Raw genomic sequence first — 72089 nt, 5'->3', positions numbered from 1 at the left:
AGGTCGTAAGTGAACACTAGAATTGTGTTCCCCTAGCTTCTCAACTCTGTCGGTTTATTGTGCTACGTACCAACCTGTTACCTTGCCTGCTGAATCGGTAAGTTATGTACCATCTACAGTCTTTTGGACGAGCAGACAGATTTCACCCTTTACCTTTTGAGTCTCAGGATGTCACCTTACTAACCCTTATCTTGATCCTAGTTAACTTTTACCTTTTGTGTCTCTAGTTATTAGATGAGATCTAACCATCTTACTTAGATAATACCTAGTAGTGTGGATCGACAATTAAACTCCAAATTACTATTGCCGTTATCTTTTCCTAGTCACTACTCCTTTTATGGAGTAAGTAGCAATAATCTAGGTGGGATCCTAATGCTTCCAACCGCTAGAATAACTATTGAAGCAAAGATAATGCAACACATACATGGGTATTGGTTCAGAACAATAATAGCACTTCCCCTACTTCATTAATCCATCAAGGTTTCCACAACCCTAGCTAAGGGTTTCTAGCCTCGCATGCATGTGAAGTAATCAACAACATTCATAATTGAAAGCTTAAGATGAAATAACAATAAAAAAAAAGTAAAAACTCAAAAATGTAACTGAATTAATTAACCAAACTCAATACAAGTGAATTCCAAGACTAAGATCGAATCTTGGAATCAAAATATGTTTGTAAGTATCAAGAGTGTGTAACTTTTACTAAGAACACATAATGGGTATTTATAGTATATAAGGAAACCCTAAAACCAAAGACCGAACGAAATAGGAGAAAAAGGGGTCAGTGGCCACTTATGGTCCTACTTGCTCCTTGTCCTTGGGCATAGGTAACACTTGCAGCCTACAGGGAGGGCGCAAGTGGCAACCGTAAGTGCAAGAATAAACATTTCCTGCAAGTCAGCTCTCGGGATTTTAGACTTTTGACACTTGCTTTGCCCACATGTGGTCCACAAGTACTACATGTGGTACGCATGTTGACTTAGCAATTGTTGAGAGTCATTTTTTCAGCACATCTTCAATTCCCGAACATGAATCAGCCACGAACAATCTGGAAAGTGTCTATAACATCCATAATTGCTCTCAAGAGTAGTCAAAAACACCCTTTTTCCTCTTTTCATGAACTTAGTATCCAAAACATGATTTTCTACAAAACATACCAAAAATGCATCATATCTAACAAAAAATCCTCAGAAACTCAAATATTTTCATAGTTTTATGCATCGAAAGTGCTATATTTCTATAGCACATCATATGCAATACTTGGCTTGAGGGAAGGTATCGCATATGATATCCTTTCATTGCATTCGCGGGGCTCGTGATCGCGATAAAGATGTCACATATGCGACACTTGGTGTTGATCAACTGAGTTGCACATGCGACTGGCCAATCGCGATTGCGGGTGTAAAAGCACCAGGTAGAGACTTAGAATTCTCCAAGTCTCCACAGATCCCTCGAGATTCATCTGCAATCCCATGAATGCAAACAAACTGTGCCACTCTATCAAATTTAATGCTCCAGACTAAATGGCGATATCATATTTTTTAAAAAAATCATTTTCACAAAGTTGACTCCCAAAACCCAATTTCACAACTTTTTAAATCGATTGTCGAAATGAGATATAAACTTCATAAACCACACCGACCATGTTACCAACCTAAAATCAATGTTTCAGATCTATTGGCGTAGTCCATTTCGCCATCCAATGCACAGATCAATAAATGTAGACCTAAGTCAATTGAAAGGCTTTTCAAGCCACCAAAAAATACAATATCACTTAAATCTCATCAAAATGCACTAGAAATCGTGCCAATCATCCCCACACCCCAGAAAAACAACAATGCAGCCATAGGGAGGGGTATAGTGGTTAAATCATAAAGAAATGAATATTTCATATAAATTATCAAAATTCAGGTCATTACTTCATCCACCACTAAGAATTTAGTTTGTCCTCAAACTAAAGGCAAGGGATAATGCCTGAATCAGCAAAAAGCTGGGGATAAGAAATATGCATAATAGACTCGACCTCCTAAGTAGCCTCATCTACAAATCGATGCTTCCACTGGACCTTAACTATTGGAATAACTCTAGAACGTAATTGTCTAACATCCTTAGCCAATGAATGACATGAGACTCGTCTAAAATGTAATGTCGAATCCTGGAAACATAAAAATTAGATGAATATCTGATAAAGCTGGGGGCAAAGCAAACTCATAAGCCACATCACCCACAGTCCGAAGAACCTCAAATGGCCCAACATACCTGAGGCTATGCTTTTCCCTCTTCCTAACCCTTATCACACCCTTTATGAGCAAAACTTAAAGGAAAACACAATCACCAATACCAAATCTCAAGGCACAAAGTCTATTATCTGCATAGCACTTTTGCCTGCTCTGAGTCATTCAAAGTCTATCCTAAATGATCCAAACTCTATCTAAAGACTCAGGAAGAAAATCTATACCTCGACGTCTAACCTTAGAAACCTCAAACCAACCAACTGGAGAGCGACAATGCCTACCATACAAGGCCATAAAAGGAGCCACATAAATATGGAAATTATAGCTATTATTATACGCAACTCTACTAAAGCTAGATACTGCTCCCACTGGCCAACAAAGTCCATCACACAAGTGTGGAGCATATCCTCTAATACCTGAAAGGGGTGAAATATTATGCTAAGATCAACCTGAGTACCTAACTCATCCTGAAAGGTCTTCCAAAAGTGACATGTAAACACTAAACCTCGATCTGATATGATAAACACTAGCACACAATGAAGACACACAATCTCAAAAATATAGATACGAGTCAACCTCTCAACACTAAAAGATAGCTAAATCAAAATAAAATAGGGAGATTAGCCAATCGATCCATGATGACCCAAACACTATTAGAACCATTCCAAGTACGAGGTAACCCAGTCACATAGTCCATAGTAATCTGTTCCTACTTCTACTCGAGAATGCGTAACCTATGAAGTAATTGACTAGGACTCAAATGCTTAGCCTTCACCTATTGGAAACACAGGCAGCAAGCTATAAAATCTGCTATACCTCTCTTTATACCACCCTACCAGTAATGGTACGTAAAATTATGATACATCTTAGTCACTCCCAGATGGATGTAATACTTGGAATAATGGCCCTCCTACAAAATCAATCTCATTCAGTCACCCACTCTCGGTATACAAACACGACCTCCAATCCTCAATATACCATCTGAATCAAGTGAGGCTTCCTTAGACCTACCACTCAACACCTTGTCTTGAATCAATCTTAATCCAACATCATCAAACTGATAAGCTCTAATCTGCACCATCAAAGAAGACCTAGCCTCCACTAATGCCAAAACACACCCAGGTGTCGAAATATCAAGACTAACCATCTGGTTAGATAAAAACCAAACCTTGAAGGACAAAGGCATCTCCTAGGCCAAACGATGTGCCAAGCTACCCATGCTAGTCGACTTCCAGCTCAAGGCATCCGCAACCACATTAGCCTTGCTAAGATGATATAGAATAGTCAAGTCATACTCCTTAAGCATCACCAACCAACGATGCTTCCATATATTAAGATCTTACTGGGTGAAGAAATACTAAAGGCCATGATCATTTGAGAAAATCTCACAACAAACCAAAAAAGTAGTGCCTCCATAACTTCAAAGTAGAAATAACCGTATACAACACTAAATCATGGGTAAGGTAATTCTTCTCATGGGGCTTCAACTGACGAGAAGCATAAGCAATCACCTTACCCACCTGTAGCAACACATCACCTAACCCCACACTTGAAGCATCATAAAATATAGTAAAGCCCACACCCTTCTTGGGCAAAGTCAAGATAGAAATTGATGTTAATAAATCCTCGAGATTTTGGAAGCTCGCCTCATAAGCATCAGACTATTGAAAAGAAACTTTCTTCTAAGTCAACTTGGTTAACGAAGCTGCAATAGATGAAAACCCTCATCAAAATGCTAAAGTAACCTACTAATCCTACAAAACTCCAAATCTCAGTGAGTAAAGTAGGCCTAGCCCAATCTTAAACCATTGCAATATTGGTTGGATCAACCATTGTACTTTCCTTAGTCACCACATGACCCAAGAAAAAATAGACTCCAACCCAAACTCATACTTAGAGAACTTAGCATACAGCTTCTCATCCCTCAAACTCTAAAGCACAATCTATAAATACTCTTCATGATCAATATCACACTTGGAATAAACCAAGATATCATCTATAAATACAACAACAAAGGAGCTGAGATATGATTAAAATACTTGGTTCATTAATTCCATCAACGCAACTGAGGCATTGGTCAACTCAAAGGACATTACCAAGAACTAATAATGATCATACCAACTCTGAAAACCTGACTTCGGAATATCCGAAGCGCTAATCCTCAATTGGTGATACATGGACCTCAAATTAATATTTGAAAACACCAAAGCACCCTGAAGCTGATCAAATAAATCATCAATACAAGGGAGAGGATACTTATTCTAGACTATTACCTTGTTTGATTGTCAATAATTAATACACACATGCATAGACCTATTCTTTTTCTTTACAAACAAGATAGGCACACCCCAAGGTGACATACTGAGTTGGATAAATACCTTATCTAATAATTTCTGCAACTGATCCTTTAATTTTATCATCTCATCTTGGGCCATTCTATAAGAAAGAATAGAAATAGGATTGGTTTCCAGCTTAAGATTAATAGAAAAGTCAACATCATAATCTGAAGGTTTGCCAGGAAAATTTGTGAATACGACATCCTCGAACTTGTAAACCGTATGAACAGAATCCAAATAAGGAGGTGAAGCAACACTAGTATCACAAATTTAAGCCAAATAAGATAATCATCCCATCTAAACCAAGCAACAAGCCTGAGCATATGATATAATCCTTTTAGGACTAGAATGAAGCACACCCTTCCAAGCTATCCTTGGCATACTCGGTGAAGCTAAAGCTTGGTCTTACCATAAAAATCTAGGACAACATGGTAAGAAGCTAACCTGTCCATACGTAAGATGACATTAAAATCTATCATATACAATATAATAAGATCTACCCAGGTCTCACGCTGCAAGAGTCACAACATAAATTCTATCCACCACTAAAGAGTCTCCTACGAGGGTAGATACATGAATTGGCATATCAAGAGGCTTACAAACTAAATCAAAACCCAAATGTAGACTCATAAGAAAAATCCAATCCCGATGATGACAATAGCTGAGGCCTTTTCCTTTGATCTGATGGGTATAGTACAGGACTGTCCATGACCATCATCTACCTGAATAGCCCTGCGACCACCACCACAGGCGCCATTATACCTTTCTCGTGTACCTCTAGTAGAACAACTACCTCTCATAAATAAAATAGAAGTAGCTCTGAACACACAACAAATACATTCCTTGGCCAAGTGATACAAGAGAAGACTAGGAATTCACAAAATAGACACACAAGATGCAAAAATCAGCAAGCATAAACAACAAAAAAGAAAGGGGATGAAGAAGAAGATTGCATAAACGTAAAGATAGATAGAAAGACCCTTACTTTTACCAAGTGATTAATAAAAGATGGTGTATCAAACCATCAATCACACCTCACTAATAGAACTCAAACCTTCTTCTTAGGTGGACCAAGGGAATTCACACTTCTCAAAACCCACCTTTCTTGCCAATTTGTCAACACAAGTGAAATTCATCAATTGTGCTAACCCTAATTCGATTTCTCTCTCTTAAGAAGAAGGAGAATACTACAAGATAACACTAATATTACAATTTGAAAATTCACGCAATTTATTATGTCAAATTCAAGAAAATAAGAGCTAAGGAGCCTATTTATACTATTACAAAACAAAGACTAAAACACCCTTAATAAAGGGTGCTCCTTTGGAGTGTAAAAAGAAAGCCTTAAAGAACCATAATAGCCCTAACAATGGGCACCTCTTGAGTGTCCAATTATAGTGTGCAAGGTCCATCTTGTCTTTCAAGTAAGGAGCCTCTTGAGTGTAATGGTTCCCTTCTCCTCCTTCAACTTGCCAAGGCTTTAAAAGGCTCCAAACACTTGCCAATTCCGAAGCTTGAACCTTTGACAATACCTTGTGCTATTTATGCTCTTCATGCTTGTATCATCCTACCCATCTTGAAAGGAATTTGTCCTCAAATTTACACCTTGTAAAACAAAAAAGAGGGAAAAACATGCACACAATCCTCGTGATAGGAGAGTTAGCATTAGTACCACAAATTAAGTGAACATACCAAGGGGGTACACTTTTGGAATATAACCAAATATCCCTCGTTATGATCATGAAACACCTATCATAAGCATAAAAAGGACACAGCTAAGGCAAATATCAAGAGGTACAACAACTACAAAGGTCCACAAAAGCCATATAGCATTGTAAGTCCAAGTGGACCAACAAACAAATATCCTACCCCTACATAAAGCAAATCCAAGACTAGCATGGATATCATCATAAGAAAATAGGTAGTATAGGAAGGCATTAAGTGTAAAGGCATCATTCAAGGTGTTATAATATATAATAATACCATTTGGTTCAATAGTTTTAGCACATAAGGTTGGAATCAAGTCATTTAAACACATATGGCTTCCTTTTTTCAAGTAAAACATCAACTTGGCATCCACAAGTTTGGATTCATTCAATTCAAGCACAAGTGTGTCAGGCAAGGATGCACATTTAGAAGCATTATCCCAATATGATAATGACACATTTTCCCTTGGGTTTTCAAGAATAATATCTTGCTTGTCATGTAGACTAAGCAACAAGTTGGGTATGCCAACATCGTCATATCTATATTTGGCACCGAGGTCAAATGGAAAGAGTGGCCTTAGACATGGATCTAGACAACACTCTTTTTCCCCATAGGCTTTGCCCCATCTAAAAGACATAATCTCTATAATAGCGTTTATATCATCAAAACCAAATAAAGAGTAGAGAAAGGTGTCACACAAATCAACTTCAACTATAGTGCCCTTATGTAAGTACTCACTAGTTCCAAGTTCATCACCACTAGGATGCTCAACATAGAAAACACACAAAGAAGAAATAGATGGAATCTCTAAGCATGCACCACTTCCTATTTCAAGAGAGTAATTATAATACCCCGCATGTTTCTAAGCTAGGAAGTGAATAAGTATTCCTACGTATGAAATCTCATATCCTGTGATTCATGCTTGAGTACATGACTTACAATGAATATACTACTAATGGGATAGCTTATTATGCATTAATCATGTTCATATAAGTCACTTAAGGTAATACAAGCTAAGAGTTTTTGAATCCATCAAGTTTTAGTATTTGATTTTGCAAAGGTCATATTTGAATGAGTATAAATCGATGTTAATGTGGTATTTTGACTGATTTAGATCCATCAATAGATAGATAATTGAATTATCTTTCCAACGATATCAATTTCACCTTAATCCAATACTCGAGCAAAAAGTTATGCCTATTTTTGTGAGAGACGGTAAGCATAAGCGATTGGTTAGGCGCCGCCCAACCTAAGCATAGGCGATTGGTTAGGTGCCGCCAAACCCAAGTATAGGCGATCACTTAGACGCGACCTAAGTTAGTTCCAGGTGCTAAAAACACTCTATTTTGAGTTATTTTAAGGGTAATTAAGTCTTTTAACACTCCTTACACGTCCCTAAACTTAACCTTACAAAATATATAGCTTCTAAACATATTACAATCCTATTATCATCTTAAATCTCATCATCCAAGAGAACTAAAAGAGAAAAACAACTAGGGTTGCATAACTAAGCTTGAAGATCCAATTTCAAGGAAATTCTCCATCAATCATCAAGAATCTTCCTTCTAAGGTATGTGTGAGTTGATTTATAGATCCCTTTCATCCATAAAGCTCAAAAACCATCTTTTTCATTATAAAGTATGATTTCTATATTGTTGGGTATTGATGATTATGTTGTTGATGTTGAGTGATTCTCAAGATGGAATCTTTATATTTTTTTTTTGAATTTCATGATATCATATGAGTTGGAAACATGTAAATTTGGTTGTTCATGATGTATAATTTGATGATTTCACTTATTATTAAGATGTGCATGTAAGGTGTTTGATAAAATGCCTAAGAAACTAGAAATCATGCAATATAGCTAAATTGTGACTAAGTGAAGGATTCATGATATGCCCTTACGTTCTAATGACTTCTATGTTAATAATGTGCCTTGTAAATGTTGTTGGAATACTCATGTACTATTCTTATGAGATTATGCTATGTTTACTTATGAATCCTACTTATGAACAAGATGTATGATAACCATGAAATCCATATGAACTTCCATGCTATTGGTATGTGTTGCTAATATGATTATGCAATGAACATGATATTAAGATTGTGCAATTACTTCTATGTGATATGAAATCCTTTCCATGCAATACATTGTTGATAACCATGCTTAGTATGAGATCCCTACTTATGATATTATAAATTATGGACTCTACTCTTATGATCAAGTCAGTCATGTGTGTCAGTTTCCTTCCATCAAGTCCTGGGGGTACTTGTACCCGAAAACTATAGCTGTGTGCCAAGAGCCATGTCATGTTTCATGATATCCGAACTCAAGCTATGATTCCATAGACTTCAGTCAGTCATGTGACTCAGGAAAACCTCCTGATCTTAGTCAGTTTTCAGATATCAGTAATATTCCGCCAGTCAACGGAATTCAGTAAGATTAAGTCATGCACAGTTAGTTATTCATGTCCAATCCTTCCAGATGGGAGTAGAGGTTAGCACCAAGTGAACCCAAGGATGGGAACTCACCCGCCAGTTCAGGGTGTGATTCTTAGTAGTCATCCTTGTGTTCCAGAACTATGTAGTCAGCGTAGGTTGAGATATCTTAACCTGTAAGATTAAGGTTGATGAGGTGGCTTAACCCGTCAGTTTAGGGTTCCCACCGTTCTCATTAAGTACCCTCCAGATAAGGGTCACTCACAGGCTGTCCTTACCCATGGCACGGTATTGACACCCCTCTAGTTGGGGCAGAGATTGGACCCCAGCTTAGCCATAACGGCATACATGGGGCATATCGTTTAAACACTACTTCCCACAGTTTCAGTATCAATCTCAGTAAAAGAACTCAGGGTGTTCTTCAGTTTTCAGTATATACAGGACTGTCAGATACAGTCGTCTATGTTATCTGTTTTAGTATCAGTGATGACAGTTATCGGTAAACCATGTATTAGCTTACAGGTCATGCTATCACGTATTCACGGTCTCAATTTCTATATATGTGTGTTTGTACTCCCACGTTCATATTATTCAGTCAGTGTTGTTCATGCATGAAACCCTTTATGTTTATCCTACCTTCCTTGTATACTCAGTACTCTAGTTGTACAGACGCATTTGCGCTATGGTACTTTCTTTTCATGTTACAACATAGGTTCCGAGACACGACCTCCAGCCCAGCAGTAGCAGAAGTATTCCATTCGCAGAGACACAGTGAGTCCTCATTGATTCGAGGACAATATGATTTGATTCATTTATTATTTCTTCAGTTCAATTTTACGGAGTTAGTTAGAGACATATTCCTTCAACTCCTTACCGATAGTTTAGAGGCTTTCAGATTTATGTTCAGATTTATGTTCAGATTGAGTTGTTTTGAGTATTTTCATCCACATGATTGTATTCAGTTGAACTTTATGGCCTTACAGTTCTATGTATTCCGTATTATTATATCATGATTTGCAGTATACAGGTACAAATATCAGTCATGGGTTAGCTTGTGGTCCCTCAGGGTCATGAGTACCGTGTAGCATTCCGGTTCAGCGAATCGGGGTGTTACAGTAATTTCGCCATAGATATAAGTCACCATGAGCAGGAAAGGTATTACACACAAAAACATGTTCACAAGAAAATCACAATTTGGGTTTCCTACATATTCAAGCAATTCAAGGTCACCTTCATCCGATTGTGCCTTTTCTTGGTTTCTTTGAGCAAATCTATCAATATGGCTTTCATAATACAACATGCTCAAAGAATCATCTCCAATCCCATGATCAACTCTATCAACATCATTACTAACTTAAGACTTATTAAACACACCACACATATGCTCAAGTAGTGGACTATATTCGGGAGTAGGTTGATCATCATTCACATTCTCACTAGTTGTTGGCAACTCACATACCAACATAGACTCACCTTGGCTTTCACAAGGGTCAACTATTGTGTGAATACTTTTTTCACTTGGTAAGGGAACCTCATTCAAGTCATAAGTGCTAGCACTAGATGGACACAAATCATTCTTACGAAAAGAATTGATTTTGTCATCTAAAGGATCAACTAGTGCTTGCGTACTCACAACAAGAGTTTGGTCCTTATTCAACCTAACAACACTAAGAGTATCACAAAATGAAGATTCACACACTTCTTCATTAAACAAATCCGAAACTACACCACTTTGGCTACTACTAGCCACATAACAACAATTCAAGTTTCTAGGAGTGTAGAAGATAGCTTTGTTACCTTGTAGATCATGTTAAGTATGTTCTTCACTTGGTTTTAAATTAGGGAAGCCTTCATGCTCTGCATTACAAGGGAATATGTCAAGGTTTCCCTTTGGACTCACTTTTTCAAAATTTGGATTTAGTGCACTAAGCATTTGGCGCATATCTTCAATGAAGCTATCCCAATCGTCTTTGATGCGATCAAACGTGGTATCGAAACTATAGGCAGCCATAGTAACTAAAAGAAAGAAACAAACCTACAAAATGAACAAACAAGTTAGTTCAAAAAGAGCCTCACCTCCCTCACTCTTGTTTCTTACCTCACGCTTGGTTTCACAAGTGTTGAAAGCTTGGCAATACTTGGCAAGTGAATTGAGTGGTGAATATGCTTTGGTCCAGAATCGATTTTTGTTTGATATAACTCAAATCAAATGATGCACGGACTTGAACCAACAAATTACTACTAATTAAAAATGAGAAAAAAACACAAAAATTAAAGACATGAAATAATCGAACTCTAATCTAATTACCAAACTGTAGGTACTTACTAGCTTACTAATTAGTGATAGAACCAACAAAATTGAAACTAGAAACAACAATTAGAAACTAAGAAATCTAAATTTGAACTCAATTTGATTGGTCACCAAAGTGATGACATGGCAGCTTGTAATTGGACATCACTTTTCAAAATTTTCAAATCTCAATTCACTTATTTCGGCCAAACACACTTAGGAGAAGAAGAAATTTCATTTGGGAGGGGAAAATTGAAGGTTTGGAGCCCTTTTGGAGCTTCAAATGAATTAAAAATAGATTGGTCCCCCCTTGAACTTTCAATTGTACTTTGATATTCCCTTTGTCCCCTCTTCTTTTGGAAGATTGTGAATATGCTAGGGAATATTCTTTGTACAAACAACTTTCATCTTCTCTTTCTTTATTTTTGTGGATCAAACTAGGACTTTGAATATTCTTCTTCAACAAGTTTTGAAGATGATGAAGAACAATATGAATATTCAAGAGTTGACCAAGGTTTGACCACTAGGCAAATGAACCCTAAATTCAATTTTTCTTTTAGATCTAGATTCCCTTTGCCAATACAAGCTCAAATATCAATAAATCAGCCACAAATCGTCCACAATACCACAACTGACACATTACCCTCTTCACAAAAGCTTCAAAACGCCACAACAAGGGTGGACCTTAGCTCAAACACAACCAAATCTTGTTTCAAACATAGATCTAGACACTTTAAGTTCTAGAGAACAAGAATCTAACACTTGAAACAAACAAAACACAAAAAACAAAGTATATCTAAGATCTAAAAATCTGTCAAAACATAAAAATAGGTTAACAAATTTTTTTGTGAGATTTTCGATTTTCTACACTCTTTTTTGTTGATTTTCTTCGAGATAATCAATAATCCAAGACTTAGGGATGTAGGAACAACCCTAAAACGTGGCTTTGATACCAAATGATACAAGAGAAGACTAGGAATTCATGAAATAGACACACAAGATGCAAAAATCAGCAAGCAAAAACAACACAAAAGAAAAAGGATGAAGAAGAAGATTGCATAAACGTAAAGATAGATAGAAAGACCCTTACTTCTACCAAGTGATTAACAAAAGATGGTGTATCAAACCATCAATCACACCTCACCAATAGAACTCAAACATTCCTCTTAGGTGGACCAAGGGAATTCACACTCCTCAAAACCCACCTTTCTTGCCAATTTGTCAACACAAGTGAAATCCATCAATTGTGCTAACCCTAATTCGGTTTCTCTCTTAAGGAGAAGGAGAATACTACAAGCTAACACTAATATTACAATCTGAAAATTCACTCAAATCATTATGTCAAAATTCATGAAAATAAAAGCTAAGGTGCCTATTTATACTATTACAAAATAAAGACTAAAACACCCTTAATAAAAGGTGCTCCCTTGGAGTGTAAAAAGAAAGTCTTAAAGGACCATAATAGCCCTAACAATGGATACCTCTTAAATATCCAATTATAGTGTCCAAGGTCCATCTTGTCTTTCAAATAAGGCGTCTCTTGAGTGTAATGGTTTCCTTCTCCTCCTTCAATTTGCCAAGGATTTAAAAGGCTCCAAACACTTGTCAATTCCGAAGCTTGAATATTTGACAATATCTTGTACTCTTTTATGATCTTCAAGCTTATATCATTAAGTGTTCGGTCACATCATACACATAGCAATCTCTATAACCCAGCTCAGTAGAAGGAGGTACGACTGTACTAGAGTGATCACCCAAAACTACTGAACCAGAAGGCCCACTACCTGAATTCTACAAATTTTCCTACACAGGTCTACTTTGATAACCACGAAAACCTTTACAATACCTACCTTAAAAATATTGACCTCTAAACTCGCCCAGGCGGTACACCCTTTTGGTGCCTCTCTACGATGCTTGAAGAATACCCTTAATCATCTTGTCATGATCCATTATAATCTAAAATGATGCTCCAAACACTACCATTTGTAATGTAGCTAGCTGAAGTGAGATATCCAACCCCTTCACGAATATTCAAATCTTATTAGTTTCTATGGTAATGCTGGCATGGGAATATCTAGACTAGGCATGAAAGGATGCCTCATACTCTGCAATGATCATGGAGCCCTACTCCAGTTATCAAAACTCATCCCTTATCTAATCCCTTAGACTGTGAGGCACGAACTTTCCAAATAGGCCTCAGTAAAATAATCCTAATTTATCTTAGGAGAATCAAGAGGTTTATAACAAACAAGTGAACTCCAACAATCTCTAGTGGTATCCCTCAACTAATAAGTAGTATACGCAACACCATGCAACTCAAGCGAGCGCAGGTTATGAAACTTCTCATTACAGTCAATCAAGAACTCATAGGCATCCTCTTCCTTAGCACAACTGAACCTAAGAGGACCCAAATGAGTGAATCTCTCAAACCTCTTCTAATCCTCCAAAAACATAATCGTACTTGCAATAAGAGGAGGCATGGTAAATCTGGCAGGCTAAGATAACACCTGAGGAGGTAACATAGATGAAGGTTGAGCTCCTGATCTCAGAATACCATACTCATATACAGGCGCTGAAGAAGGAATAACACTCGGAGTTTGTAGAGTATAAAAAGATACTACAAAAAAATGTATCTATAGCTATGAAACTTAAGCTGTGAATTCAAAAACCATAGCTATAAATGAATAATAGCCACAAGAATTAAATTTTCATAGCTATTTATAAGTTTGTATAGTTTCTTAGCTGCGAATATTAAATTGACAAAGAAATTTTTTTATTTTTGCTACAATTACTAACATTCGTGACAATAATTAGCTAAATAGCTACAATTTTATTGCTACAGTAACATTTTATAGTTGTTCATAAGTTTTTGCCACCCAATAAAAATTATTGTAGAAATAATAATTTTTTAGCCATGATAAATTATTTGAAGCAAAATATTGTAGCTAAATATTTTTTTTTTGCTTCAAGTTGTAAAAAATTGTGGCAATAGTAATCTTTTAGTCACAATAAACTATTTAAATAAAATATTGTAGCTAAATAATTTTTTTTGCTTCAAGTGACAAAAAAATAGTGGCAATAGTTAAATTATATAGCCACATATTTTTTGCTATAGTAAAATTTTATAACTAATTATTATTTTTTGCCACAGGTTAAAACTTATTGTAGCAATAGTAACCTTTCATCTATAATAAGTATTTAAATAAAATATTATTACTTCAAGTTATAAAAAATTATTATTAGAATCAAACTATATAGACATAGAATTTTCGCTCAGTAAAATCTTAATGCTAATTATTAATTTTTGTCGCGTACTGAAATTTATTGTAGAAATTAGTGACATTTTAACCGTTATAAAAGATTACTTAAACAAAATATTGTAACAATAGTTGTCATGAACAAATAATTTAGTCACAAATATATTTTTATGATTAAATTTTATAGATAGTAATTATTTTTATCACGAACTGATGCTTTAGCAATACTAATCTAGAGTGATTATAGATATATTAACTGTTCAATTCGATGTAATAATACATATATCTACTTGTGAATTTAAAATATAATTTCATTAATAGGTTATTATATTCAATTAATTTTAATTAGTTAATTATATTGATCTTAAATATGACTTTACTGAGCTCACAACCTAATCAAGTGCTTCCAGAATTATTATTTGGCTCAAACTAATTTCATTAAAAGAATATATTTATCAATCCAATGTGATTGGAGGCACTAAACTATTCGATTTAATTCAATTTTATAATTTTTGAGTTCTAAATATAACTTAAGTAAATATCTAATTATATCTATTTCAATTGACAAATCATGTCAAACTTTATAGCAATACTTTTATTCAACTTCATCCTGATTAAGTGTTTTCAAAAATATTACTTGACACAAATATTTTTTATTAAGACAGTGTCTTTATTAATTCACTATAAATTGAAGGTGTTCATCATTTGACTTGATTTAATTTTATATATAATTTTATTTAAAAATTTTGCATGTAATTTTAAATTAACATGTTATATATAGAGTCAATTTAATTTCTAATAAAAAAATAAATACAAAAGATAAAAAAAGTGATCCTCAACCATAAATAATTTATATATATCTATACTTTTAATCTCTAACTTTGTCAAGTAAGCTCTTAATCTTATCAAGTCCATATGTCTTATTATAACATATTACTTTTTGGACGTTTTTTTTTTCTAAAATAGGTATTATTGATTCTTTCTTAAGAGTTGCAAAAATAATATTAAATATGAATTTCTATCTATGTTTAAATTCAAATTCAAATAATCATTTGTCAGGGAAGTACGATTTTACTATAATTGGATACTTTAATCTGGATTCATGTTATTGATATAAAAAGGGATAAATTGACATTCTTTTGAAAGTTCTATCGTAAAATAATGTCCAAACTTCAAATTTATGATGCTGACACTTGTCATTATAATATTATTTTACTTCTCCTATTCTAAATATACATATTAAATAGAATTTCTAACATTGACAATTTTATTCCATTTTAGTTTTTCTATTTTAAACTCGATATATAATTCATATAATTATTACATTCATATAATTTTATATCTTAAATAGAAAAAATATAATTCTAGTTTTAATCTTTTTCTTTAAAAAAGTCAAATTGAAATAATCGAATGTTGTGAAATATGGTTCCACCATAATAGGACACCTTAAAATTAAAGTTGAATTCAGACTTTTGATAATAAAAATAGAAATAAAATTGATATTATTTTGAAAGTTCTATAGTAAATTATTACCCAACTAACTTTTATGGTGATGACGCTTGCTATTATAATGTTATTTCACTTCTTCTATTCTATTTGGACAAATTAGATAGCATTTCTAACATTGATAATTTATTTTATTTATTTTAGATATCTATTTTAAACTTAAAATTTTAATTGATATATTTATATTAAATTTATATAATTTTTATATTTTCAATTAAAACAAAAAAATTAAAATTAAAAATTCATATCTTTTATTTTCAAATTCAAATTGAAATAATCGAATACTGTGAAAGTATGATTCCAACATAATAGGACACCATAATGTGAATTTGAATTGACGTTATTGATACTTAAAAGAAAAATTAAATTGATATTTTTTTCTAAAATAAATCTAATTTAAATGATTTTCAAACTTAAATTTTATGATAATTAACATTTGTCATCACAATATTATTTTGCTTCTCCAATTCTATATGGGTAGACTAGATATATATATTTTGATATTGAATATTTTATTTTAAAGCCTTTTAAACGTGAAATTCTAGTCCATATAAATTATTTTAAATTCATATAATTTTTATATTTTTAATTTCAATTTAAATAACAATAATTCAACATTAAAAATAATCATAATATTTAGAATAATATTTATTTCCAATAAATAGATAAAAATTTTCATTAACTTAAGTAGAACATATATGTATCATTAACAAAATTAATAATATCATAGAGGATCGAAATAGTTGAAAAGGAATATACATTTTAGAATATTATTTATTTCATAAATATTTGACATTTCCATTATCTTAAAATAGACTATGTACTTATTTTTACGATTAATATTATTTTCAGTAAATATTTTTGCTTGTCACATTTGTTAATTACATAGTAAGCATTTGTATATAAATAAAGTTTTTTAAAACAATATATATTAGAGTACTACATAGTAAGCATTTGTATATAAAGAAAGTTTTCTAAAGCAATATATAGTAGAGTAATACGTGGGAACACAAAGGCTAATTAGCCAAAATATTCTCCCAAAAAAATCTCCCTCCAAAACTAAAACTTTCAACTTACCAAAACTTCCTCCAAAATTTTTGTAGTCAAATAAATAACCTATTTTCCTTCCTTCTTAGGAAAATCCTCAAATCTCTTTCTCCTTCGTCCTTTCTTCTTCCTTTCCAATCCGCAACCGCCCCCTCCCCCCACCCCCTCCCCCATCACCTCCTCCCTCATCTCCCCACCCCCTCGCCCCCCCTTTATTCCCCTCCGCCCCATGTTCTTGAAACTTTTATGTATGATGTTTTGCTAATTGACTTCTTTTTTTTTTTGTAGGTTTTGCAATGAAATTTTTTTTTTTTATGTTTTGCAATGGAATTCTTCAACTAGATAATATAAGTTTTTACAATCTACGCATTGCATTGAATCGTATATATATATATATATATATATATATATATATATATATATATATATATATATATATATATGTGAATTTTAGAATTCTTATTGTGATTTTTCTTTTTGATCAAAAAAGTAAAAATCAAGAATCATCTTTATGCAATACTATCAAGTGCTTACTAATGTTACTATTATATTTAAGAGGCAAATTGGATAATACTAAAGCAGAATGTAATGACAACTCTCAGTAATATAAAAGAATATTACAAATTTATACTGTTTTACTTTGTAAAAATTGTAATTACTTAAATATTTGAAAGGCGCGCTGAGGAAAACTTGCTTTATTTGTGTTAACGTCTTTTATAGTTGAACGAATAAATATTATAATTTAAGATCTATATTTGTAGATTTATTTACTTCCTTAGTTGATTTGCACTTTTTCTTATTTTTATCAATTGAAAATTTTGGTCAATTACATATTTTTCTCCTCGAAATTTTATATGTACATACTTTTGGATATATAATCAGTTCGTATTATTGACAGATATATTGGTGGAAACAAAGCATGAAGGAAAACAAGATGTTTGTAGTTGAAGATCATGGAAAGAAACATAGGAAAAGACTATGTTGTTTTGAACTAATTACAATTCTTGAAATTGTAAATGCAATTATATTTAACTTAGTAGTTGTTTTGGATTCTAGGAAATATATTTCTGGCTATATTATGTAATTTTTGTGACTGAAAAAAAGAGTAACTTTGTGACTTATGAAGGTTGTGGAGAATTCTTTAATTTGTTGTAATAGAATTATTGAAATACTTTTTGGATTTTTTAAATTTACATTATAGAATTTTTGTGATTAATAATGTTTATGAAATATTTTTTAATTTGTAGCAAGAATTTTTATATGTTGAAAAAAAAAAAAGCAATGAACTTTTTTATTTGTGGCCAAACCTATAGGTAATTATAAAAAATATGGCTATACATTTTCATTTTTCATAGCAAATTATTAGCTATAATTTATGTATTTTCTAACAAGAAAAATAAATTCTTAGTCATGTATAAAAATGTTTGTGGCAAATACTTCTTATAGCTATAGACTTTCTAACTCGTAGCTAAATAGAAATATTGTTACAATTAAATTAAAATATAAAATAACCAAAAAATTTAAATTTATTTAGAGTCTTTTGGCATAATAGAATACGTTGTGGCTACATTACAAAAATTACTGTGAATTTTATTTATCGTGGCAAAAGAGTAAACTATTAGCTACAAGTATATGTTCCGTAGCAAGATTTTTGTCTTACCATCACAGCTACAATAATTTTTTTTGTAGCTATAAGTAGTAATCCTTAACAACAAATCATGTAAAGTCTATAGCTAATTTTTAGTTACGCCACTTCTTGCTACGAAAGCTACCAAAAAATGTGGCTAAAGTGTTTAGCCATGGAAATTTTCATATATAGCTATGAGGTATTTTGTAGCTATACATGCCTTATGTTGAAAGTAGGTACTACTAGAAGATCCACACTTGGGGATGGAGGAACACCACAGCAGACTCTAGCAAAGATGGAGGTACAATACTCAAAGTTGGGGGAACACCAGGCATATGCAAAGGAGCTCCCTCCAGATGGGTCAACAAGGGAACCAACAACCCCATCAAAACTAGGGTAGAAGAACTCGATGGGACTGAAGTAGGACCTATATCCCCAATATGTTCAACCCGGGACTCAAGGGAGAGGCCCCTAGCACTACTCCTAGATTAGGCAGATCCATGTACCCATCTAATACCTCGAGCCCATCCACGACTCGCAACTCACTCTTCTGACTAGGCTTTCTCACCCTCTAGACTAGGGTTTCTCCTTGGATAAAGGCTCTATATCTCTAACCTCACGAGATTTAGTCATCACCATCAGGACAGAAGAGATTGAAATATGACTTAGAACACTAGTTATGAAGGAAAGCCCCACGATAAGGAGCAAAATAAGGAAAATTACCTAAAGACATTTTATATCCTCTTGAAGATAGATATGAAAGTTTATGTATCTATCTGTCATACTCTATTAGACACCTTATTCTTGCACTATTGAGACCACTAAACCTGGCTGCTCTGATACCAAATTGTCAGAACCCAAAAATAAAGGGTCAATATGGAACTTGTTGCAGCAAACCTTAACAAGTAACCCTATCACAAAAACTAATACAAAAAGGAAAAATAATAGCTAAAATCAAAAGTAAAGCTTCTAGAACAAAGACAAACCACATAATATAATAAAAGCAAAAGAACATAACCAAAGATATCATATCATAATGTCAAAACCTGGTGTCACAGTGTAAGTACTAACTCATACAACTCGAGATCAAAATACATAAGATATCCAAAATAGGAATAACTCTGTCTCTAAATGAAAAATAAAGACATAGTCTAAATAATAGAAGATAGTAGTAGACTCTGGAAGCAAGAATCCAACTACTACCTTGAATATCTCCAATGTATATGATATGAGGATGTAATGCTCACAATCAACCAAAATGAAAATTTCCATATCTAACAAAAATACCAACCAAGTGAGCCAATAATCCGCTAAATATTTCCAACCATTGATGAAATCCATGAACCATATGCCAAAAGAGTAAACACATGAAAATATACCATTGATACCATAGTAGGCTTGTTAATTAGACAAGATATAACTAATTTCTCATACACAAGGCCAATAATATCATATAAGACCCCACATGGTAACACATAGCAATTAATATTCCAAAACTGCCAAATAACATCAATATAAAGGCCCCTACACGAGCACAACACAATAATATATCCATTTTCATGATTAGTTCCCACACCCTTCACATGATTTTGTACCAATATTAACTACCCAACCAAGTCTAAAGAAAGTTAAGCCATAACCTACCTTGAATACTGAAAACTTATCTGGAAGTCTTCAATCAAAAGCCTTACTCCTCAGGAACGAAATCAGAATCAACTAAAACATAGAGATATAGAACCCAGGTATCAAAAGAAAGACAATGACATTCATGTTGCATATTTTGGAGTCAGGGTCAAAACGGACCCCTAAAATGGATTTTCAAAAAAGAAAGGTAAAATTATAATTTTATTTTGAAACATGTTCCCCATAGTTTTTGGAGTCCGCAACTGAAAATCCAAGAAAAATGAGTTAAAATGAGGTCCCAAATAAAGAAATACCATGTTTTAGCTTTACCAGCTAAACTCCTCAAAATTCATTTTAAACTCGGAAATTGAAGTTGTTTTGAAGATGAAATCAAAAGAAAAGTGATAATTATAAGTGTAGAAACTCACCTAAGTGAAAATAGATTGAAATCGAGATTTAAACAGGAGAATTATAATTTTTAGGCCTTATGGGCCAGAATCCCCAATTTCTACCTTTTTAATTCGTGTTTAAACGAGAATTACATGATATAAATTGGAGAAAATAGTTGAATAGGTATTATGGAGCTTACCTAAGCTTAAAAGTGGAAGAAATTGTTCAAAACCACGAAACCCTAAGATCCAAGTCTCAAAAATGATGAAAATATCAAAACATCAGTATATAAAAGACCCAGGCAATGCATAAGAAATCACTGGGTCACGTATGTGGTACCTGACCTCAGGGAAAGTATTGTATATGTGATCTTGTCATCGCACTTATGTGCTTGCAATTGCAACCAAGATGTCACATATATGACACTTGGTGCTGATTAGCCGTGTCGTGTATGCGAATAGCCAATCGCAATTACGGGTGCACTTCCACCTGCTGGAGATTTGGAATTCTCCAAGTCTCCGTGGACCTCTTAGGATTCATTTAGAATCTTATGAATGCAAATGAACTATGATAAACTATCAAAATTGATGCTCCAAACTCAATGGCATTATGAGACTTTTGAAAAAATATCATTTTCACAAAGTTCATCTCCAAAACTCAATTTCATAATTTTCTAAACAGATGGTCGAAATGAGATATAAATGCCATAAAACCACACCAACCATGTTACCAACTTAAAATTGACGTTTCAGATTTGTTGGTGTAGTCTCTTTTGTCGTCCGATGCAAAGATCAATGAATGTTGACCAAAGTTAACTATACGGCTTGTAAAGCCACCAAAAACAACAATATCACATAAATCTCACCAAAATGAATTGGCAAGCATGCTAATTATCCCTACCCCCCCCCCTAAAATACCACAAAGAAACCACGGGGAGGGGTAAAATAGTCAAATCACATAGAAATAAATATTTCACATAAATCATCAAAAATCAGGTCTTACAAACTCTTCCAAAGGTAGATGTTGCTCCTACTGACCTTTAAAGTCCATAACACAAGCATGGAGGATATCCTCCAAAACTTGAATAGACTGATCTAATTAACCGTCAGTATGGGGAGAAAATTTATACTAAGATCAACCTGAGTACCCAACTCCTCTTGAAAAGTCTTCGAAAAGTGAGATATGAACATCGAACCTCTATCTGAGATGATAGACACCGCACACCATGAAGATGAACAATCTCCTGAATATAGATACAGGCCAACCTCTGAGCATCGAAAAAACCTAATCTAGAATAAAATAAGAAGATTTTTCCAATCGATCCATGATGACCCAAACACTATTAGAACCACAAGAAGTACAAGGTAATCTAGTAACAAAATCCATAGTGATCTATTCCCATTTCCACTCGGTAGTGGGTATCCCCTGAAGCAAACCATCAGGCTTTAAATAATCGGCCTGCACCTGCTGGCAGCCTAAGCAAGGAGTTGCAAAATCCAATACATCCTTTTGCATACCAACTCCAGTAGTGCTATCTCAAATTATGATATATCTTAGTCACTCTAGGATGGATGGAATACCTAGAACAGTGAGCCTCCTCCAAAATTAATCTAATCCAATCACCCACTCTCAGCAAACTCAACCTCCAATCCTAAAAACACCATCTAGATTAAGCAATTCTTCTTTAACCTCTCTACTCAACACATTATCCTAAATCATTCTCAACCCAACATCATTAAATTGATGAGCCCAAATCTATCCATCAAGGAAGATATAGCCTCCACAAATTCCAAAACATATTCTAGTGTTATTTAAATATAAATCCTAACCATCTAGTTAGCCAAAGACTGAACCACTAAGTCCAGAGGCCTCTCCTAGGTCAAAAGATGCATAACACTACCCATGCTAGTCGACTTCTAGCTTAATGCATCTGCAATTACATTATCCTTGCCTATAAGATAGTGAATAGTAAGGTCATAATCCTTAAGCAACTCAAGCCAATAGTACTGCCTCATATTAAGATCTCGTTGGGTGAAGAAATACTAAAGGCTATGATGATCCAAGAAGATCTTACAATGTACTCTAATAAAATAGTGCCTCTACCACTTCAAAGCAAAAACAACTATGCATAACTCCAAATCATGGGTAAGGTAATTACTATCATAGGGCTTCAACTAACAAGAATCATTCGATATTACCTTACCCTTCTTCATCCACAAAGAACCTAACTCAACAGTTAAAGCATCATAAAAGATGATGAAACTCATGCCCTCCTTGAGCAAGGTCAAGATAGGAGATGATGTCAACAAATCCTTGAGCTTTTGGAAGCTCACCTCACAAGCATCGAACCACTAAAAGGAGATCTTCTGTGGAGTCAACTAAGTTACTGGGGTTGTAATAAATGAAAAACACTCAAAAAAACACCAATAGTAACCTGCTAAACCAACTTAACTTCAAATCTTAGTAGGAGAAGTTTGCCTAGCCGAATCACAAACCATTGCAATCTTGGCCAGATAAACTATAAAACTGTCCTTTGTCACCACATGACATAAGAAAGAAACACACTCCAACGAAAACTCATACTTGGAGAAATTAGCATAAAACCTCTCATCCCTCAATCTCTAAAGTATAATCCACAAATTTTTCTTACTATCAGCCTCACTCATGGAATAAACCAAGTTATCATCTATACATACAATAACAAAAGATTCGAGATACGATCAAAATACCTAACTTATTAACTCTATAAATGTAGTTAGGTCATTGGTTAACCCAAAGGACATGACAAAGAACTCATAATGATAGTATCAAGCAGTCTTCAAATTATCCAAAGGTCTAATCCTCAACTGGTGATACTCGAACCTCAAGTCAATCTTTGATAATACCAAAGCACCCTGAAGCTAATTAATAAATTATCAATATAAGGAAGAGGATACTTGTTCTTAAGCATCACCTTATTCAACTACAATAATCAATACATATATCTATAGACTTACCCTTTTTCTTCATAAACAAGATAGGCACACCCCAATGTGATACACTAGAGCGGATAAATCCCTTATCCAACAACTCCTAAAATTCATCCTTCAATTCTTTCAACTCTATTGGGTCCATCGTATAAGAAGGAATAAAAATAGGCTTGGAGCCTGGTTCAACATCAATAGCAAAGTTGATATCATAATTCAGAGGCATACCAGGCAAGCTTGTCGAAAAACATCCAGGAACTCATGAACAATACGAACAAAATTCAAGGAAGAAGGTAAAGAAATACTAGTATCACGAACATAATCCAAATAACATAAACATCCTAAATCAATAAAGCAACGATCGTAAAGGAAAGATATAATTCTCTTGGGACCCGAATAAAGCACACCCATCTAAGTTATCCTTCCCACACCCAGCGAAGGTATGTTTATGGTCATAGCATAATAGTCTAGGATAGCATGATAGGGAGTTAACCAATCCATACCCAAGATGACATCAAAATCTACCATATATAGGATAATTATATCTACCCAATTATCACACCCAACAAAGATCACAACACAAGATTGATACACTCGATCATCTACTAAAAAGTCTCCTACGAGGGTAGATACACATATAGGAATGACAAGAGTCTTACTAACAAAATCTAAACCCAAAGCAAAATATGAGACACATAGGAAAAAGTCAACCCCAGATCAAATAACATAGACGTATATCTAAAACACATAGGAAGTCTCTACCTCTGGTCTAGTAGGTATGTAATAGAATTGTCCACACCCATAACCTAACCAACCAGTCTTATGACCACTACCATAAGCACCACTACTTTTTCCTTGGGCACCTCTAGTTGAACCTCTACCTCTTACTATTGATATAGAAGTAGGCTTAAAAATGCAGTGGTGAAAGTCTTTGGCTAACTGGCCAACCTCATCACACACAAAGCACACTTTGTGGCCTAACTCAATGGTGGAGGCACAACTAAGCTAGAATAACCACTCAAAGAAATTGAACCAAAAGACCCACTACTTGAACCCTGTAATTCTATCTGTAAGGGTCTACCATGATACCTACAGAAACCTCTAAAATCTCTACCATGAGGAGTGTGATCTCTAAGCTTTCCCTGATGATGCATCCTCTTGGCACCTCCCTGAGACGCTTGAAGAAAGACTCATTCATAATATAAAGTACCACTATACTCTGAAATAACACCCATCACACTACGATTTGGGCAGTAGAAAGTAGAAGTAAAACATCCAACCCCTTCATAAACTTTTAAATCTTCTCAATCTTGGTGGCAATATTGGCATAAGAATATCTAGATAATGCATAGAAATATGCATCATACTTTGCAACAGTCATTGACCCCAACTCCAAGTAATAAAACTTATCTCTCATCAGACCAATCAAATTGTAAGGCATAAATCTATCCAAATAAAAACTAATCCTAAGTCATCTCTGGCGAACTAAAAGGTCTGTAACTAATGAGTGAACTTTACCAATCCCTAGTTGTATCTCTCAGCTGGTAAGTAATGTAAGAAACCCCATACAACTCAAGCAATCCAAGGTTATGCAACTTATCATGACAATCAATCAAGAACTCATAGGCTTTCTTGCCTACAGCACCACTGAATCTAGTCTACTCGCAATTATAGAAGGTATAGTGAATTTAGCTAGCTGATATTTAACCTAAAGGTGTAACATAGATGAAGGTTGAACTTTTGATCTTGTAATACCATACTCAAAAACCTGCACAGAATAAGGAACAACACTTAGAGTATATGGAGTACCGTAAGTAGATGTTCGTTCCACTAGAGGATCCATACTTGAAACTGAAGGAACGCCATAGGCAGACTTTGGCATTGATAGAAGTACAATATTTAGAGCAGAAAAAACACTAGGTCATGTAAAGAAACACCCACCAAATGGGTCAACAAGAAAATCAATAATCCCTCGAATACCAGGGTAGAAAAACTCTGTGGGTATTGTACCCAAGCACACACGCAAGTGTACATTGTACACCAAGTAATAAAATGGCCTGTAAAAGACAAGTATAGATCCCACAAAGACTTGTGTTAAACAAATATCCAATTATAGTTCAACTATTAAGATTAATCAAGTGCTACGTAACTAAAGATTATTTGAAAGTTATAACTAAAGAAAAATTGACAATACAGTAAATTAAAGGTTTAAATAATGAATGAAAACAATCCAAGGGTTAAATAACTGTGAACAATCATACTACACTATGGAACATTATTGGTTAGGTTACTTATCTTGGTTATTGGTTCATGGGTTCTATACTATGACTACGGACTTCCAATCCTTTAGTCAATTATCTAACTTAGCCCTGCAATTACATCGTTTAGAGAGAATGTCAGAACTAAGTTAATTCATTCATATTTCATCCCTTAATTGAAAAAATAGGACACTTATGTATATTTCTATCCTAGATGCAAATTATGACTTCATTCAATTAGAAGATTACAATCCTATTCTATCTATCCCACATTCTATCCTCTTGTTCCTCTTTTTAGATTCACAAGATGATTATGTATGTATTCTAAGGGTCATGAAGCCTTAAAATAGTGATAATAAGGAAAAATAAAAAAACCAATAATTATAAATACCATAACCAAATCAACTCAAAACAAATAGTACTTATGTTCTTGTCCTTAACGCCGAAAAAGGGTGTTTAGTCAAGCATGGATGTAATCATAAAAATAAGGCAACTCGGTGCACTAAAGCTACCGCTATGCACGATTTTTGGGGAAGGGACCCACCACAGGGATGTATCGTATGCAACCTTAACTTACATTTCTGCCAGAGGCTGTTTCCAAGGCTTGAACTTGTGACCTCCTGGTCACATGGCAGTAACTTTACCAGTTACTCCAAGGCTCCCCTTCAATCATGCTTGTAACTGTAATCACAATAAATGAATACTTGATAAAATCCATAAAAAACCAAATTAATGGAACAAAAATACCTAATAAAAGTGTTCTCCAGCCTCCCTTAAAGTACCAAGGTCTTTCAATGTGTCAAACATAACAACTAAGTGTCCTATTTATAATAGGACCAAAGCTGCCAATTGACTTAAGGTCGTGCCAAGCCCTTATTTCGAGGACTAGGGTCCATGGAATGCCTTAATAGTGATAAGATACCATAATTAGTCTTTTAGGATGCTCCCAAGGCCATGTAATATCCCTAAAGAGGTTCCTAAGGTCCGTAGAATGCCAATGACTCCAAAACATCCATTTTTGGTCAAGTCTTTTTCCAAGTGTTTCTCCATCCATTACAAGTTGTGAGGTGATGTTTCTAATTGATTTATAGATTTTGTATCATCCATATATCATCATGACAAACACACCAAGAATCCTATTTTATCAAACACCATGAATTAGGGCTCAAAACAGTATATAATCTAAGATGAAGAACTAGTAACTTAAGCTAAAGTACTAGTTTTGTCCTTTTGATCTTTAACTTAGTGTTTTGTCTCTTAGCTTGTTTAAATTAAACCTTAAACACTATAAACAAGTAATAACACACATAATTACACACTTATATCCTTATTAACTCATTACTCACACTAGAATCCATCGAAATGAACTAGAACAACACATAGCTCAAGCTAGTAACACAAGTTTTCTCGTCTAAACTTTAAGTGATCAAATTGATTCTAAACTTGTTTGAAACACACCTTAAACATTATAATAAAGTAGTTTAATTCTTAGATTCTCAATTTTCTTAAGATTTACTCATTAAGAAAATAATAAGTCCTCAAAACGAGTCCAATTAAGGTCAGATAACAAGTCTTAGGTGCACAAATTCACCTAAAATAATCACCCCACACTTAAAGACTTGTTAGTCCTCAAACAACTCTTTACTATAATCATCATAATTAGAGAATAGAATATTCCACACTTCTATTACAAGAAATACATTTAATCATTACTACAATGACTACACAGAAGGCAAGTTTTTACACTAAGCATTTTATACACGCAATTGAAACCTCATGAAAACTACTTCAAAATGTCCTAACCTCAAAAATTTACTCACCAAGTTGGAAAACTCATGCCTATTACTTGGCCAAAGAGATCATGCAAATCACCCAACAATATCAAACACGTGGCCTCACAATAAGATAGTTACCTATAATCTCTCACACAAATATAATTTGTCACAAAATGGGTATAAGAACCAAACTATGCTCAATATAAAAAAGAATTCACAAGTTACACATAATGAACTACCGGCTTTCCCTCAGTGTAGTACTCTACTAATATCAAAATGTAGGACTTAGGATCAAATATGTCTTTAAGGTTTGTAACATAGGCTAAGGGATAGGTAGGAACTATTTGGACAAAAGTAATGACAAACTTCCCTAAGTGATTTAATATATAACACATGTCCTTCAATTTACCTCTAACAACCAACAATCCAACTCATTTACCTTTGTACACATCTTTTGTTTTGCCTCATCTCATTAAGTTGGTTCACATATCCTAAGGAATGTATTATTCTATTCAACATATTATTCAATTTTGAATAATCATTATTCTTTACATTAAATAAATCCCAACCTCAATACACATCAAATCTCAACACCAATAGTTATGTTTTGGGGGCTTCACTTTCATCTTTTCCCTACTTCTATTTCAACTTCTTAACTTAATTAGACTAAAGTGCTTAGGAGATTTTGGATCAAATTAAGGTCAAATAAATAAAAAGAATAGGATACGTATGAGGATACCAATAAATTAGGCTAAAGACGCAATGAGGCTCACAAGGATTATGCACAAGGGTAGTCACAAGAGGGTATGAAACATGGCTACCAAAGAAATGCCTATATCATATCCTTAACCTACACTCTTTATTTTGCTTTGCAAATACACCAGGCAAATTCTAGACACCACTTGAGAAAAAGAATACATAAAACCTTACACCACGTATGGAAGTTGCTCAAATCAAGTAGGATTATTATAGATTCTCATCCAAACAATAGAATGAATTCAACATTAAGACAACAATGTTAAGGAGTCATAAAATAGAGGCCAGGAGTCTCAAAAGTAGTAATTCACACAATTAACATGCTTTAACAACCAAAACAACTTGCAGTATACAATCACCCATAGCACCAATAAGAACATCTTACTCATTACTAGTCACAAAAATTTAAAATTTACTCCTAAAAAGAAAATGAATACTGGGTTCAAGGGGCATCCCCGTGGAAAAGAATTAAAAAAACAACCACGGGGTGGGTGAAGTATGCACCTAGACTAACCCAACTGAAAAAAAACTAAAAAAAAAATCTTTTTGAAAATTTTTAATTCTTCAATTCTAGACAAAAACTAGAAAAACAACTAGAAATTAAGATCCTACATTATCACTTCACCCAAAACATGGGAATTTCTCCACCCCACATTTAAAAATCTACTTTGTCCCTAAAGTAAACTAAAAATTAGAGAATGAAATACTCTCCGAGGCCTCTAGGCCTAGCTAGTAGCATCTTTAAACATCACGAGGGTCTGGGGACCCCATAATTAGTCTTTATAATGCTCTTTAGCTCAAGTTTTTGGTACTCAGAATTTCCTTCAACCTATGACTCAACGAAAAAAAACTACATGAAGTAAAAACTAAAACACTAAAATAAAATACCTACCTTACTTTGGATTGCCTCCCAAGCAGTGCCTGATTTAGTGTCGCGGCACGACCCGACATCACTTTTCAACTGAATTCCTTTATCCTCTTCCTCCAACTTGGAGGCCATATTCTTACTAGCTTTTGACCTATTGGGAGTGAACTCTTTATATTATTATCTTTTTCAAGTTTATCCATTTTAGGCTTATTAGTCATCATCAACTCAGGCTAGAGTGATGGCTCGGGCAACTCAATGAGACTATCTGAAGAGGTCTTTGGTGGTGCACTTTCTACCACCCCACAATTATACACTTTCATCACTATATTCATACACAAATATTTCTAGTGGAATGATGGATTAAGTGGCTTATACACTTTGAAAACTATTTCTTTATTATCCAATCTCATTGTAAGAGTGCCCTCTCTCACATCTATGAACGGTTCTCCCGTGGCTAAGAATGGGCATCCCAGAATAATCAACAACATGAAATATGCATCAAAATCCATAATAATATAATAAATAGGAATTACAAACTTACCAACTTTTATAAGGATGTCCTCAATTATTCCTTTGGCTTAACTATGGTCTTTTTCGCCAATTGGATCATCAAAGGGCTTGGTATCAGCTTACTCAACCCAAAATTTTTGAACATATATAGAAGCATCAAATTTATACTCGCTCCCAAATCACTCAAGGAATGTATCACTTCACTATCACTAATTTGAATGTGGAAGGCAAAACTTTTGGGGTCCTTAAGTTTTTTGACCATCTTTTGTATTACCACAGAGCTATGTGCCACCATCTCAATGTCATGCAACTTTACTTTATTAGTCACCACGTCCTTCAAGTATTTACCGTACTTGGGCATTCCCTACAAAACATCTTAAAAAAAAGAACGTTAATGTAAAGTTCTCTAAACATGTCAAAGAACTTCTTGAATCATGCATCCTCCTTTGCTTTCTGGTATCGCTATGGGAATGGTGGTGGTGGTCTTTCTTTCTCAATAGCTTGTGTTTTTGGGTACTCAGGTATCCCTAATTTTTTAGCAACTTCGTCTGCAACAGGTTGAGGAACCAACTCTGTGTCTACCTCCTAACTTTTCTTTGAAGGCTTATCACTCAGCTCTTTACCACTCCTTAAAGTGATTGTCATTACTTGTTTAAGAGGTTTATTATCACTTGGAAAACCACCCTGAGGTCTTTTATTTTGTGCCTGCACCAGTTTTTTCACTTTCTGCTCTAACTATTTTTATACAATTTGTTGATTTTTTATTTGAGCAGTCATTTGTTCTTGGTTGGCCAAAATCTTTTCTAGAGTCTCTTTAATGTTACTGGCTTGTGTATTTTGATGTTGTGTTGGTACTGTTGTTGCTGGTTGTTGCCCCAAGGATATATTGTTTGATTCTTCCACTTTTGATTGTAGGCATTACCATATTTGGCTTTTGTGCATTGCCCACAAAGTTAATGGGCTTAGGTTTGAAACCACACACATCTACAGAGTGACCATTGTTGCCACAAATCTCACATCATGATGGGGTCTGTTGCACTGTATTAACCTATGCCTGAGTCTATTGCACACCTAACTTATTGAATTAATTCTCATCTAATTTTGCATAGATAAATGTTGGGCAGCTAATGCGGTGATGCTATCAACTTTAATCATGCCTTTTGCCTTTTTCACTGAGCTCCTTGAGGTAACACCATGCCAATTTGGATTTCCTTGGGCAATCCGATACAACAAATGTAGAGTTCATCATATGTCTTTTCCAGAGCTTGGCAACCTATAGCTGAATCTAGAAATTTTTTTGTTTTATGGTCAAGTGCCTCAACAAAAGTGTGATATAGTACCTCATTGGACTATTGATGATGTGGACGGTCCTGATGAAGAGACCTGAATTTCTCCCAAGCATGGTATAGGTTCTTATCTGGCCTTTTCTTAAATCTCAAAATCTCACTGCATAGTCTTGCAGTCTTACTAGAGGGGAAGAAGTAGATGAGGAACTTTCAGGCTAAGTCATCCCATGTTGTGATTGAACCTGTCGGCTCAACATTCAACCACTTCTTTGATTCCCCAAAAGTGAGAAGGGGAAAAGTGTCAGCCTTACATAATCAACTGGCACACTTGTCGGGATGAATGTGTCACTGATTTCTAGAAAGTTTTGCAAGTAGGCTTGTGGATCTTCATGTGATAGCCCGATAAATTGTCCAATGATGTGCAGAAGCTACACCATATTCTGCTTTAATTTAATTCTACCTTCGGGAGCCGATCTTCAAATGGCGGAGGTCACATTAGCCAACAGAGGGATTGCCACTACACGAACTGTCTTATGGGCTGGTGGATCCTCAACCATTAGAATAGGAATGTCTTATTCCATGTGAATTTGAGGGATACGACAGAGAAGTACTGCTTCTCTCCTCTATTGGTTAAAGCATTGCTCAGGCACGGGATATGGTTCAACCAATTCTCGGTCTTTTGCTTGCTTAATAGCTTGTTAACCTATTACTTACAAGTTTAGAAACCAAGACCAAGTGAAAAACGCCAAGGAAATCAAAAATTAGAACTAAAACTATGATGGTTGTCAAATTACAAGTCCCCGGCAACGGCGCCAAAAACTTGTTGTGTCTAAGAACACATGCAAATGTAAATGGTCCACCAAGTAGTAAAATGACCTTTAAAATCCAAGTATCGATCCCACAGGGACTTGTGTTAAACAACTACCCAATTCTAGTTCAACTATAAAGATTAATCAATTGCTAAGTAACCAAAGATTGTTTAAAAGTTACAACAAAAGTAAAATTGACAATGCAATAAATTAAAGGTTTGAACAATAAATGAAGACAAGCCCAGGGTTAAAGCACTGCGAACAATCATACTACATTATGAAACATCATTGGTTAGGTGTCATTACCCAAAGAAGGGCTTGGCTTTGACGAGCATCTGAAGTCCCATATAGATTGAAGACCAGCCCTTTTCATGTAACAAACACATTATATCCTTGATTTTGGATAAATTTCAATCATATAACAAGATAAATTTAAAGTATAACAGATACTTTTATGATTCATAACCAACAACTGACCAAAACAATCGACCGACATCACCCAAGTCCATATTAATCCAACCAAGCCTATACCAAAATTGAATATCAATAAACTATCGAGACATGCACCTAACTATAGCCAAAAACAAGTCTAAAAAGCTTGAGACATAAGAGACCAAAACACAAAATGTAGAATTCCAATGTATGGAAGCGCACCACTTCAATGGCAACTTATGAACTGATCCTGAATCCTAATCACTGAATGGGGGAAGAAGTATGGCCAGTTTATGCATTGCGTGGGGATACAGCATCCGAAAATGGTTAGCAGGGTGAACTCTAGCATGTAACTCGGGGATAAGGATAAGATAATGCCATGATCAATAGTTTTAAATCATTCAAATCCAATAAACATATTCAAATGCATATATATATATATATATATATATATATATATCACATGTTGGGATAGGAAACAAGGCTTAATATGCACATTAAAATTTTATCCTGGATTGTGTAGCTCAACCATCATAACATACAAAGACACCTATGGGATCTATGGGCCCAGCTCTTCCCCAGATGGTAGAGCCCCAGTATGTGTGACCGCACGAACTAGAGGGTATACATATACACTATGGGGGACTCAAACCTCCCACATAACAAGGTAACACGAGCACCAATCATATAATATAATATGGGGAGTCGAACCTCCTAATCATATGATAATAATATTAATGGGGACTAAAACCTACTAGTCATATAAACCCTCTGTGTCGGCAACTGCGGTTTCCAATATAGGCCTTTGGGGACCACCACTTTCACAAATAATCTACACAGCCTTATTAAAGCCCAATTAAAATATTTAACACACATTCCTATTCATAGAATCATATTTCACCTTAAGGCATACATTGTTGGTATCGTCATACCAACTACATTTGCAAGGTAACGACAACATGAAAAAACAATTACATTACTTGGGGGAATTCACAACCCCCTTGGTTCTATTATGCAATAGCTTGTGAAAACACAAAACCCACAAGGCTCAAGGTTCAATTCAAAACCATTATGCCTCATTAGCTTTTCACATTATGCAAAACTTCAAGAACAGTTCAATATGCATACTTTTCATATTCAAATGAATTTCACAATATGAGGTTGAGGTCATAACCAATTCAAAAGTAACAAGTTTAGGGAAAATCATAATTTTCTAGTTCATTCACCATACCCATGCACCCACAAGTTCAAAACCATATTTAAAGCATGAATAATCACATGTAAACCATGGGAAACATTGTTCAATTAATAAGCATTCAAAACCCTCAACCCTTGTTTCAAAACCAACATCAATAGCTCATGAACAATACTTTAAAATATATGCTTTTAACAGATTAATAATGAGGGAAAAGTGACATGCCTGAAATACCAAGTTTCATGGAAAGAATTCAACCTTTGAGCCCTTAGATAACCTACTTCTTAGCAACCCTAAGTATGGCCGCTTGAGAGAATTTGAGAGATCTTGGAAGTATTTGAGTACGATATGAGTGGTAAATAACCCCCCTTAAGTGCTTTATGAACGTGGAGTTTTAATTGGGTAAGAAGGGAATTATCCAAAGTGCTCTTAAATTAAAAGTTGAAATTTAGTCATCAATGACTACGGATCACCATACGACTCATATAGATTTATTATGACTCGTCACCTTGAGTCATAGCCAAGACATTTCCTAGGACACCTACATAATGTTGACCCTACGAATCAGTTGGTACCACTTATAATGGAACCCTACAACTCATAAGGTCCAGTCGTAGTCAACACAGATCCCAATTGGTAAACACTGTACATCCTACGATTTGCACCCAATGACTCATATCATGTCCTTATGTCTCTTAGTGAGTCACTCGTACTCAAAGAAGAACTTTGCCACATACTGATTTGATTACAATTAGGTTCCTAGGACTCATCAAGACTCCCTACGACTCGTGTCCCTAAGTCGTACTCAAGACATCAACTCAAGAACCATTCACTGGACACCTTATGACTAGGATCACATTACCCGTCAAGACACCCTATGACTCGTAGGGTAAGTCATAGTCAAAACAGTGAAGATAAAATTTCAAAAAAAATTCAAGGACCAAAAACTCGGGGCATTACATACTCCCCCCCCCACCCCTTAGGATTATTTGTACTCAAATAGGACAAGATATTTATTAGCACAACTTGATTCCAAACACCACCACACTTACCTTTAAGACAGAAAACAAAAGCACCAAGGAAATTACAAGTTCCTTTAACAAAGACGAAAAGCAAGAATGTTAAGGAATACACATACCTCAAGCATGATTATCTAAAATGAGGAACAAGAACGGATACTTGGACTTCATGTCCTCCTTGAATTCCCATATAGCTTTCTCAACCTTTTGGTTCCTCTAAAGAACCTTTATCGAAGCCATGTTCTTCATTTATAACAGACTAACTTGTTGATCCAAAATCTCAATTGGGACTTCTTCATAGGACAAGGAATCTGAAATACCCACCTCCTCTAAGGGAACAACCACCAAAGGATTACCCACACTTTTTCTCAACATCAAGATATGAAACACCGAATAAATAAAGCTCAAGATGGAAGGCAACTCCAACTCATAAGTGATATTACAAACTCTCTTTATAACCAAGTATGGACCGACATAATAAGGTCTGAGCTTCCCTTCTTCCCTAACCGGATTACTCCTTTTATGGGAGACACCTTTAAGAACATCTAATCACCAATACTAAACCCCAATTTCTTTTGCCTTACATCAGTATAGGACTTTTGGCGACTTTAGGCAAACTTAAGTCTATCACAAATCACCTTTAACTTCTTCTTGGCTTAGTGAACCAAATCAAGGTCAAACATTTTATTTTCACCAACCTCAAACCACCTAATAGAAGATCTACACCTCTTACCATATAAGGCCTCAGATGGATCTATACCAAAACAAGAGTAATGATTGTTATTTTAGACAAATTCAATGAGAGGTAAGTGGTCAATGCAACTACCACAAAAATCAAACACACAAACCCAGAGCATATCTTCTAGGACCAAAATTGCCCTTTCCATTTGCCCATTTATCTATGAATAGAAAGTGGTAATAAGGTTTACCTTAGTCCCTAAACCTCACTAAAATGACCTTCAAAAGTGAGATGAAAACTGAGTACCTCGATTAAATATGATGAAAACTGGAGTACCTTGAAACTTTACGATCTCCTCGATGAACATCTTGGCATAATCCTCAAAAGAAAAATTAGTCCTTACTGGAAAAAGTAAGCAGACGTAGTCATCCTATCCACGATAATCCAAATCAAATCAAACTGCTAGCAAGACCGCGAAAGACCTGTATCAAAATCCATATTAATTATCTCTTATTTCCATACTGGCGGCTCAATCCCTTGAGTCAACCTACCGAGCCTCAAGTGCTCCACCTTCACTTGCTAACATACCTTGTATTTAGCTATAAAACTGGACATATCCCACTTTATCTTGTTCCAATAATAAATTTCCTTAAGATCATGATACATTTTCATTAAACTAGGATGAATAGTATAACACGACTCATGAGCTTCGGCTAAAATTCTTTCTCTCAACCCATCAATATCAAGAACACATAGTATACCTTGGTAACTCAAGATACCATCACCACCAATCTTGAAAACCATCACCTTCGACCTACCTACATCATTCTTGATTTGCATTAGAATAGGATTAAACATTGCTTCTCCTAGACTTTAGCACCAAGAGATGACCTTTCCACCTCTCGGTCACACCACCATTCTCGAAATCTAAGAGATAAACTCCGAGATTAGACAAATGGTGAATATCCTTCACCAAATCTCGCTTTTTCTCAACCGCATAAGACAAGCTTCTTATGGACATTTTGCTAAGAGCATCAACAACTATGTTAACTTTACCTGTATAATAGTGAAGACTCATGTCATAGTCCTTGAACAACCCAAGCCATCTCTTTTACCTAAGATTTAATTATATCTGAGCGAACACGTATTGCATGCTCTTATGATTAGAATAAATATAAACTGGACCCCATACATATAATGCCATCAGATCTTTAATGCAAATAACACATCTAACAATTTCAAATTACGAGTCGGACAATTCTTCTCATGAACTTTCAACTATCTAGAATCATAAGCGACCACCTTCCAATGATGCATCAACACACAGCCTAATCCCACCTGATATGTATCAAATAGACAACAAAACCATCAGTGCCCTTCGGCAGGGTCAAAACTGGAGCCAAAGTCAACTTATACTTTAGCTTCTTGAAACTACCCGTACAAGCATCAGATCATAAAAACTTTACTTTTTTTAAGTTAACATAGTTAATGGGGTAGTGGTAGAAGAGAAGCTTTCCACAAACCTTCTATAGTAACTGGCTAAATCTAAGAAGCTTCGAATATCAGTTGGAGTCGTGGGCCTAGTACACTTCTTAACCACCACAACCTTTTGTGGATCCATCATGATCCCTTCACTAAATACAACATGACCCAGATAACTCACGACATTCAACATAAACTCATACTTAGAGAACTTAGGATATAAATATTGATCCTTTAGGGTCTGCAACATAAGGTGAGGGTGATCGGCATAATCTGCCTCACTCTTGGAATACACCAAATTATCATCAAGAAAGAAAATGAAAAACAAGTCTAGAAACTAACAAAAAATCCAATTCATAAGATCCATAAATGTTGTCAGAGCATTAGTTCAGACAAAAGATATCACTAGAGACTCAAAATGATCGTACCAGATTCGGAAAGAAATCTTAGGGATATCTGCCTCCCCAATCATTTACTGAAAGTAGCCAGACCAAAAATCAATCTTAGAAAAAAACTTACCACCTTGAAACTGATCAAAGAGATCATCAATCCACAAAAATAGATACTTATCCTTCATGGTCACCTTATTTAATTAGCGATAATCAATACATATATGAAGTGAAAATCCTTTTTATTCATGAACAAAATATGTGCACCCCATGGAGGCCCACTAGGATGGATAAAACCTTTATCCAAAAGGTCCTTCAACTCTCCTTGAGTTTTTTCAACTCAGCCAGAACTATTCTGTAAGGAGGGATAGAAATAGGATGAGTGTCCGAAAGAAAATCAATCCTAAAATCAATTTCCCTATCGGGAGGAATACCAGAAAGATTATCACAAAACACCTTGGGAAATTCTCACACCACAGGAACAGCCTATAAAGGAGGACCTTTGGATCTAGAAACCTTAACATGAATGAGGTTATATAGGAACCTCTAGAAACTAATTTTTGGGGTCTAAGATACAAAATAAACTTCCTCTTACGCACTAGGGAACTACCTTCCCATTTAATACTGGTTCATTTGAGAAATGGAAACCGACCCTTCGGTTCCGATAATTAAGAGATGCATAGCACAAATGCAACCAATCCATCCCCAAAATCATATCAAAGTCTAACATGTCTCACTCTATTAGATCCACCTAAGTCTCTCTACTATATACTGACATCACACAACCCAAATAGACCCTTCTAGCTACACTGGAGTCACCTATTAGGGTGGATATAGAAAAGGGGTCCAAAATATACTCAGGATCAACAACAAAAAAAATACCCACATAAGGGGTCACATAAGAGAGGGTAGACCCTAGATCAACCAGATAGCATATATCATGAGAGAAGAATTTAAGTGTACAAGTAACAACATTGGGAGACACTTCAGAATCCTGGAAGGTGGCAAGAACGTACAGACGGTTTCATCCAATGCCGGAGCCAGAAGTAGAATAGCACCCTTTGGGGCAGGATCAGATAAAGTGGCAACAGGAATCTTATTCATCCTAGAAGCAACCTTAGAAGGACAATCCCTCTGTGTATGACTAATCTAACCATATTTAAAGTAATTGTTCCTCCCTTATTCATAAACACCATGATGCATCTAGCCATAAAATCTACAAAGCAGATACGATAGAGATGCTTGAGCCTCACTAGCCTGTGATTGGGCTCTTGGTGCTCTAAACCCACTATCATACTGAGAACGACGATCACCTGACTACTTCATATAAGGTGCACTAGCCGTAAAATAGGAACTATAATTTTCCCACTTCTTCTTAGGCTATTTTCCACCATCTCTACCACTTTGTTGCTGATCTCTACCTTAATCTGAATAGCAAAACTTCTTACCCTTCCTTTCACTCATCTCAACTTGTTTTTTCTTTTCTTCTCCTACCTGTTGCATATACACCATACGTCTAGAGATGTCCATATCCTTGTTTAACAAGGTAGCCTTTCTCTCTAAGATCAACACATGGGACAACCTAAAAGCAAAATTCCTCATGCTAGACACTAACTTAGGAACACAATGTGACATCTAATGAAACTTTAAGGCATACTCCTTTACGAGCATCCTGCCTTACTTCAGATTTACAAATTCCTGAGTCTTTACCTCTCTCAACTCCTGAGGAAAGAAGTGATCCAGAAAAATACTTGAGAAGTCATCCCAGAAAGCGGGCTCAACATCATCACCACTAGACCGGTCCCACTTCTCTAACCATTGGTATGCTATATCCTTTAACTAATAAGTAGCAAACTCTACACCCTTCACATCAATAGCATGCATCATAAGAAAGATCTTTTCCATTTCATCAATGAAATTTTGAGGATTCTCCTCAACTTTAGAACCAACAAAGGTATGGGACTTAACCTCATGAATTTTCCAACTTTAGTGTCCTCCAAAGATGGAGCAGCAAAAGCAACCCGCACGGTCTTGGAGGCCACCAACTAGTAAGCAAATGAATCTACTGGTGAAACACAACATTAGACACATCAAATTAAGGTGTCTGAGAAGGGCTAAGGGAAATCGATGGAGCTCTCTTAGGGCAATCATAAGTAGCGACCCTAGATCAGGTCTAAACCCCTAGAGTAGGACGAGCTTCTTCCATATTATCCTCAGATAGGACAGAAGAGTTCTCTCAGATATTAGATATTCTTAAAGACATAATCTTAAAGGCAAACAAAAGGGGATTAGAAAGATTCAAGACCTTAGACACTATAGCTCGAAATAAAACAACAAGGAGGGGAAATATTCCTAAATGCGTCATAGACTCTCCCTTATAAGTATGGAATGCTACACACCTATTAAAGAGACTCTACTTGACACAACTTTATGGACATCTAATGACACCAAACCTGGCTCTGATACCATCTTTGTCACGACCCAAACCAGGGCCTAGCCGTGACAGGCATCTCAAGTCCATATAGATCAGAGACCAACCCTTTGCACCTAACCAAACAACATGATATCCCTAATGTTGGATGAATTTCGAATATATCCCAAGCTAAATTTAAAGAATAAAAGATACTTCTATGATCCATAACCAAAAATCATCCAAAAAATCCAATCAACATTACCCAAATCCATAGTAATCCAACAAAGCCTCTACCAAAACTGAATAACAATAAAGTATCAGAACATACCCCCGACTATAGACAAAAACAAGTCTAAACAACTTGAGACAAAAAAGACCCAAACATAAAATGTAGGCATCCAGTGTATGGAAGATTATCACTTTAATGTCAACTTACAAACTGATCCTTAATCCTAATCATTAAGCATGAGATAAAGAAAATGGCCAATTCCTGCATTGCATGGAAATACAGCATCAAAAGATGGTTAGCAAGGAGAACATTAGCATGTAACTCAGGGATAAGGATAACATAATGCCATGATCAGCAGTTTCAAATCATTCAAATCCAATAGACATAATCAAATACATATTTATATTTATATCACATGTCGGGATAAGGAACTAGGCTTAATATGCACTTTAAAACTTTAGCCTGGATTGTGTAGCTAAACCATCATAACATACAAAGACACCCATAGGCTATATAGTCCCAGCTCTCCCCCAGCTAGTAGGTCTCCAGTGCGTGTGTCCACATGAACTAGAGGATATACGTATGCACTATAGGGGACTCGAACCTCCCTGCATAACAAAGTGACACAAGCACCAAATCATGTAATATAACGTGGGGGACTTGAACCCCCCAAACATATGATAATAATATTAAGAAGGACTTGAGTCTCCCAGTCATATAAGCCTCGCGCCGACAATTGTTGTTTCTAGTATGGGTCCCTTAAGACCACCACTTTCATGACTCAACTATACAGCCCTCATTAAAGCCCAATTAAAATATTTAACACATATTCTCATTCATTGAACCATATTTCATAATAAGGCATACATTTTTTGTATCGTCATACCGAATACACTTTCAAGGTAACTATAACATTTCAAAATAGTTACATTACTTGGGGGAATTCACAACCCCCTTGGTTTAGTTATGCAACAGCTTGTGAAAACACAAAACCCAAAAGGTTCAATTCAAAATCATTACGCCTCATTAACTTTTCACATTATGCAAAACTTCAAGAATAGTTCAATATGCATACTTTTCATATTCCAACGAATTTCACAATACGGGGTTTGAGGTCATAACCACTTCAAAAGTCACAAGTTTAGGGAAAATAACAATTTCCTAATTCATTCACCATACCCATGTATGCACAAGTTCAAAACCACATTTAAAGCATGAATAATCATATGTAAACCATGGAAAATATTATTCAATCAATAAGCATACAAAACTCTCAACCCTTATTTCAAAACAAACATCAATAGCTTATGAACAATACTTCAAAACATATGCTTTTATCAAATTAATAATGAGATAAGAGTAACATGCCTAAAATAAATAGTTCCATGCAAAGAATTCAACCTTTGAGCCCTTGGTGGCCTACTTCGTGGAAACCTTATATGTGGCTGCTTGAGAGAATTTGAGAGATCTTGGAAGTGTTTAAGTACCTATATGAATGAGAAATAACCCCTATTAAATTTTTTATGAATGTGGGGTTTTAATTGGGTGAGAACAGAATTATCCAAAATGCCCTCAAATTAAAAGCTAAATTTTAGTCGTCAATGACTATGGGTTACCATATGACTCGTATAGATTCATCACAACTCGTTAGCTTGTGTTGTAGGTAAGATAATTTCTAGACACCCCTCACTGTTGACCTTATGACTCAACTGATACCACTCATAATAGGAACCTACAACTTGTATGGTCTAGTAATAGTCAACAAAGAACCCAAATATGTAAAAACTAAACATCCTATGGTTTGTACCCAATGAGTCATAGCAAGTTCTTACAACGCTTAGTGAGCCACTCGTACTCAGCATAAAACTTTGCCATATACTTATTGATTTGGTTACAATTGGGTCCCTAGAACTCATCAAGACTCTGTACAACTCATGTCCCTAAGTCATACTCAGGACAGCAACTCAAGCACCATTCACTAGACACCTTACAACGAGGGTCATATGACCCATCAAGACACCCTACGATTCGTAGGGTGAGTTGTAGTCAAAACAGCGAGGATATAACTTTTGAAAATTTTCAAGTACCAAAGATTTGGGGCGTTACATTAGGTCACTTATCTTGTTTGTTGGTTCATAGGGTCTATACTGTGACTACAGCCTTTTGATCCTTTAGTCAATTGTCTAAGTTAGCCCTGCAACTACATCATTTAGAGTGGATGCGAGAAGTAAGTTAAATGCATTTATATTTCATCCCATAATTGAATAAAATAGGGAACTTAGGTATATTCCTATCCTAGATTCAAATTATAACTTCATTCAATTAGATAATTACAATCCTATTCTATCTATCCCACGTTTGATCCTCTTGTTACTCCTTTCGACTTCACAAGATGATTATCTATGTATTCTAAGGGTAATAAAGCCTTAAAATATTGATAATAAGGATAAATAATTAACCAATAATGATAAACAACTATAACCAAATCAATTCAAAACAATAGAACTCATGTTCTTGGCCTTAACCCAAAAAAGGGTGTTTAGCCGATCATGGATAACCGTAATCACAATTAATGAATACATTTTAAAATACATAAAAAAACCAAAGTAAGGAAATAAAAAGCCCCATTAAAGTGTTATATAGACTCTCTTAAAGTCCCAAGGTGTCAAACATAACAACTAAGTGTCCTATTTATAGTAGGACCAAAGTTGTTAATTTTGACTTAGGGTTGTGCCATGCCTGTATCATGGTGTCTGGGATCCGTAGCATTCCCAAATCACGGTTATATAGTGTAATTATTAATATAGGATGCTCCTAATTCCATTTCATATCCCTAATACAGTTCCTAAGGTCTGTGGCTTGCCAATGACTCCAAAACGTCCATTTTTGGTCAAGTCGTGTCCCAAGTTTTTGTCCATCCATTCCAAGCTTTGTGGTGATGTTTCTAACTGATTTACAGATTTTGTATCATACATATATCATAATGACCAACTCATAAGTCATATATATCATAAAACACCACAAATTCAAGCTCAAAACAATATACAATCCAAGACGAAGAACTAGTAACTTAAGCTAAGAGTACTAGTTTTGTCCTTTTGATCTTTAACTTAGTGTTTTGTCACTTGGCTTGTTTCAATTGAACCTTAAACACAATAAACAAGTCATTCCACATATAATTACACACTTATACCTTATTAACTCATTAATCACACTAGAATCCATTAAGATGAACTAGAACAACACATAGCTTAAGCTAGTAACACTAGTTTTCACATCTAAATTCAAAGTGACCAAATTAATTCCAAACTTTGTTTGAAACATACCTTAAACATTAAAATCAAGTAGTTTAACACTTAGATTCTCTATTATATCAAAATTTACTAAGCACAAAAGAAGTCCTCAAGACAAGACTAATTAAGGTCAAATAATAAGTCTTAGGTGCATAAATTCACCTAAGATTAGTAGGACCTGAGTACCTGTGTAGGCCCCATATCTCTAACATACAGGGGAGATACCTTTCATACTACTCAGGATGGGGTAGATCCTCATTCCTTTCCAATACCTCAGGATCATCCATAACTTGCAACTTACCCTCTAGACTAAGCTCTCTTCTCAAATAGTGGCTCAACATCACTAACGTCACCAAATCTAGTTCTTACCATCTGCATAGAAAAGAGTGAAATATGATTTAGTACACAAGGTATGAAAGATTACCCATGATAAGGAATAAAACAATAGATGCTTCTTAAAGATATAATACAGCCTCTCAAAGATAAATACGGATGTCTATGTATCGATTGCAAGACTCTACTCGACACCCCATACTTACACTATTGAGACCAATGAAACTGGATACCAATTTATCACCACCTAAAAACCAAGGGCCATAATGGCACATCACAGCAAGCCTTAACAAGCAATCTTATAAACCAAGCTAATTTGAAAAAGGAAAACAATACCACAACCCATGGTAAGGCTTCTAGAATGAAGTCGAACCACACATATACAGCAATAGCAAAAAACTACATAACAAACATACCATAAATCTGCCAAAATCTTGTATCACAGTTTTAGAAGCACTAAATAGATCTCAAAGTCCATATACTGATAGTTTAAAAGATATATAATCTATCTCTGAATATGAAAACAAGACATAAACTAAACCACGAAAGGTAATAAATCAACTATAGAAGCATAGATCGACCGCTACCTCAAAAATACTCCAACCACCACTCAAATTAGCTATCGTGTGACGCACTCATACTTAGATCTATATCAAAAGAGCACAACGGGGGTGAGTAAGGTCCACTTGTACTCAATAGGTATCAAAGGCTGACTGAGAAAAATAGAAAATAAAGTATGTAAAATACACGCTATGGACACGTCACCTACAATCAAAAAATATTTCAAATGAAAGCCCACACAGTCTCTACTAATAGTTACATAATATACACATATACCAAAATACAAGTACAAGAAAGAAGCACAAATAGATAAATATTAATCAAGAACAAAACTACAACACAAAATATACACAGTGTATGAAATGCAATATAGATAATGATGATGATGATGTGATGCACGAGGTTGTCGCACAACCTTTGTATACACCTACCGAGTTGTGCTCCCAAAGTAGGACCTATGAGGGTTCGTTAACCCATATACAATCCAATATCCAATACCAATCCCATATTCATAACTCCTTTCTGGCATATACATAGGTAGAGGACTTTTAAAGATGTCACATTTTCTGTTAGAAAAAGATAGCATTTCAACAACAGTACCAATATTTCATAAATGTGTATAATATGAGTATGTAATTCTCATAACTAACCAAAATGAGAATTTCTAAATCTGATCAATATACCAACCAAGTGAGCCAAAAATCCACCCAATATTTCAACTATCTATGAATCCAACATAGTCCATCAACCAATAAAGTAGATACAATAATATGCCATTTGATACCACATAAATACCATCTTAGACATTTTTCCACTAGGAGGAATTTAACCAATTACATAAATACTAGGCTAATAACATCGCATAAGACCCCACACAATCACACATAGCAAATAATGTCTAAAAAATACCAAAGAACAACAACACATACTCCCACATAGGCACACCACCATATTAAAGTCATTTTCATGATTAGGTCCCGTACCCATAATATGATTTTATATTTACATTAACTATCCAGCCTAGTCTAAAGAAAGTTAAGATATAACCTACCTTAAATAAAGAAAATCGAGTTTAAAAGCCTTCAAAATAGAGCCTTCCTCTCTTATGGGATCAACTAAAATATATAGATATAAAATCTACACATTAAAATAAATCTAACAATACCCATATTTCCCATTTCTGATACAGGGTCAAAACATACTCCCAAAATAAGTTTTTGAAAAAGAAGGGTAAAATCAGGATTTTAATTCAAAAATATATTATGTATGATTAAAGGAACCAGTAGAAGAAAACTCGAATGAAAATGGATTAAAATTATGGTTTAAATCAAAGAATTACTAATTTAGGCCTTCTGGGCTAAAATTCCCAAATTCCATCAAGTTTTAACGAGATTTAAAAGATGAGAATCAAAGAAAAATAAATAAAATAGGGATTTGGAACTTACCCAAGCTTTAAAATGGAAAATGTCACTGAAAAACTTCAAAATCTAAAGATCCAAGTCTAAAAAATAATGGAAAAGTTGAGAAAGGGGTATATATATACTCAGGTGCCGTGAAGGGGAAATACAACAACACATGAGTATGTCACCCACCTATTGAACTGATGAAGTATTGTATTTTATGACATGTTTCACGACTCTTATGGAAATTTAATGATGATTATGTATATAATTTTGAATGATGAAGTTAAGGAGTCAATAATATTTAATGATAATGATTTTTCGCATAATATGGATGACTTCAAAGTCTTGGTATTATGGTATCAAATGTGAATGCCTTAATGAAAGACCATATGAATAAAATTATGAAAAATATTTCAATTAGGCTCAAAGAGGACCATTTAGTTTCATTGAGAAGGTGTAATCTTTGTGACCAATACCTGAAACTGCTTTTGTCAACATAGAGAGATTTTGTCTTGAAAAATGGATAATTGTTGTATGATTGCTTTTCATAGAGGTGTGCAGTTATGTTTACGTTATCATGGCCTAATAATGTATACCTCATTCCATATGGCTAACATGGATTGAGGCCTCACTAGTGGGTACAGAATTAACCCATATAGACTGTGGGTTATGTAATATTGGTGTAAAGTACACAGTCCAGAATTAAAGTTTTCAAGTGGTTGTGTTTCTTTTACAATTTTAGTTAAATACTTTTTATTTCTCTATACTGGTTTTATATTATAATTTTTTTAAATTGCTTTGGTCCCTTTCCTTGGGTTACATGTCAGTACTCATCGTACTGATTGTCCTCAGATGATATATCTTTTTATGATGTAGATTCCAAAGATCACCCCCACAATTCAGTTTAGCATTAGAATTTCTCTCGGGACAACAGCAAGCAAGTGATGATCTATCCATCTTTTTGAGGGCCATGTTTAGTTTTTGCAGTTAACCTTGATTTATTTCAGCTCTATAGTATTTGTTGGGGATATGTTCCGACATATATATTCACTCTTTAATTTAAAGGCTTAATAGATTGAATTAGTCAAATGTTTTATTTTATATTTCTAGACTTGGATTTTGAATCATTTTTATTGTTGAACGTCATAGTTCAAGGGAATAATTTTACACTTTATTATGACTAATAATGATATGATAAGGGGTCTAATTAGGCCTTTATTGATTTAGTATGCCCGTCATGGTCAAGGTATGGGCTTGGGTCATAACAATACACTTCACCCTTACTTATTACAACTTTATCTGAAATAAAGACATAGTTGAATTCATTCTACGTCAAAAGTGAAGTAGAGACTATATTCTTTTGTAACTCTGAAATATGAAGGACATTATTTAGTGTCACCACCTTGTCATATTTTATATTCAAGCAAATCTTGCCTATTCCTGTAATCTTTATTGTAGCAACGTTTGTCATGAATATCGTCTTTATTGTAGTAAAGTTTGTCATGAATATATTCACATTAGCTTGAGCAGGAGAATCTAATGCAAATATTTCTTTATTGACACACATGTAGAGGGAGGCACCAAAATACATCCACCATTCTCTTGGATTACCGACTAGATTGCACTCTAAAAGCATGACATAAATATTATGGGCATAATGATCTGGGCACTGTCTCGGAGAGAGGCTCAGTAAAATAGATAGGTGCGGACTACCTGCACCTAGACAGAAAGACCCTATCAAGTTTACTGTTCCCTAGGATTGGATTTGGACCTTTCCTGTGCAACTTAGGTGGAAGCCGAAGAAGTCCTTCTTTCGAGGAGCCGAGCCATCAGTGAGATACCACTCTGGAAGGGCTAGAATACTAACCTTATGTCAAGACCTACGGGCCAAGGGAAAGTCTCAGGTAGACAGTTTTTATTTCTTATTTGTCATAGCTCGATCCTCTTATGGAGGATATTAGTGTGAAAACCCCTTTTTTTTATATTTTTTAGAAAAAAAATTGATATATGACCTATTCGAAGCTATTATCAGTATGCAAATAGGTAGGGATACCTTACATTCTTAAACTGATAACCATCTTTCTCTAGGAAAATATAAAGCGCATGGATACAAGTTATGCCTTGGAATGAAAGACAATTCCGAATCCACTTTGACTAAGAACAAGGAAGCTATAAGTAACGCAATTATGAATCTTATGGAGAGCTCGATCTGGCTTAGGATGAATACTGGTGTCATGTTGAGTATCCAAGCATCAGTTCATCCCAATTTTATTAACAAACTTGGTATGTTGTCTCTATTCCCTTGTTCTTAATATAATTACATGATTAGAACTTATAATTTATGGAAGGCCTAAAATATCATTTTCAACACTAAATGCATACTTGTTTGTGCTTATATTTGTGGTTAACTATTATAATTGGTGAACAAACTGATGTGGAAGTCTTGAGCACCCAGATTTAGTCCTTAAATAGTTAAAACTAACGTGTACACTGTATGTTCGATTCAATGCCCCTATGAACTCCATGCTAAATTCTTCGAGCTTGGGGGTATAATCACAATACCTAGGATCAAATTCTATAGTCATAATGTTTAAGTACCTAGTAGAACACAAATTTAGGGAAAAAATTAATGGTTTTGACTGATGTGCAAAACTGTCAAATATGGTCTCAGGTACCGTGATCGCCATAACTGAGGGTAGTGTCTGCAGAAACCAAAATTTTTGCACATCCAATTCTGCCCCCAGAACATTCTAAAACACTATCACATGAGTCTATCTGATTATTCTAGCATGTGTTTGAGTGTGATAATGATAATGATGGTCTGGAATGTATTTCTTATAGGCACTAAAGCACTACAATAGGAGATTTTGACAGCACTAGGTTCATGGTAGCCCAATGCTAAAACCTCTATTATATGGATCTGCCTAGGACAAATCTACTCCCTAAAAGGGGTATTAGCTTAAACAAGGTAGAAAAAACTCCCAGAATTCCATGCTAGACTCATCAAAATTGGGTGGAGGTGCTTTGCCCCAGGCCCCTACTATGCAAATGAGCAATGGGTACATGAGTTCTACATGAACCTTAGTGTAGTGTGCCTTATAAATCCAGTGATGACGATCTAGGGTAAGCAGGTGAACTTCAGAGCAAAGAAAATCAATGAGGTGTATGGGCTCCCAGATGCTGACATGAAGCAATTCAGAATGAAAAGATGTGAGCCAAGGTCTTGGATGGAGAACATTCTATGCTCGAACAAAGAGGTTCCTTGGGCCACCACCAAGAGAGATATTTTGATAAATGACTTCACAGCTGAGGCCAAGCTTTGGCTGAATAGCATCTATAGTAGAATGTCGCCATACACTCACATAACCATTATCATAGACATTGAGCTTGGATAGTGGCTTGTATTATATCTGGCATTAGTCTGAATATGGGTGAGATTATAATCTCAGAGTGGCGGTACTTAAATAACCATGGAGGTACACATCTTCTCTTCCCGTCCCTTATTACTAAGTTATGTAAGAGACCACGGGTGGAGGAGTATGCCACAGATAAATGGATGCTCCCAGGCCCCTGCATCTTCCTACATAAATTCAGAGGTGAGGGTGCCCCAGGTCAGAGCAAGATAAGAAAGATGGACTCTGGCAAATCATTCCAGGAGGACATGGATTATTGTAAACCTTCATCATCCAACCCCCTTGATGACATCTCAGATCAGATGTGGGAGATTAGAGAGCTAGTGTCCAGATTGCCTCAGGGACCGGGAGAGTCCTCTATTTCTTACTACTCATATTTAGCTCAGTCAAATTATGAGAAATAATAGGAGGAGCAGAATAAGCAAGGATCCAAAGTTTCCAAATTGGAGAGATATTATTCATCCTTAGTTGCATCACACAGGAACCTCAAGGAGTTATATGAGAAGATGGTTAAGAGAGAAAAGAAAAGAGATAAATTCTTTAAGAAGCTATGGAAAGAGGTAAAGGGCATCTTGAAGATGCTCAAACCCAATCATCAACTACTTTCACCAAGGTTGGACAGTAAGGACGAGGCCCATACTAATTGGTTTTGTTGATGATGCTGGTGGTAATGGTGCTGAGTCAGTGAGAGAGAGCAGATCTTGATGTAGATTTAGGGAGACCCCTCTTACACTTGCTTTATTACACATGCAGTGAGGACACTGCATTCTTTTTTGTTGGGGGTGCCCTGGGATTTGTACTATTTTGATGAGCTGTTGGATATTTTTATGCTATTTTGGATTTCATTCTGGATACTATTTTATTTTATTTTGTTTTTGAGATGCTATATTTGGGCACTTTGATGGTACCCACGTTTTTATGGATTATCATGGTTTTTAGTTTTAGTTTTTCTTTTTACTTTAGTTTTACCTTGACTTTGGTAATATATGACGAGTTTTGTCCTATGATAGATTAAGTGACGACATTCTTAAGGGTAACGCATCATGTGTGGTTTTTGAGACATAGATTCAGGGGAATTCTGAGTACCTGTAGCACGTCATGAATGTAAGGGAAGTCTGAGTACCTATGGAATTATAAATTGTAAAGTTGGGATCACATTGTACACCATTAGCAAAGTTTGAGTAGCCATATAGTTGGTTTGCCTATTTTGAGCCAAAAAGTGAGACTAAGGTTTCGGTTGTAGCCATAAGTTGGCAAATTGAGTGTGGTGCTAATGCAAAAAAAGTAACCCCCTCCATCCAAAAATTTTCAAAAATCAAGGGCATGGGCAGGAGTAACTTTGTAATAAAACTTTTTCTCTTTTTGTGACTCCGCAAATGTTTGACTTGTGAATAGTGATAGATACTCCCATTTTCTCTTTCACGGGAGGGGTAATTGAGCCTCTTTGCCAACTTGTGCATTCCATGTGTGGTGAGGTATTTTTATTCATCTCTCGTATACTTGTGTTATCTAGAACTTACCCGTTAGTCTCTCAAGGCTAATTTTGATTATATTCGATTGGAGAAATGATTTTATGCCATCCTTGTGATTTTGGAAACTACTTTAACCTAAAATGCCTACCCATGCATAAATGTAATCCTTAGTTACCTACTTTAATCCTTTGGACCTTTCTTTGGCACATACATTACAAGCTGTGAACTCTTCTTTTCATCCCTCTTTTGAACCATACCCTCCTTGAACTTGAAAATACAACTTGAGGCTAAAAGCCTAAGTTAGGGGTGGTGATGATTGATGGTAGTAAGTTTAGGGCCACGAAGTTTTTAGTGAAATGCCTAAGTACCCAAGCATCAAAATCAAATGAATAGAAAAAAGAGAGGGTCAAGCAAAGGAAAGAATTGCAAGAAAATAAAATAGAAGAAAATGGGTGAACAAGAAAAGCAAAAAGTAGGCATGTGAAAAGATAAAAGAGAAAAGAGGAGTGGCCCATAATCAAAAGATGGTTTAAATAAGTGTGATGTAGATGTTCAAGGAAGGGTGTATCCATATTGCTCCCAAATGATATCCTACTCTAATCAGAACCTATATTACAAGCTCAAACAGTCCTTTGAGATTTTCAACCATTTACTTTCTTTATAGTGGCGGTTGAAAATAGGGGCAAGCCTATGGTATGACACTTGTTGACAAAGTGATTTCTTTTATAAGGGAGAGAGTTTTTGCACTTAAATTCCTTATTGCATATTTGGTAGCTTGGTGTATAAAATTTTCTTACTTGAGAGGAGGGATGTGAATGAGTTGAGGTGGGTGATTTTGTCACCTTCCGAACAATAAGGCAAATGGAGTATAGCCTAGTTTTGGTCAAAAGTGAGTCACTTCTAGAGTATAGGTTGTTGTTGCTTGGTTGCTCTTAAGAAGTCTTATGCATCCTTAGATATTGCATTTTATGTTAATGGGTGTAATAAAAAAAAGCTTATCCCATGTGTAACGAGTTAATTATGGTAGTGACTGAGCTGAAGTCACTGTGAATTTTGGGCACAGATAATTGTTGTCTCATGGTAAGAGGTAGTGTTGCATGAGGGCAAGCAAAAGCTTTAAGTTGGGGTGTTGATGAGTGGTAATTTTACCATTCATTTACACTTAATATTAATGTACATTACCATGTTTTGAATGAATAAATAAGACAGAATTGTGATTGAATACACTAATATCCATATTTGGTAGGCACATAGTTGATGAGATAGAAAGGTATGGATTGATGCTTAAAATGATCAAAAGGAAGAAAGAAAGTGCAGCTGAAGACTTAAAGCAAACATGGCCTCAGGTACCGCGGTCATGGTCTAAGGGCAGCAATCGCGGTAGTTAAGAAAGTCTACAAGGAACGATTGTATGAGTCTAGTACGGTCGCAGCTAAGCCTGTACGATCGCGGGATGGTGGAAAAATGTAGCCCAAGGGCAATACTATAAATGTACATGGATGATCCCAAATTTGACAAAAAGAAGACTCAAACCCTAATAATTCAACAAATTCCATCTTCCCCAATTGTTAGGTTTTGTTTTTGAGTTCATAGCCTCAGTATATGGAGAAGAAAATATTGTATAAGTTTTGAGTGAAGAATACATTGGAGTAGCCTTTAAGAGGAGGAATAGCTTCCTTCCACTGGAGATTTGTGAGAGTCCAAAGTTTGAAGTAACATTCACTTAGTCTTCACTAAATCATTTCAATAGAGATTATGGGTATATCTTTGCTTATTTATCTTATGTGTATCTAGATCTCCCTCTTGGAGTTGTGTATGGATATGGATTAAAGTGTGTGTGGTTTGTTATTGTTAGCTTCTATTTATTAGTTCATGTTGATGGGTTTTATTATTGCTTGTCCATTTTGGTTGGGATTTATGGGTGAAAGCCCCAAATACCCATATGGGTTTGTTAGGTAAAAGCTCCAAACTCTAGAAAGCTCAAAGCCATCTTCGAAAGAAGGGTTTCGGGTGAACTTTAGGAATCCATATCATCCTTGAAAGAGAGATGTGCAAACCAAAGCAATTGTAGATAATTATGTATGTATTTTGCTAATCTATCACTATTTTAGACATAAGGGTGGTTATGAAGTTAACTATACCATGGGTATTATTCTAGAAATAGGGATGTCTAAATTTAGGTTTGGTTACCAATTGTTGAACACATCCATTAGGTATTCGAAAGAATCAATGGGTGAAAGTTTGGTATTTTGTTGAAAGACTAGCATCAAAACCTATAACCGTACCTACCCATATTTGAACAACTAATAATGAAGTTAACTATTAGTATCCACATGTCATTTCCCTTAGTAATACATAATCCCAAGATCCGTGCCTAATTAATAAAACTCTAATTATTCATAGAGTCGAAGTTATACTAGAAAAAAAACTAAAAAGAAACATTAGTGTTGATACTTATCTCCCTCATTTTTATCTTTGTGTAATATTAGTTTGAATTTAACAATTATCCATTATTTTGACTTAACTTGATTGCCACTCACATTATTCCTCGTGGATTCAATCCCGACTCTAAAGTTGGGTAAATATATTAATGACGACCGCCTTGCACATAAATTAACGTGTAAGTTAAGTGTTATCAGCCATCTGAGACTAAAGAAAAGTGCAATGAGGAGGAAACAAATGTCTATATTCTTGAATTTGCTAAGCTAGAATCAAAAAATTACATTCCTCATGTAAGGGCCAAGAAATAAAGCATGCCACATCTATTTCTTGGGTCCTTTATTTTCATACCACCGCCCCTGAAGCATAATGGAAAATTTAAAAAGTAATTAGGGGTGAAATTTATAAGTTTAAAGTGGAAAGAGAAATTTAAAGGCCAACTATTGGGATACCTTGATGAATTCTAAGTAATCAAGGTACCCATGGGCTTGTTGGGAAAGTCTGAGAACCCAACCAAGTCTCTTCATACCGCAATGTGAAATCAGGCGCTGCTTGGGAGTCAACCCAAGGTATTTTGTTATTTGTATTTGTATTCGTGATTTACATTAGATCTCTGTACCGATGATGCCTCAGGTATATTGCTAATTCTCTTATTTTGTAGAGGTTTGATGCATTGGGGACAATACATGATTTTAAGTTGGGGTGTGGCTGTTGTGGGTCTTGATGTCCTATTGGGGGTTTTATTGTTGTGCCTCTTTTCCCAAGAGTCCTGTTCCTAGTAGAGCTGGCCTATTTAGGCGTATTGTGTTTTGGTTTGTGATGTTTTATGATTAACTAGGAGAAAAGTATTTTATGGTTAACTAGGAGAAAAGTAAGTATCTAGGGTAGTTGACATGTTTTTGTTAATTTTTGAGATAAATGATAATACCTCCAATTATCTATTTTTGAACTGTGTGCATGTATATATATATATATATGACTATTGTGGATCGTGTTATGAAATTAGGATTAGGGACATGATAATCAGTGCTAAAAATTACATGAATCAAATGGGTAGTAGCTTGTAATATTAACTCTGCACCATGTGTGTGTGAGATGCTACTTAGTTTCCTTTATGTGTTAAATCTATAACTTGTCTGGTTAATCTTGCCTAGGTTATAGGATAGTTGGTTAGGAAAGGATCATAAGACATCTTTTATGTTAGTCTACTTTTAGCCTAAATGACCTTCCATGTGTGAATTGTATCCCTTGGTCCTAGTTTTGAGCCTTATAGCCTATATATTTGTTTTTACCTTTCGCTTTCTCATTCGTGTTACAATGAATCTATTTTGTCCATAGTCCTTCTTAGACATTATGCACTTCAACTCAGGCAAATCGCCTAAGTTTAGGGTGTCTATCATGTGGGTGCCTAATGTATAGTGGGTATTATGAAGGATAAAATAAGAGAAAAAGTGAGTAAGGTTGGGTGTGGTAGCAAAATAAAAGCAAAAAGAAAAGAAAAGAAATAAGTATAAAAAAAGGAAGAATAAGAAAACCACATCCAGTCTGAATGTGTTTTAACATAAAAAGGGGGGAATAAGGGTGAAATAAAGTAAAAAAAATGGTTAATAAGTGAGACCCCAAAGTTAGTATATTGACAAGGAGGCTTCATCACTTTAAAATTATATATGTATCATACCAGCCCCAAGCCTACATTACAAGCCAAGCAAAGTCCTATAGTGATCCTAATTTGACTATCTAGAAAACTATGGTAAAGAAAATAAGGGCAGGCCTATGGTATTTGATGCATATTAATTGGAACTTCTTTTGTGAGTGTGAGTATCTATTGATCGTCCCTACACTGAAAGGCATTATTGAGTAGGACTTCTTTTGATGTGAGGGCACATGGATTGTATTGCTAGCTTCTTACTTGTTTTGGTAGTGAAAATTGTATATATGCATGGTAGTTTGTTGCTAATGTAATGCAATAGCTTGATTTCTTTATGTCACATTGTTGTGCTTCACTAATACACAAAGTTGGTTCTAAAATATGGAACTTGGAGAAGGTAAGGATCTTGAGCTAAAATTGATGATTGGTTGCTATAGGTATGTTAGGTTTCTCTTGGTTAAGCATTATCGTATTGTTTTGTTATGTTTTGATGCCTAAGGACATGCAATGCTCTAAGTTAAGGTTCTTGGTGTGCTATAAATTTATATCACTTACGATGCTCAAACTTGGAGAATATGCATATACTGGAGGTTATTTTGTTTGATTTGATGTGCTTTAAGAGTGTTTTGCAGGAAACTAGGTTCTGGATGCTAAATTCAAGAAAAAGGCAAAAAATGGAGATTTTGGATACCTATTGGATGATTCTTTTCACTTATGACACTTACCAGATGTTTGTGGCTAAAGAACAGGCTTAATCTTGATGTTCGGAAGCTTGGTCACATGATTTGAAAGGTCGAACACATACCTAAGACCACATATGGACCGCATGTTGCACATATGGGGCGCATAAGGCCTAAGTAAGTGTCAGAAGTGGAGATCTCGTAGTGCAGAAGGTGCAAGAAAATTTTTTGGCACATGTGGTGCCTACATGCATAGGCCTTGGGACCGTATGTGGCATATGCGTCGAGGGCCAACCGACGGTGATTTTTTTGGACCATTCCAAAATTGTTTCATAGGGTTTCTATGTATTCCAAATACACTCCTAAGTTGTTTTTAAGTCTTATTATGTACTTTTGGTTAGGTTTTGCCTATTTTATTTAGGATTTGGCTTCTAGGGTTTCTTGTAATCTATAAATACCTTTAAGGCTTTATTTAGTTTACTCTATTGATTATTCAGACATTGACATACATATATTGATTGATTGAGAAGGAAGCCTCTTTGGGGCCAAGCTCTCAAACATCTTCTTGTTGTTGGTTTGTTATTCAATTTAAGACTTCTTCTCTTATTATTGTGAGATTGATTTTGTAATTTTGTCTGTGGATTCCATGATTGATCTAATAACTATGAGCGGCTAATTCCCTTAGCTAGGGTTGTGGGAACCCTGATGGATTAACAAAGTAGAGAAAGTGCCAAGTTGTTCTAGATAAATATTATTGCATGTATTGGGTTTTCTTCACTCGTATTGATTTCTTAGCGGTGGCCAACGTTAATATCCTGCCAAGATTATTGCTACTTACTCCAAAAGAGGAGTAGTAACTAGGTAAAGAAGATCAAAATAGTAATTTGCTGACTAATCATCAATCCATGCTAATATGGAATATAATGAATGATTGTTAACTGCATCAAATAACTAGAAACTCAAATGGTAATAGTTAACTGGGATTAATATAAGGGTTAGTAAGGCGACATCCTGAGAATCAAAAGTTAAAGGGTGAAACTTGTTAGCTCATCCAAAAGATTGTTGATGGTACATAACTTATCAGATTCTGCATAAAAGGCATTGGAATAGTTCGATGGTGCATGATAAGTCTACTGAATTGAGAAACTAGGGGGAACACAAGCCTATTTTTCATGTTAGATTATTTACAACCAAAAGCAACCAATTCTTCTTCTTTTACTATTTTAGAAAATCCTTTTTTTTTAACTTTTACGCACTGCTTGGTGATTTCAACAAGTTTGAGAAGAATTTTTGGCCTATTCCCTTGGGATTCGACCTCAACCTTTGTTGGGTTACTATATTTGACAGCGGCCGTTTCTTCCTTCTATTAGAGGTGTACTTTTGGAGTAATCAAATTTTGGCGCCGTTGTCAGGGAATACAGTTTTGGAGTCTTGATTGAAGTTGTTGGAGTTATCGAGTTATATTTTCTATTTTTTGTTTTGATTTTGTTGACCTACTCTTCTTGAGATGACAACCTGGCCAGAGGAAGTATGGAATGATAATGACTCCTTATTTATTGATTCTTTTTCTTTTGATATGGTGTATTATTGCAGGAGTGTGGCAAAGATAGTGTGTGAGCACAAAGATAGCCGGTTGGAAACAGTAATACAACTTGTCTACAACAATCATAACCTCATTCAAGAGGTTGACAGGTTTGCCTTGGATATTTACTTCCTACAAGTGGAGTTGATACAAATACTGCTGCATGGAACGTCCAGCAAATTAGTTATGGGTGGTGTGAGACTGAAAGAATTCTAAAAAACCAACATGAGGAGCTAAAATTAGAGGAGTCAAAAATTTCTCATGTTTGTATGGATAGTGTCACACTTAAGGAGAGCATACTAGAGTTATGTGGGTAGGTAAAGAAGGATTCAATCCCTGAGTTAGGGAATATTAGACCTCATTCAAAGCATCGTTTCCATGCATTTTTAACTGCCTAGAAGTATAATCAACCAACTTTCAATGTTGCATCAACACAAGTAACTCATCCCCACACCGGATGCATCACAATAAACAACAAAGCCATTGGTGTCCTCAAAACTAGAGCCAAAGGTAACTTATCTTTCAACTTCTCAAAACTACCTTAACAAGCATCGGACCATAAAAACTTCACCTTTTTCTGAGTCAGCTTAGTCAATTGGTCAGAAATAGAGGAGAAACTTTTCATAAACCTTCTATAATAATCGGCTAAACCCAAGAAACTTCAAATATCAGTTGGAGTCGTGGGTCTAGGCCACTTTATTACCACTACAACTTTTTGTGGATCCACAATGGTCTCTTCACTAGAAACAACATGACCCAGATAGGTCACAGCAGTTAACCAGAAAACACATTTATAGAACTTTGCATACAACCGTTGCTCTTTCAAGGTTTGGAACACAAGGTGAAAGTGATCGACATGATCCACCTTACTCTAGAAGTACACCAAAATATCATCAATAAACATAATTATGAACAAATCCCAGAATTAATAGAATACCTAGTTCATAAAATCCATAAATGTCGTTGTGTCATTAATCAAACCAAAGAGCATAACCAAAAACTAAAAATGACCATAGTTGGTTCAAAAAGAAGTCTTAGGGATATCGACTTCCCTGATCTTCAACTAATGATAACTCGACAAAGATTAATCCTAGAAAAGTACTTAGCTCCCAAAAACTAGTCAAATAGATCATCAATCCTAGGAATCGGATACTTATTCTTTACAGTCACTCTATTCAGCTGGCGATAGCTATACACATCCAAATGGACCCATCTTTCTTATGCATGAAAAGAATCAAATCACCCCATGGAGAAACACTAAGGTGGATAAAACCCTTATCTAGAAGATCTTTTAACTACTTCTTAAGTTCTTTCAACTCAGATGGAGCCATTCTGTAAAGAGATATAGAGATAGGAAGAGTGTCCTAAAGAATATCAATCCCAAAATCAATTTCCCTATCAAGATAAACATCAGGAAGATCATCAGGAAACACCTCGAGAAACTCACAGACCACAGAGACCGATTGGAAAAATATCCTTCAGATTTGGAATCCTTAGCATGCACTAAATGGTAAAGAAACCCTTTGGAAACTAATTGTTGGGATCTCAGATAAGAAATAAACCTTTTCTTAGGAACTAGGGAACTACCTTCCCACTCAATCACAAGCTCATTCGAGAATCGAAAATTGAACCTTCAGGTCCAATAATCAAGAGACGCATAGCACGAGTGTGACCAATCCACCTCCAAAATCACATCAAAGTCTAAAATGTCTCTCTATCAGATCCACTAGTGTCTCTCTAGTATGAATGGATACCACGTTACCCCTATAGACTCTTTTAGCCACAATAGAGTCGCCCACCTGGGTAGATATAGAAAAGCTATCAAGAATACACTCAGGATCAAAACCAAAATAAATATCCACATAAGGGATAATATAAGAGAGAGTAGAACCAGGATTAAGTAGATAATATACATCAAAAGAGAAGCATTTAAGCGCACCAATAAAAAAATTTGGAGATGCCTCAAAATCCTAATGAGTGGCAAGAGCATACAGATGGTTTTAACCGGTGTCGGAGCCAGAAGTAGTACCTTTTGGTGCTAAAGGAGAAGAAATGGAAATCGAGACCTTATTAGCCACCATAGTAACATGGCCTGAAGGATAGTTTCTCTGAATGTGGCCAGGCTGACCACATCTGAAATACTTATTCCTCTCATCATAAAAGCCATGATGCACCTACCTATAGAAATAATAATAGAGATAAGATGAAGCTGACTGATCCCCACTGGCCTGAGATTACGCATCTTGTGCCTTATATCCACTATTTCTCTAAATATAACGACCACCAGACGACTTAGAATATGGATCACTAGATGTATGTTAGGAACTATGATTCCCTAACTTCTTCTTAGACTATTTCCCACCATCTCTACCACTCTGCTTATGACCTCTACCCTGATCCGAATACCAAAACTTCTTACTCTACCTTTCACTTATCTCTACTTGCTTCTTTTTTTCCTCCTAAACCCATTATATCCACACCATAAGCCTCAAAATATCCTTGTCACTATTCATCAAAAGAGCCTTGAACTCTAACACCAAGTCTCGAGACAAACCTAACACAAACTTTCTCATCTTAGCCCTCATACTGGACACTATCTCAAGAGTATAACAGGACAACTGGTGAAACATCAATGTATACTCTTTCACAGTTATCTTTCCATGGTTCAAAGTTATGAACTTATTAAATTTTACCTCCCTCAACTCTTTAGGAAAAAAGTAATCAAGAAAGGTATCCAAACAATCACCCCACAAAGCTGACTCAGCATCATTGCCCCAAGACAGATCCCACTCCTCATACCACTGATATGCCACATCCTTTAGATAGTATGCAGTCAACTCCACACCCTCAAAGTTAGAAGTAGGAATCGCACGGAGAATTTTATCCATCGTATCTATGAACCCTTGAGGATCTTTCTTAACCTTAGAACCAGTAAAGGTTGAAGAATTCAGCCTCATAAATTGGATAACTCTAGTGGCCGTAGAAGAACTCAGAGCTCACTAATAAGACCCGACTGATGTGACTAAGATGTCACCAACTAGGTCAACAGATGAATAGAGCAACTTAGCATTCATAATATCTCCTGGAGATGACCGTACAGGAGTGTTACTAGCAGAAGATGGATCAGCATGGACTGGTGAAACTCCACTGGGACATGATCAGAAGTAGAGCTCGTAGATTAGGTCTAAACCCCTAAAGTAAAACAATCCCTATCCACATTATCCTCAAGCAAGATAGAGGAGTTTCCACGAATATCAGATCTTCTGGGAGGCATGATCTAAAAAGCAAACAAATGGGAATTAGAGAAGATTTCAAGACCTTAAACTCTATAGCACAATAGTAGATTACAAGAAAAGGAAACATTCCTAAATGCATCATAGCTTTTCTCTTATAAGTATGGCACGCTACATACCTATCCGATACCAACTTTGTCATGACCCAAATCGGGCATGGTCATGACAGGTATCTCAAGTCCAACAAGGAATGGATACCACCCCCTACACCTAATAAATAGAATATAATACCCCCAACAATGGATGATTTCTAAACATATAACAAGATAACTTAAGATAAGCTTAAGGAATTTAAGATATGTATATAATCAATAACCAACCAATGCCACTACCTAAGTCCACGGTAATACCCACAAATTCTCCAAAAAAACTAAAAACTAACCTAAGTCGGTGTATGCCCTCAATTCTAACAATGAAAATGATAATGTTAACTTTTTAATTCTAGTCTACAGAAGGAAACTAATGAAATAACCAAGTCTTCTGGGGAATGAAAGCTCACCACTTCACCATCAACGACCGATGAACTGAGTTAAACCACCTAACACTATATATAAAAAGTCAAAGTTTCTTTGATACCTACATCGTGTGGGGATGAAATGTTAGAAGATGATTTATGGGTTGAGCACTATCATGTCACTTAAAGTAGGGGATAAAATAATGCCAAGATCTATATTTTAAAATGAGTCAAAAACCAATGCACAAAATCATATATACATATAAATATGCCATGCTGGGAAATAAACAAGGGTTAGCATAAAGTAATGCTTTATCCTAGACTATGTAGCTCAACCATCATAACAGTCACCCACTGGCTATATGGGTTTAGCTCCTCCTGCTAAAATGGCCCTAGTGCATGTTAGCCGTTAGAATTAAAGGTATTAAGGAAGAGTAGTGTAACACCTTAAATTTTTTGCCCTTGAAAATTCTTGAGCTTTGGGATCACTGCCTTAGTTATGAATGGACCCCGAAGTCGTAGGATGTCTTGACGACTCATTGGGATGGGTCATAACCAAACCAGTAAGTTTGTGGCTTGGTTCTACTCTGAGTACGACTGGCTCGCTATGAGCCATGAGGATATGTTATGAGTCATAGGTTCAAGTCATAGGATGTCCAATGTTTAATTTATTTAGGTTTTGTGTTTCTTATGACTATACCTTACAAATCATAAGATCTCATTACAAGTAGGTTGGTAGATTCATAAGGTGGGTAGTGTAAGGAGGACCTAGTCACTATCTTGGTTACGACTCATGGTCATGAGTTGTAAGGTGTAGGTACGATTCAAGGAGTTGACTTGTAACCACAGGTAGCTTTTTCCATCTTTTAAGCTGAGGGCATTCTGGAAATTTCTCCTCTTATGCAACTTAAAACCCATGTCTTACAACTTCCTTAGAGAATCATTAGCTATCATAAACACATCAAATAACCTCTTAGAACACTCCTAAATCCTTAAGGTCAAGAATACTTAGGGTTTTCAAAAGGTTGATCAATTAGGGCTCTCAATGGTGATTTCTCTGTACTTCTTGGTGATTAAGTCATGTTACTCTTCCCTCATTGTTAATTTTGTAAAAGCATGTGATTTAAAATATTGCTCATGAAATTATTATGATGGTTTTGAAACATGGGTTGGGGGTTTTGGAATGTTTATGAATTGAACAATGTTCTCATGGTTTATATATGATTTTCATTCTTTAAATTTTGTTTGAACTTGTGGGAGTATTAGGACGGTGAATGAACTAGGGAATTGTGATTTTTTCTAATTTGTGACTTTTAAAGCAGTCATGACCCAAACCCCAGAATGTGAAATTGGTTTTAGTTCTGAGAACTGTGGGAATTTGTGAAATTGAATTATTGCACGATATAAAAAGGTATTTGAAATACAAAGGTATGATTTAATAAACAAAGGGAGTCGGTGTTCCTTAATGTGTATTAATGAACAAAAAGATATGTCCTCCTAAGTTAATGGAAATTATTTTGTCATGATGTGTTACCTTGCAAGTGTAGTTGGTATCATGATACCAACAATGTATACCTTAATGTGAAATATGATTAAATGAATGGGAATGTGTGAAACTCATTTTTGTTGGGCTTTAATAATGGTTGTATAGTTGAGTCATAAAAGTGAAGGTCCGAGTGATCGATACTGGAAATTGCATTTCTCGATACAAGGATCAAAGTGTCCAGCAAGGTTTGACTCCCCCATATTATTATTATTATTTCATGATTAGAGAGGCTAGAGTCCCCCGTAAATCATTATATAATTGGGTGCTTAAGTCACATTGGTTTATGTTGGAGGGTTTGAGTCTCCCATATGTATATATATGAGAATATTCTCGAGTTCATGCAGCTATACGGACTAGGTCCTGACTAAGGGGTGACATATGGGGCCCATATAGCTTGTGGGTACTATTATATGATAGTTGATCTACCTAATCAAGGTTAAGGTTTTGAAAAGCATATTAAGCCTTATTCTCTATCCCAGCATGTGATATATATATATATATAAAATCACATATGGTTATGTGCATTAGTTTGACTTGGTTTTGAATAGATGGAATTACCTTATCTTTATCCCTGATTACATACTAGTGTTCACCCCAGTTACCATCTCCAGATGCTGCATCCCCACGCGATGTAGGCACCGAAATAATTTTTACTTTTTCTATGCAGAGTTAGTTGGATCAGCTCGGTTTGTTGGTCTTTGGTGATGAAGTAGTAAGCTTTCATTCCTCTATAAGACTTAGTTATTTCATTAGTTTCTTTTCATAATTTAGAAGTGAAAAGTTCACATTGACATTATCATTGTGACTGTTATTATAAAAGTCAGGGCCATGTCCTGAAATTTTATTAGGACTCATTTGGTAGAGGCTTTGTTTGGACTACTGAGGACTTAGGATGGTTTTGTATGATATGGTTTGGTTTTATTAGTTTTGCTTATAGACTATTATAATGTCTTTAAGACTAAATTTTCTTGTCTTGTTATATGTTCAAAATTCATTTGACATGGGGTGTATGGTGGTTGGTTGGTTGGGTATTAGGGGTGATCTTTGGTCCTTGTTAGACGTGAGATACTCATCATAGCCAGGCCCTAGTTTGGGTCATGATAAAAATAATATCAGAGCGCTAGGTTCATCGTCAATTGGGTGTCCATAAATTTGAGTTGGGTAGAGTCTGTTTTAATAGTATGTGATGTGCCATACTTATAAGGGAGAGGCTAGAAGGAATTTAGGAATATTTCTCCTTCTTGTGTTCTATTTTTGGGCTGTAGAATCTAAGGTCCTAAAATCTTCTCTAATTCCTGTTTGTTTGCTTTTTAGATTATGCCTCCCAAACAATCTGAAGCTCATGGAAACTCCTCTATCCTACTTGATGATAATGTTGATGGGACACATCCTGCTTATACGTTCTAAACTAGATCTAGGGGTCCAGTTCCTGATTACCCTTCTAAAGTTCCACCGGTCCCCTCTAGTCCTTCTTGAGCTCCTCCGACTGATGTAACGAATGTTAAGTTTCATCAGTCTATTCATATGTTGGCTCATTTAGTATCTTCTCAGTCTGAGCATGGTGCTTTTTTTACTCTATCTTCTGAGGCCATAAGGGCCGAACAGTTTATAAGGTTGAGTTCTCCAACCTTTACTGGTATTAAGGTTGAGAGGGATCCTTAAAATATCCTTGAGGATATGAAAAAGATCTTCCGTGTGATACATTCCACTAATGTGGAGAGCGTGGAGTTAGCTTACAAATTAAAAGATCTGGCATATCAGTGATATGAGGAATGAAATCTATCAAAGGGTGATAATGCTGAGTCAGCCCAATCGAATAATTTCTCTAGTGTCTTTCTAAAACACTTCTTTTCTCAGGATTTGAGTGAGGAAAAAATGTAGGATTTTGTCAATCCAAACCAAGGCAAGATGTCGGTCAAGGAGTATACCTTGAACTTTTATCAGATGTCCAGGTATGCTCCTGAGCTAGTATATAGCATGAGGTCTGGAATGCAAAAATTTGCTTATAAGATATCCCGTGAGTTGATCATAGAGTATAAGGCTGCCTTGTTAAACAAATATATGGACATATCCAAATTAGTTGTGTACATTCAGTAGGTTGAGAAAGAAAAAAAAAGCAAGCAGAGATAGGAAAAAGGTAGAGTAAGAAATTTAGATTTTTTAATCAGAGTGGAGGCCAGTAACAACATAGTAGTAATAGAGGAAAGTGGTCTAAGAAGAAGTGGGGCAGTTCTGGTTCCTACTCTATGGCTAGTGCTCATTATTCGAAGCCGTTGGGTGATTGTCATTCCCAGTATGATAGTTGGTTTAGGGCATAAGATGCCCGATCTCAGGTTGGTGTGGTTCAGTCCACTCCATCATATCCCTTTTGTAGATTTTGCGGCTAAAGTACCGCGAGTTTTGTGAAGAAGGGTGAAACAGGTTTTTTAAATATGTTTAGAATGGTCATCTACAGAGGGATTGTCCTTCTAAGGTATCTTCGAGGGTACACAAGATTCTTGTTGCTGCTTCATTAGTTTCTACACCAATAAGTTCTACTTTTACTTTTGGTACCAGCACTGTCCAAAATTACTTGTATGCTCTTGCTACCCACCAGGACTCTAAGGCATCTCCCGATGTTGTTACTAGTATGTTACGACTCTTTTCTCGTGATGTGTATTGCTTACTTGATCCAACATCTACTATTTCTTATATGATCCCATTTATGGCTATACTTTTTAGTTTTGGTCTAGAGTGTATCCCCGATGCCTTTTATATTTCAACCTCGGTGGGTGACTCTATCATTGCTAGAAAAGCCTATAGGGATTGTATGGTATCTATTGGTGGCAGATAAACTCTGGTAGATCTGATAGAGTTAGACATAGTTGATTTTGATATCATATTAGGGATAGATTGGTTGCATTCATGTTATGCCTCCTTAGATTGTTAGACCCAAAAAGTCTTGTTTAAATTCCCTAATGAGCCGATCATTGAGTGGGAAGGGGGTTTTCTAATACCAAAGGGAAGGTTCATATCATATCTTAAAACTTAGAAGTTGATTTCCAAGGTATGTCTCTATCATTTGTGGGTAAAAGATTCTAACTCAGAGGGTTCTTCATTGACATTCATTCCCTTGGTTAATGAAATCCCAAAAGTTTTTCCTAATGATCTTTCTAGTGTCCCTCCCGATAGGGAGATTGATTTTGGGATTGATCTTGTTTTGGACACTCATCCTATCTCTATCCCTTATTATAGAATGGTTGCAGCTTAGTTGAAGGAGCTTAAGGAGCAGTTAAAAGACCTCTTTGACAAGGTTTTTATCCATCCTAGTGTGTCTTCATGGGGTGCTCCTATTTTGTTCATGCGTAAGAAGGATGTTTACCTTTGAATATGCATTGATTACCGTTAGTTGAATAAGGTTAAGGTGAAGAATAAGTATCCTCTTCCTCGGATTGATGATTTGTTTGACCAGCTTCAGGGTGCTAGATATTTCTCTAAGATCGATCTTAGGTATGGTTATTATCAGCTAAATATTAGGGAGGTAGATATCCCTAAAACTGCTTTACAAACCTGGTATGGTCACTATGAGTTCTAAGTTATATATTTTAGTTTGGCTAATACACTGATGGCATTCATAGACTTGATGAATATGGTCTTTTGGTAGTTTCTAGTTTTGTTTGTCATTATTTTTATTGATGATATTTTAGTGTATTCCAAGAGAGAGGTAGATCATGCCGATCACCTCCGTATTATGTTATAAACCTTACAAAATTAGCATTTGTATGCTAAGTTTTTGAAGTACAAATTCTAGTTAAAGGCTATTACTTTTGTCATGTCATTTCTAGTGAAGGAATTATAGTGGATCTGTAGAAAGTTATAGTTGTTAAAAAGTAGCCTAGGCCCACGACTCCAACCGATATTCAAAGCTTTTTGGGTTTAGCCGGTTACTATAAGAGATTTGTGGAGAGTTTCTCAACTATAGCTGCCCCGTTAACTAAATTGACCCAGAAGAAGAAGAAGTTCTTGTGGTCTGACACTTGTGAAGTTTTGAAAAGCTGAAAGATAAGTTAACTTCAACTTTGGTTTAGATGCTACCAGAAGGTATTGATGGTTTTGTTGTCTATTATGATGCATCCCGTGTGGGACTTGGTTGGGTGGTGATGTAGCATGGTAGGATGGTGGCCTATGCTTCTAGGCAATTGAAATCTCATGAAAAGAATTACCTGACTCATGACCTAGAATTGTTGGTTGTGGTATTCGCATTGAAGATTCGGCATCACTATTTGTATGGAGTCTATGTAGATATCATTTCTGATCAAAAGAGCTTGTAATATGTATTCACACAAAAAGATCTTAATCTAGGCAAAAGAGGTGGCTTGAGTTGTTGAAGGACTAGGACATGAGTCTCTATTACTATCCAGGTAAAGCTAATGTAGTTGTTGATGTGTTTAGCAGCTTATCCATGGAAAGTCTAGCTCATGTGGATGAGGATAAGTGGGAATTGGTGAAGGATATTCACTGTTTGGCTAACCATGGGTTTGTCTTTTGGACTATGAAGATGGTGGTGAGTTTATCCATCAGCTGGCATAGTCATCTCTTGCAGCTGAGATAAAGTAGAAGTAGGCATTGGATCCTAACTTGATGAAGAGTAAGAGAGATATGGGTCAGTAGAAGGTCAAAGTTTTTGCGATTAGAAGCGATGGTATCTTAAGGTACCAAAGTAGACTATATGTTCCTGACATAGATGGATTGCGAGAAAAGATCTTGGATGAGGCTCATGAGTCACGTTACGTCATTCATCCTGGATCAATGAAGATGTACCATGATCTTAAAGAGATTTATTGGTAGAACAATACAAAGCGAGATGTGGCCAGTTTCGTGGCTAAATGCATAGTGTGTCAACAAATGAAGGTTAAGCACTTGAAGCCCAATGGGTTGCCTCAAGATATTGTGTTACCTGTATAGAAATGGGAGATAATCAATATGGATTTTGTTACTGGCCTTCCTCGATCTAGAATTAGTTTGATTCGATTTGGAACATCATGGATAGGATGACTAAGTCTGCTCACTTCTTGCCAGTGAGGACTAATTATTCAACTGAGGATTATGCCAATTTGTCTCTTGGGGAGATCATGAAGTTGCATGGTGCTCTAATTTCTATCATTTCAGATTGTGGTACTCAGTTCTCATCTCACTATTGGCGATCATTTCAGAGAGGGTCGGGAACTAAGGTGAGCCTTAGTACTGTATTTCATCCACACACAAATGGGCAAGTGGAAAGAATGGTTCAGGTCTTGAAAGATATCCTTCGAGCTTACCTGATTGACTATGGTGGTAGTTGGGTCAATTATTTTCCTTTCATAGATTTTGCGTATAATAATAGTTATCACTCTCGCATTGGTATGGCTCCTTTTGAGGTATTGTATGGTAGGAGGTGTAGGTCTCCTATTGGGTGGTATGAAGTTGGTGAAAATAAGTTGTTTGGTCTCGACTTAGTTTACCAGGCCATGGAGAAAGTTAAAGCAAATCAAGATAGATTAAATCTGCCTAAAGTCGCCAAAAGTCCTATGTAGATATGAGGCATAGGGATTTAGAGTTTGAGGTTGGCAATTGGGTGTTCTTGAAGGTATCTCCCATGAAGGGAGTAATGCGGTTTGGGAAGAAGGGGAAGCTCAGTCCCAAGTATGTCGGCCTATACTTGGTCTTGAAGAGGGTTGGTAATATTGCGTATGAGTTGGAGTTGCCTCCTAATTTGAGCTTCATTCACTCGGTGTTTCATATGTCAATATTAAGGAAGTATGTAGGTGATCCATCGCTGATTGTGCCTATCACAGGGTTGAAGAGGAACAACAAGGTTGAAAATTCTACTTGGGAAGCCAAAGAGGACATGAAGTCCAAGTATCGATTCCTATTCTCTTTTCTAAAAAATTGCGTGTAAGGTATGCGTTATTCTTCACATCTTTGTTTTCTTAATTTGTTAAAGGAAAAGGTGACTTCCTTAGAATCTTTGTTTTCAAACTTGACTAAAGGTAAGAGTAAAGGTATATGAAGTCCAATCGTGCTTGTGCTGCCTTGACCCATCATTCAAGGATAAATGATCCAAGTGGGGGAGAATGTAACACCCCAACTATTTGGCCCTTGAAAATTCTTGAACTTTGGGCTCACTACCTTGTTTACGACTGGACCCTAGAGTTGTAGGGTGTCTTGATGAAACATTGGGATGAGTAGTAACCAAACCAGTAAGTTTGTGGCTTGGTTCTACTCTAAGTAAGAGTGGCTTACTATGAGCCATGAGGATATGTTACAATTCGTAGATTCAAGTCGTAGGATGTCTAGTGTTCAATTTATTTAGGTTATGTGTTTCTCATGACTAGACCTTATGAGTCATAAGATCTCATTATGAGCCGGTTGGTGGAGTCGTAAGGTTCACAGTGTATGGGGGTCCTAGTCACTATCTTGGTTACGACTCATTGTCATAAGTCATAAGGCGTGGGTATGAGTCAAGGGGTTGACTCATAACCACATGCGGCTTTTTCTAGATTTTAAGTTGAGGGCATTCTGGACATTTACCCTCTTGTCCAACTTAAAACCTACATCTTATAACTTTCTTAGGGCATCATTAGCTATCATAAACACATCAAATAACCTCTCAGAACACTCCTAAATCCTCAAGGTTAAGAATACTTAGGGTTTTCAAAAGGTTAATCAATTAGGGCTCTCAAGGTGAAGTGGTGAGCTTCCATTCCTGTGGAAGACTTAGTTATTTCATCAATTTCCTTCCATAATTTAGAAATGAAGAGTTCACATTGTCATTATCATTGTTATTGTTATGGGCATGTCCCGATATTTTATTGGTACTCATTTGGTAAAGGCTTTGTTTGGACTATTGTGTACTTGGGATTGTTTGATATGATATGATTTGGTTTGATTGGTTTTTTTATAGAATATTCTAATGTCTTTAAGATTGAATTTTCTTATCTTGTTATATGTTCGGAATAAATCCGACATAGGGTGTATGGTGGTTGGCTTCTTGGGTACTGGGGTGGTCTCCGATCCAAGTTAGATTTGATATACCCATCATGGCCAGGCCCTGGTTTGGATTGTGAAAATCCAGGGAATGCCCCGACCCCACATCAATCTAGATACAAATATATATCAATAGTGTAAAGCAGACAAGTCATCAAGACCTAACCTCACATCGGCAAACATGAGTTTCCAGTACAAGTCATCCAAGACCCGCAAATTCACGGCTTAGCTACATAATCCCTACGAAGCCCAATTTAAAGAAAGTTTCACATAACCCATTGACTAACCAATGAACCAATAGTTAAGGCACACCATAGGTATCATCATACCCTTACACTTGCAAGCTTATCTCTATGCCATAACAATCACATTAACTTGGGGGAATGCCTCAATCCCTTTTATTCATTAAATTAAATCATAGCCAACAAGACTTTCAAAATCTATGTTCATTGTTTTTATCATTTATACAATGCAGTAATATAGGTGAATAAGTCCAACCAAGTGACAATTTCACAATTCAAAGCCAATTACACAAGTGGGTTGAGGGAACACAATTATTCAAAGCCAATTATAATTTCAAAACATCAATTTAGGGAAAACCATGACCCCTTAGTTTATTCACCATTCCTATGCACCTCACAAGTTCAAAACCATTAATAAAGCATAAACAATTTAGGAACCAACTATGCCAAAACCCTCAACTTTGACAAAACCCACATTCAAATCAATATAATTTGAACCATGTAAAACATATGTTTTTCATAAATTATGAATTGGAGAAGATTAACATGCCCGAAATATCAATGTTTATGAAGAGAAATCAACCCTTGAGCCCTCGGATGAACTACCTCTTGGAAGCCCTAAGTATCTTGACCTTGGGGAGTTTAGAGAGTTTGAGAGTGCTTTTTATTACTTTATAAATGAGAAATAACCCCTTTGAGTGCTTTATGGTCGTGGGTTTTGAGTAGGATAAGAGGGGAATTAATCGTAATGCCCTTAATGAAAGGACTGAAAGTTGATTGCCTAGTCACTACGGGTGACCTTGCGACTCATAGGGTCACCTTACGATTCGTAAGATCCTACTCGTATTCTATTATGGATAGTGTCCAAGACCACCAACACTGACTTGGTCATGATTTGTACGTTGCAACTCATAATCAGTCATTACAACTTGCAAAGTTCAGTTGTCATCAAAGCAGAAATAATTTGGGCATCTTACTAGTCAGGTTACAGAAGACACCATATGACTTGTTTTGAGTCGTTAAGACTCGTTTGAAGCTACTCGCACTCAGAATAAAAAACTTAGCCACACACACTAGTCAGGATATAATTGGATCCATAAGACATATTATGACTCATTATGACTCGTAAGGAGAGTTATCGTCTGGGCTGTATGGATGAAATTTCAAAAATTTTCAAGGACCAAAATTTGGGTTATTACACTATGGTGTGCCTTGGAGGTCAATTCCTTGGTTAAATGTATGGGTTATGTGAAACTTATTTTAATTGGGCTTAATGGAGGTTATGTATCAAGCCATGAAGGTGGAGGTCTTGAAGGGTTGATACTGGGAAGTCTTATTTTTTGGTGTGAGGGTTGGTCTTAATGATTGTGTACATGGTTCACACTATTGATATTTATTTGTATACTGGATTGACATGGGTTTGGGGCATTCCCTAGTCTTCCTTGATACCTTTGGTTCATGCGGCTAACATGCACTAGGGCCCTATCAGCAGGGAAACTGAACCCATATAGCCCATGGGTGCCTTTTTATGATGGTGAAGCTACATAGTCCAAGCTAATGTTTTACTTGCATAATAAGCCTTGTTCCCTATCCATCATCTTGTATATATATATATATGTATGCATGTATGTGAACATATACATTGAGTTACACTAATTTTGAATTGGCATTATTTTATCTGTACCCTGAGTTATATGCTAGCACTCAACCTACTAACCATCCCCGGATATTGTATCCCCACGCGATGCAAGAACCAGAGATACTTCTACTTTTTTGTATAGTGATAGGATTTTTGGGTTGTCAGCAGTCAGATTTAAAGTGGTGAGCTTCCATTCTCCGAAAGGGGGCTATCATTTTAAAGTCTTGTTTCATTTATGTCTTAGACTACTTCTATTAGACTCTTTTTTTCTATTATCGGGGGCATATCCCAACTTAGAATGGTTTTGGTCTATTTAAAAGCTTTGTGGATTATTGTGGATTAGGATGTTAAATTTTTGAAAAACAAATTGAGTTGCCTATCTTGTTATATGTTTGAAATTCATTTACTACAAGTTTTATTGTGCTTTGTTTGGCGAGGTAAAGGGGGTAGTATCCGATCCTTAATGGACTTGAGATACCCGTCATAGTTTGGACCTAGTTCAGGTTGTGACAAATTGGTATTAGAGACCTAGTTTCATGGTCAATTGGGTGTCTACAAAGCCATGTCGAGTAGAGTCTCTTTTATGGGTGTTCAGTGCATCACACTTATAAGGGAGAGGCTAGAGGTATATAGGAATGTTTCCCTTTTCTTGTGGTCTACTTTCGGTCTGTAGTGTCAAGAATGCTGAAATCTCCTCTAATTTCATTTGTTCGTATTTTAGATTATGTCTCCAGGAAGTTTTGATACTCATGCAAACTCCTTTGTCCTACCTAAGGAAAACATGGACGGAGCTCATCCTATTTATGGGGTACAGACCTAGTCTAAAGTCCCTGCTTATGATTGCCCCATAGAGTTCCACCGGTCTCTACTAATCCTCTTCGGGCTCCCCGAGCTAATGGTACTTCTGCCCCAATGCCTCAGGGGGATGTGTCTAATGTTGAGTTTTTCCATTCGATTCATTTACTTGCTCAATTACTGGCCTCCTAGTTGCACCAATCTGAGCATATTACTCTTGTCACTCCAACTTTTGAGCCCATAAGTGTTGGTCAATTTATGAGGTTGAGTCCTCTAATTTTCACTAGTTTCAAGATTAAGAAGGATCCTCAAGGGTTTATAGATAAGATGGAAAAGATTTTTTGAGTGATGTATGCTTCTTAATCTGAGGGTGTAGAGTTCAATGCATATTAGTTGAAGTATATGGCATATCAGTGGTATGAGGAATGGGAATAATTAAGAGGAGATAATGTTGAGCGAACTATATGGGATGACTTCTCGGGTGCTTTTCTTGATTGTTTCTTTCCTCAAGAGCTGAATGATCGAAAGTTGAGGAGTTTATGAATTTGAAGTAAGGCAAAATGACTGTGAAGGAGTACACCTAGAAATTCCATCAGTTGTCTCACTATACCCCAAAGTTGGTGTCTTCTATGAGCGCTAAGATAAGGAAATTTGCTTTGAGCTTGTCTCGAGACTTGGTATTGGAGTGCAAGGTCTCCTTGCTGAATAATAACATGGATATCTCTAGTCTTGTGGTGTATAGGTAGTAGGTTGAGGAGCAAAAAGGGAA

This window comes from Capsicum annuum, unplaced genomic scaffold (assembly GCF_002878395.1).
Source record: "Capsicum annuum cultivar UCD-10X-F1 unplaced genomic scaffold, UCD10Xv1.1 ctg82882, whole genome shotgun sequence".
Lineage (NCBI taxonomy): Eukaryota > Viridiplantae > Streptophyta > Magnoliopsida > Solanales > Solanaceae > Capsicum > Capsicum annuum.
The sequence above is the reverse complement of the archived record's forward strand: the minus strand, read 5'-3'. Positions refer to the sequence as shown.